The sequence below is a fragment of the Prionailurus bengalensis genome, chromosome F2, assembly GCF_016509475.1.
Source record: "Prionailurus bengalensis isolate Pbe53 chromosome F2, Fcat_Pben_1.1_paternal_pri, whole genome shotgun sequence".
In the NCBI taxonomy this organism is placed as follows: Eukaryota; Metazoa; Chordata; class Mammalia; order Carnivora; family Felidae; genus Prionailurus; species Prionailurus bengalensis.
In genome coordinates this window covers 41,017,153-41,089,241 of record NC_057353.1, presented here as the reverse complement: position 1 = coordinate 41,089,241, position 72,089 = coordinate 41,017,153, and the positions used below count along the sequence as shown (strand labels likewise).

General features: G+C 42.9%; 1 protein-coding gene across 2 annotated transcripts; it reads left to right on the top strand.

The window, feature by feature from the left end:
• The first annotated feature begins 58,566 nt into the window (after positions 1–58,566).
• Positions 58,567–70,716, top strand: GEM (GTP binding protein overexpressed in skeletal muscle). Of its 2 annotated transcripts, none has more exons than XM_043601385.1 (5): positions 58,567–58,704; positions 60,011–60,350; positions 66,820–66,896; positions 67,678–67,882; positions 69,345–70,716. In XM_043601385.1, the coding sequence occupies exons 2-5, from the start codon at positions 60,020–60,022 to the stop codon at positions 69,620–69,622; spliced, it is 891 nt and encodes a 296-aa protein (XP_043457320.1). In that variant the 5' UTR covers positions 58,567–58,704; positions 60,011–60,019; the 3' UTR covers positions 69,623–70,716. The 2 variants fall into 2 exon arrangements, with proteins under 2 accessions (XP_043457320.1, XP_043457319.1); XM_043601384.1 differs by lacking the exon at positions 58,567–58,704 and adding an exon at positions 59,424–59,768.
• Positions 70,717–72,089: the final 1,373 nt, after the last annotated feature.

Below are 72,089 nucleotides of genomic sequence, written 5' to 3'. Positions count from 1 at the left end.
AGAAACAGAGATTTGTGGGATGCTTGGAAAGGCAACAGGGAAGTGAACAATTCCCAAGTGAAACATTAATTATGGTTATTTTGAGGATATTTTTTGCCATACTTAACGGAAGAACAGACAACAAAAGACATTTTAACCTCAAATATTTATCTCAGACAATAACTTTATGTAGTCTGTACTTTTTCCTCAGTAACAATTATGAAATTTAAGAAAACAAAGTTGTTATTTTGAATTTTAATCATGTTAGTTAGATGTGAAATGAGGATAAGAAATGAAATAGTCTTTCAAGTAGACCAGTGTGAAAATGTATAAAACACAGACTTGCTACAATTCTCTTATATGATTCATAGTTTAGAAACAAACATTTCTCCTTCCCAAGTTCAGATAAATCATCCATGAAGTGGCAAAATTTGCATTTCCCCACTGGAAAAAGAAGCTGCTACTCTTAGTTCTTTTAGATTTGATTTCCAGTGTATGTGGTGTGAACTTTTTGATTACCATGTTAATAAAGATAATTCTTGAATGTTATTATTTTACATTGCAACCTTATTATAATTACTATAGAGGAGGCATACCTCTTGCTCAAGAACTGTGGATTGCACCTGGGATTTAAATATTTAACATTTTCATAAGAAAATGAGCTTAATATAATGCATGATTTGTGCAAAATATAAATTTGCTTTCAAGAAGATTACATGAACTTGTTTCAAATACTGCAAACTCTGTTATAATTTTTCTTCTGTATAACTTCTCTAAGCTTTCAGCTATCTTAATCCAAAAGCATTTTAATTTATTCACTCAGCTAACATTTGGTTACTCCTTTATTCAACAGATGTTCACTGACACTAGGTACTGTTGTAGATGTTGAGGATGCAGTGTGGAACAAAGAGAGGCAAGGTCTCTCATCTCATGGGCTGTATGTTCTATTCTAGTGGAATAAACAGACAATGAACACACACATACACAAATGAGATAATTGTAGGTAATAGCAGATACTGTGAAGAAAACTAACTGTGTAATATGAGAGAGAATGACTGAAGTGGGCAGCAGATGAGAGCATGGCTCACTAATACATACTGAGGATCGGTGCCGAGCCCTCTGGATGTGAATCCAAAATGGTGCCTACGACGGGCTTTGAAGAAGAGCAGACCTGGATTAAATCCATAGCTCTGCCTGGATGCAAGCAGATTTATCATGAGCTTCAGCCTCATGAGTTCATTGCTTCAGCCTCAGAGTTCCTCCCTTGCATATCCCTTGTGAATGAAGGGAGTTGCAGAGTATTCTAGGTGGTGAGAGCCAGGTAGCAACCAGGAAGCATTCCAGGTGAATTGTTTAAATCTATGTCAGAAGAAAAGGACTTCCATATCTTTTTTTTTCTTTTTTTTTAAATGTTTATTTTTTTATATTAAATATAATTTATTGTCAAATTGGTTTCCACACAACACCCAGTGCTCATCCCAACAGGTGCCCTCCGCAATGCCCATCACCCACTTTCCCCTCTCCCCCACCCCCATCAACCCTGAGTTTGTTCTCAGTTTTTAAGAGTCTCTTATGTTTTGGCTCCCTCCCTCTCTAACTTATTTTTTTTTCCTTCCCCTCCCCCATGGCCTTCTGTTAAGTTTCTCAGGATCCACATAAGAGTGAAAGCATATGGTATCTGTCTTTCTCTGCCCGACTTTTTTCACTTAACATAGTACCCTCCAGTTCCATCCATGTTGCTGCAATTGGCCAGATTTCATTCTTTCTCATTGCCAAGTAGTATTCCATCGTATATATAAACCACATCTTGTTTATCCATTCATCAGTTGATGGACATTTAGACTGTTTCCATAATTTGGCTATTGTTGAAAGTGCTGCTGTAAACACTGGGGTACAAGTGCCCCTATGCATGAGCACTCCTGTATCCCTTGGGTAGATTCCTAGCAGTGCTATTGCCGAGTCCTAGGGTAGATCTATTTTTAATTTTTTAAGGAACCTCCACATTGTTTTCCAGAGCGGCTGCACCAGTTTGCATTCCCAACAATGCAAGAGGGTTCCCAATTCTCCACATCCTCACCAGCATCTATAGTCTCCTGATTTGTTCATTTTAGCCACTCTGACCAGTGTGAGGTGGTATCTCATTGTAGTTTTGATTTGTACTTCCCTGATGAGGAGTGACTTTGAGCATCTTTTCATGTGTCTGTTAGCCATCTGGATGTCTTCTTTAGAAAAGTGTCTATTTATGTCTTCTGCCCATTTCTTCACTGGATTATTTGTTTTTCGCTGTGGAGTTTGATGAGTTCTTTATAGATTTTGGGTACTAGCCCTTTACCCGATATGTCATTTGCAAATATCTTTTCCCATTCCGTTGGTTGCCTTTTAATTTTGTTGATTGTTTCCTTTGCAGTGCAGAAGCTTTTTATCTTGATGAGGTCCCAATAGTTCATTTTTGCTTCTAATTCCCTTGACTTTGGAGATGTGTCAAGTAAGGAATTGCTGCAGCTGAGGTCAGAGAGGTTTTTTCCTGCTTTCTCCTCTAGGGTTTTGATGGTTTCCTGTCTCACATTCGGGTCCTTCATCCATTTTGAGTTTATTTTTGTGAATGGTGTAAGAAAATGGTCTAGTTTCATTCTTCTGCATTTTGTTGTCCAGTTCTCCCAGCACCATTTGTTAAAGAGACTTTTTTTTCCATTGGGTACTCTTGCCTGCTTTGTCAAAGATTAGTTGGCCATACATTTGTGGGTCCAATTCTGGGGTGTCTATTTTATTCCATTGGTCTATGTGTCTGTTTTTGTGCTAATACCATGCTGTCTTGATGACTACAGCTTTGTAGTAGAGGCTGAAGTCTGGGATTGTGATGCCTCCGCTTTGGTTTTCTTCTTCAATATTACTTTGGCTATTCGGGGTCTTTTGTGGTTCCATACAAATTTTAGGATTGTTTGTTCTAAGGGACTTGCATATCTAAGAGTCAAGTAATTAGTGGTAGTTTCTATTTTCATTCTGAATATTCACTTTCATACCTAGTTTTGTATGTGTACATTTGAATTCTATTTCTTTGAGAGCCTCCCTAATCTAACTTGGATAAGCTTCAAGCCCTGCAAAACTTGGGTTCATTCCTATCTTGGCCATTGCCTATTTGTATGACTCTGGGTAGGGTATTAAAATTCACTGTGCTTTAGTTTCCTCTTTTGTAAAATGGGAATAGTGCCCTGATCATCAGATTGTGTGAGAATTAAATGAAATTAAATAATATTTTAAATGTTATGCACAGCATCTGACACATAGTAAGTGGTTACATAATAAGTGGTTATTAAACTATTAAGTTATAATAATAAGCTATTACTATTATAAATTATGTTATAATTATAAACCCTCAAAGGATTTATAATTCTGGTGGAGAAACAAAATCAGCAGACATAGTTTTATAGGACACTTGTATACAGAACAGTACGCAGGTTGAAAATGTAGGCTCTGGAGTCAGAGAAGCCTATTTAAATCCTAGTTCTGTGACTTATTTGCTGTGTGACCTTAAGGCAGTCACTTAAATTCTGAGTCTCAGGTTCCTCATTGGTAGAATGAAGGCAATATCTTGTCAGTGCCCAGCAAATCTTTAATAATATCAAGGTATTTAAACTAGAGAAATTCTCTCACGTAAGCACAGGAGACCTTCATGAGAATGTCCATTGCTTCTTTGTGTACAATGGAGAAAAATTGGAAACAATTCAATTTTTATTTTATTTTTTAAGAAAAAAATTTTTTTAACATCTATTTATTTTCAAGAGAGAGAGAGAGAGAGAGACAGAGCACGTGTGGGGAAGGGGCAGAGAAAGAGAGAGGGAGACACAGAATCCAACGCAGGCTCCAGGCTCTGAGCTGTCAGCAACAAGCCCGACGCGAGGCCTGAACCCACAAACCGTGAGATCATGACCTGAACCCAAGTCAGGCACTCAACTGACTGAGCCACCCAGGTGCCCCGAAACAATCCAATCTGTTTATTCACACAATGGAAAATATAGGAATTAAAATGAATGAACTAGATCTATGGTTTTAATAGTAATAAACCTAAAAGCATAATGCTGACTAAGAAAAAGCAAATTATAGAATGTATATATACTGATAACACTCATGTTAAATAAAAAAATCACATAAAATATTACCATATATTGTTTATGAGTATATGTGATTTGATTATCCACTGCTTCATAATAAACCACCCTAAAACTTATGGCTTAAATCAACAATTTTTTTTTTTTGGCCTAAAATTCTGCATTCTGGGCTCAACTCAGCTGGGCAGTTCTGCTGGTTTTACTAGTCAGTCACTCACTTGGTGGCTGGAAGGTCATCTGGAGCTGGGGTCAGTGGCACCTGGGACAACTGAAATTTTCTCTTTCTCCGTATAGTTTTGGGACTTCTCATTCCCATGTAATCCCATTTAGTCATCATGTGTGGTCCCATTTACCTGTGGACCCTATGTATAGTCTCTCACATAGGCTGTATTCTTACATGGTGGGTCACGGCCCCCAAGAGTGCAAAAGTAGAAGAAGCCAAGAATTATTAAAGCCTAGTTATGGAATTGGCCCAGTATCATTCCTACCATTCACAGACCAGCTCAGGGTCTAGAAAGGGGGTCTACTGAATGGTGTGAATTCCAGGAGGCGTGGCTCATTGGAGGCAGCTAATGTAACAGAGCACCACAGTGTGTGTGTGTATGTGTGTGTGTGTGTAATGAATCTACACATTGTAGTCAGAATACACACAAATTTATGATACTAGTTGCCAATGGCTAGGAAGGGAGAAGTATGGGACTGGGAAAAAAAGAATTTTCAGTACACCTATAACATTGTGTTTCTCTAAAACTAAATCTGAAGTAAACATTACCCTTCACACTTTTTTTAAAAATTAAAAAGTTGATTAAACAATAGTTATTAGTATGTAGGGAGGTTTAGTGAATTCGGTAAAGTTGCATGATACAAAATAAATGTACAGAAATCGGTTGCATTTCTATACACCAATAATGAAGCAGTCGGAGGAGAAATTAAGAAAACAATCCCTTTTACAATTATACCCCAAATAATAAGATACCTAAGAATAAACTTAACCAAAGAGGTCAAAGACCTGTGCTCTGAGAACTATAAAACACTGATGAAAGAAATTGAAGATGACACAAAGAAATGGAAAGACATTCCATGCTCATGGATTAGAAGAACAAATATTGTTAAAATATCTATACTACCCAAAACAATCTACACTTAAAAAAAATTTTTTTTTAACATTTATTTATTTTTGAGACAGAGAGAGACAGAGCATGAACAGGGGAGGAGCAGAGAGAGAGGGAGACACAGAATCTGAAACAGGCTCCAGGCTCTGAGCTGTCAGCACAGAGCCCGACGCGGGGCTCGAACTCACGGACCGTGAGATCATGACCTGAGCCGAAGTCGGACGCTTAACCGACCAAGCCACCCAGGCGCCCCAACAATCTACACTTTTAATGCAATCTCTATCAAAATACCAACAGCATTTTTCACAGAACTGGAACAAACAGTTCTAAAATTTATATGGAATCACAAAAGACAGTGAATAGCCAAAGCAATTTCGAAAAAGAAAAGCAATGCTAGAAGCATCACAATTCTGGACTTCAAGTTATATTACAAAGCTATAATAATCAAAACAGTATGATACTGGCACAAAAATAGACACATAGATCAATGGAACAGAATAGAACATCCAGAAATAAAACCACAACCATAAGGTCAATTATTCTTTGACAAAGTGGGAAGGAATATCCAATGGGAAAAAGATACTCTTTTCAAAAAATGGTGTTGGGAAAACTGGAGAGCAACATGCAAAAGAATGAAACTGGACCACTTTATTATGCCATACACAAAAATAAATTCAAAATGGGTTAAAGACCTAAATGTGAGACCTGAAACCATAAAAATCCTAGAAGAGAGCACAGGCAGTAATTTCTTTGACATCAGCTGTAGCAACTTGTTTCTAGATAGGTCCCCTGAAGCAAGGGAGACAAAAGCAAAAATAAACTATTGAGACTACATCAAAATAAGAAGCTTCCGCACAACAAAGGAAACATTCAATAAGACTAAAAGGCAATCTATGGAATGGTAGAAGATATTTGCAAGTGACATATCCAATGAAGGGTTAGTATCCAAAATATATAAAGAACTGATACAACTCAACAACCAAAAACAAATAATCCAACTTAAAAATCGGCAGAAGACATGAACAGACTTTTCTCCAAAGAAGATATGCAGATGGCCAACAGACACATGAAAAGATGCTCATCATCACTTATTATCAGGGAAATGCAAATCAAAACTACAATGAGATATCACCTCACACCTGTCAGAATGGCTAGAAACACAACACCAGAAACAACAGGTGTTGGCGAGGATGTGGAGAAAAAGGAACCCTTGTGTACTGTTGGTGGGAATGCAAACTGGTGCAGCCACTGTGGAAAACAATATGGAGATTCCTCAGAAATTTAAAAATAGAACTTCCTTATAATCCAGCAATCACACTACTGGTATTTACCCAAAGAATACAGGTACACTAATTCAAGGGAATACGTGCACCCCTATGTATATAACAGCATTATTTACAATGGCCAAGATATGGAAGCAGCTCCAGTGTCCATCAACTGATGAATGGATAAAGAAGATGTGGTGTGTATATATACAATGGAATATTACTCAGCCGTAAAAAAGAATGAAGTCTTGCCATTTTCAATGACATGGATGGAGCTAGAGAGTATAATGCTAAGCGAAATAAACCAGTCAGAGAAAGACAAATATGATTTCACACATGTGGAATTTAAAAACAAACAACAAAGCAAAGGGATGAAAGAGAGAGAGAGAGGGGGACAAAGCAAGAAACAATGAATTATAGAGACTTAATTATAGAGAGTCTTAATTACAGAGACTCTTAATTATAGAGAACAAATTGATGGCTACTAGTGGGGAGAGGGGTGGGGTGGGGGATTGGGTTAAATAGGTGGTGATTATGGACTGCACTTGTTGTGATGAGCACAGGGTGATGTATGCAAGTGCTGAATCATTATACACCTGAAAGTAATATAACACTTTATGTTAACTGGAATTAAAATAAAAACTTAAAATATACATATAGGGAGGTTTAGGTTAATAACCCAATAATCTGGCATGCTTTGTGTTTAGGAAGATTGTCTTCGTACCACGGCTCTTTGCATGGTAGCACATCTCCTCTGATTCACACAGAAACAGGCAACCTCAAGGTCAGAGTTTTAAATATGATGATTAAATGCAGCTTTATAAACAGTATGGTATTGAATGTTTAGTTTCATAGTGTGATGAAAGCAAATGTGCTCATAATTATTCAATTCATCCCAGATTTCCCAGTGTCGTTGGAGAACAGCCCAGGGTGACATAAATGACAGGCTGTGCATGAGGCTGTTACAAATATGAAGAACAGTGTGGGCTGCAAACATCAGTGAAAGAAAGCTTCAGGAGGATGTGTGATGTGAATTAGACGTCAGTGATTGGGTTGGTTTGGACAAGTGGATTAGATGGCTCAAGATTCAGGGCATCAGAGGAGAGGAGAAATGTTCCAGAAGAGTGAGAATCCCAAGTGCAACAAGTTGGGTAGGGGAAAATTTGGAGGTCCTTAAGAAGAACATTAAAGAAGTGTCAAAGAGTCATAAGAGCATTTTAACAATAACACAAAATGTGAAATTTCATTTAAATGAAAAACCTTATTTGAATTGAAAAATGATTTTAAATTTTGTCTCTGTTAGTAGTTAACTTTATATTACCGCTGGCTAAACCCTTGACTTTAAAGTGACAAAATAGAGAAAACAGTTATTCCATGTTGGCACTGAAACCTTGGGTCACAAGTCTGAGAAGTGACTTAGTCAGTCATGACTTGCCCAAACAATTGAGACTGGGGTGACTCATTAGTGGCCTGTTTTATTAATAACCGTTATTCAACTAACAGGGAATACTTCCCAGATGATGAGTATGTCTAGAAACCAACTTAATAGGCTTTGGGTAGCTCTGAATGTTGGGGCAAGAACTGCCCACGGGAGTGGGGGTGTCTACCATACTCTAAGCAGTTGTAGACAGTAGATACTGCACTGAAATTTGTACCTGTGTGGCTAGACAGAGGAATGAGAAGCTTCAATAATGAAGTGGAGGAAGCTTTAAAAATACTTAATATTGAACAAAAAACATTCCTCTAAGAAGAGAGTTTTGTGTAACTGCTCTGTTCAGGCAATTTGAATTAATGGCCTCCTGCCCAACATAAGCTTGGGGCAACCTTGGGGCAGCCATGATTTAACACCCTTTTAAAGAATGGACAAGCAGAGGGCAGCAAGGCAGATCATTACAAACAACCTCAGAGCCAAGAGCCAAGGACCTTGAGTAGGTTAGAGTCCAGGAGAGGCCAGCAGGCAAAGAGTGTGGCAAATCAGACATCTGGCCAGGATCCATTGAGCTTTGTGTTACTGTGGGAGAAATCTCATCTCTGGTGACTCCATGTGGACCAAGTGTTTGTAAGTTGTTCAACCTTGGTTGGCAAAACTTAGGTTTTGTTTGTGTATTATTCTACAATGGCTAACACTTGGGTGTTAGTTGTAGAAATGTTAGCAGGACACATGAAGTACTTAAGTTATTCTCTTGAAATAAAAAAATTTTAAAGCCCCTGGTCCCTTCCCTTCCCTCCCCTTCACTCCTCTTCTTCTTCCCCTCTCTTTCCTTTCTTTCTTTCCCTTCCCGTCTCTTCTCCTCCCCTCCCTTGCTTTCCCTTCCCTTCCTTTCTCTCCCCCTACCATATGTGTAATAAAGATATTGGACCTATTAATTAATTAATTTAAATTCAAGTTCATTAACATACAGTGTATTGTTGATTTCAGGAGTAGAACCCAGTGATTCATCACTTACGTATAACACCCAGTGCTCATCCCAACAAGTGTCCTCTTTAATGCCCATCACCCATTTAGCCCATCCATACCTCCCCTCCAGCAACCCTCAGTTTGTTCTCTGTATTTAAGAGTCTCTTATAGTTTGCCTCCCTCTCTGTTTTTATCTCATTTTTCCTTCCTTTCCCCTATGTTCATCTGTTGTGTTTCTTCAAATTCCACATGAGTGAAATCATATATTTGTCTTTCTCTGACTTATTTTGTTTTGCATAATACACTCTAGTTGCTTCCGCATTGTTGCAAATGGCAAGATTTAATTCTTTTTGACTGAGAGATATTGGACTTTTAAAGCTATATATGTAGCTTTCATGTGGGTATTTTTAATTACACATCCCAAGTAATGAAGTTAAAATGTCATGATAAGTTTTGGGTATACGATTAATGGCAAACTGTGACATTAAATGCACAATTTAAGTCAGTGATCTCTAAACACTTTTGATTATGTAGGTTGTAACTCTATCCAATTTTTAAAAAATGATTTATTTACTTTTGAGAGAGCACATGTGGGGGAGGGGCGCAGAGCAAGGACAGAGGATCTGAAGCAGGCTCTGGTCTGACAGCAGCGAGCCCAACGTGGGGCTTGAACTCACGAACCTAGAGATCATGACCTGAGCTAAAGTCAGAGACTCAGCCAAATGAGCCACCGAGGTGCCCCATTCCATCACAGCTTTTGAGTATGCACTCCTAATATATGGAGTTTATTTATTTATGCACTGTATACATTTACTACTGTACTAATTAAATTAAACTTCTCATATTTTCCCCACTACCTCAATAGTTCAACTTATGTATTTTGGGGATACACGAATCCCCTCCCCCACTGATCCCAACAACTTCACATAATAGTTGAAACAGTTAACTAGTTTTAAAAAAGAGGTTTTAAAAAAATATTTTCTTTAAAATTTCTTTTAATATTTATTTTTTTAGAGAGAGAGAGAGAAAGAGAGGACAAGTGGGGGAGGGACAGAGAGAGAGAGAGAGGGAGACACAGAATCCAAAGCAGGCTCTAGGCTCTGAGCTGTCAGCGCAGAGCCTGATGCAGGGCTCCAACTCAGGAACCGCAAGATCGTGACCTGAGCTGAAGTTGGATGCTTAACCGATTGAGCCACCCAGGCGCCACTAAAAAAAATATTTTTTTAATCCTAATCATGGGAGAAGAAATGATCTATAATTTTCAGAATTTAATCTTTGTTATCAGTATTGTGCTTTCTGAGCCTACCCTTGATCGCATAAAAGCAGTAAATATAATCTCAAGAAACAGTGACGTGGAGTAAGGGATTCCTTCTGTTGGGAGATGGTGCAGGGCAAAAAGTCAGGAACAGAGGACAAATTTAAATTTAATTTTATTGTGTATCTACTTTGTGCCAGGCATCAGGAACACCAAGCTATAGAAGAAGTGGTCTCTTCAAGTTGCTTATAAAAGCCTTAGAGACTTAGAGAAATTTATCTTTTTGGAGGAAAGAGCCAGATAACCACACCTGTGCAAGCATTAGCTAAATCCGCATGAAAGGGAACAATGGGTAGAAACAGAAAAGTTATTACCACAGGTTGTTGCATATTAGTTGACTATCCATTCTGTGCCAGGCTCTTTTATATATGTTACATCATTGGATATTCTCAGGAATTCTGTGAGATAGGCATTGCTATCACTATTTTACAGAGGAGAAAATGCAAGCTCATATAGATGAAGTAGTTTGTACAAGGTCAACAGCCAATAAATCATATAGCTAGGATTCCAACCTGATGTAAATAGTTACCATTTATTGAATGTTTTGGGCAGTGATGAGTGCTTCATTTATATTCTCTTATTAGGTCGCCAGAACAACCCTATGACCTGCTGTCATTTTGCCCAGTTTACAGATAAGGAATCTGGGATTTGGAGAGCTGCTCGTGGTGTACAAGCACCAAGTGGCTCTCTGATTTTCTTCTCTCAATGATGAAACAGGTGTCAGGGCAAGGGCGAGACAGACCAGGGGGCCAAGGAGTAGCCTGTGGTGTGAAGGGCTGCTTCCAGCGCTCTAAATGGGAATTGGTTGCTTTTAGGCTCATTTGTAGCCATAGCAATATAGGATGCACATAAATGGTTGGGTGTGCTTTAGCTAAATATTCAGTAAATCTGCGTTTAATCTTACCCATTGGTCATGAGTATTACATCTTCCCAAGACACTTCTAGGTATAAAGGCCCAATTTAAGAACAATGGCAGGAGATTGCGTCTGACATAAATTTTACTGACTCTACTGACCGTCTCAGCCCTCGTGCCCTAATCATTGATTCCCTGGCTGACAGAGACCTCCAGACTGGATTTATTCTGCTTCCTCAGAAGGCTGATGTTAATCACATTTATTTCTAGCCTGTTCTTAAAGCTTGCCATCCACATTCATCCTCATTATCCTTCCCGCGCCCTTCTGAGTCATCTTACCTGAAGATCTTAGAGCTGTGCTTCGTTTCAGGCCCTGTGGTGAACCACGTAGGTAAATAATGTTTTTATTCTTTCCTGATCTCATAAAAGTAGAATTGTGACTCAGTTACATTCTCCAGAGAGTGAAACTTTTATTCATGTGTGTCCAGGAAAGGAGTTCATCACACAAACAGTGAGGGTCACACAAACAGTGAGGAGTTGCTAAGCAATGTAATACACACTTCGTTAGTTGCAACAGTGAAATTGTTTGCTCTTAGCAACGTGATAAGTGGGGGGATTCCAAGCTAAGGTCCCAATGACACGGGTACAGTGAGGTCTGGAAGGCTCAGACGTGGGTATCTTTTGGTTTGAACCCCATGTTCTCCTTTCTCCTTCCCAAATCCCTTTGGATTGGTTTCACCCTATGTAATCAGGAGTGAAATAGAATGTGTAAGAATGGGAGAGGGCACTGATGAGCTGTTTGGTGCTTAGTATGTCCTTTAGCTGAAATGTCAATGTATCCGGGCTGGGGTGGGGCGGTGAGGTGGGTATTGAGAAATAATTTAACTCTACCAAAACCCATGGCTAACTTCTGTTGGTTCTTTAGGTTTCGGCTTAAATATCACTTTTCCCTAAAACCCTCCCAAGAGTGGATTAGGTGTCTCCCAGTATGGATATTTGTTGTTGTTTCTGGTTGTTAACATCCAAAACCTCTACTGAATGTGGGGAAGAGTTCCCTTATGTGTAGTATTTGTGGGATCCCTTCCTCTTCTCATGGAAGAAGCTGAATGAGGGCAGATTTCTCTCCCACCCTCTGACAGTCCAAGTCTCATCCAATCCGATTCTATTTTCTGGAATTTTGGATTGTGAGTGACTGACACAGAGACAAGCATTTTTCTTTGCCTGAATCAGCCAGAAGTAGTTTCCAGGGTTGCCCCGGGACACTTGGATGAGCCACTCTCTCATGAGCTCCCAGGGTATCTCTAATAGTTTTGTAAGTCTTTCCTGACAAATTATTATGAATTTTGTAGATTAAAACAACAGACATTTAGTCTCCCACAGTTCTGGAGGCCAGAAGTCCAAAGTCAGTATCACCGGGCCAAAATCAAAGTGTTGGTGGGGCCATGCTGCCTCCAGGAAGGGAGAATCCCTTCCTTCTCTTTCTTCTGCTCCCAGCTTCTCATGGCTGCCATCATCCCTCAGCTTATGGCTTGTGGCTGCATCACTCCAGGCTCTGCTTCTTGGTCACATTGTCTTCTCCTCTTCTCTGTGTGTTAAATCTCCCTCCGCCTCCCTTTTTATAAGAATCCATGTGAATGCATTTAAGACCCACACACATCATCCACAATAAACTCCCCATCTCAAGATCCTTAATTATATCTGCAAAGACATTTTGTTGTTGTTGTTGTTGTTATATAAGTTAACATTCGGAGGTTCCAGGGATTGGGTTCTGGATATATATATATAAATTTTTTTTAATGTTTATTTATTTTTGACAGAGAGAGAGAGAGACAGAGAGACAGAGAGAGACAGAGAGACAGAGCATGAGCGGGATGGGGGGCAGAGAGAGAGGGAGACACAGAATCTGAAACAGGCTCCAGGCTCTGAGCTGTCAGCACAGAGCCCACGCAGGGGTCAAACTCACAGACCGCGAGATCATGCCCTGAGCCGAAGTCGGACGCTCAACCGACTGAGCCAACCAGGTGCTCCATGATTGTGGATACATTTTGGTGGCCATTTTTCAGCCTTTTATGCAGTATCCTCACTGTACCCCTCTTTGTTCAGGAGGTCAGTTTACTTGTCTCTTTCCCTTCCTAGACTGTGAACTCCTGGAGTTCGGAAGCATTCATCTTGCCTATCACTTATTCCTGGTGCCAAAGTTCTGGTGGGCACACAAAGACACTTGTTGAATGAATCAAAAAACAAGTTCAAGCCAAGATGTAATCAATGTTGCATCCTTTTTTTCAACACCAGGCTTGAAGTTTAAGATTTTAGGGGCAAATTTTCTCTTCTAATAGGGATGTCGATGTCAACACTATCTGTTTAATCGAGTTAGTTTTGCTTTCACACCTCTAACTTTTCACAGCACTAAGCCAGCAGACAGGAAGCTCGTGCACCCCATCTGACTCCCAGGGCAGATGCTGCCAGACGATCGTGGCTCTTCCCTCAAAAGCCCAAACGCTGCCTTTGAGTCCTTGACACAGCGTTCCAGGCAGCTGCTCCCTATCAGGTGAAGTTGGCCAGCAAGGTAAAATTTTTCATGTCACCACAACCAGAAGATAAAAAGCCAACCTCCTCAGTCTGGTCCCACCTTGCTTGGCCACTTTCTTTTTCATTATTTTTAGCATTAACTCTCTACTTGAGCTGGCATCTAACATACCACATTCAGTCTCCACTCTGAGTTCATAATGTTCTTCTCTCTTTCCTCCCCAAGGTAGTAGCCCCCCTTCAGCTTTCAGTGCAAGTCCCCACAAACAGAACAGATTTTTCTGTAACTTTGACACATATAGTCATTTCTCTTCATGATACCAAACGCAATTTGTTTTCTCCCCAGGTCTCCAATTATAATCAGCACCTACTTCCCCAATAACGTTCCTTTACTTACTCCATCATACCGACATTTAACTTACGATCTCTCCCCACGTTCCAATATGTTAAACACTTCATTTCTATTCTGGGTTTCTCAGAGGAGACTCTCATGACCTGCAGAAGGCTCTAGCAGTTGCCAAGTGGTGCTAGTGTGGCCCCCAGCTATGTTACACCTGGTTAGAGCCAGGTTCCAGGTGTGTCTGATTCTGGTCAGTTGGAATCTGAACTCTGTTTCTGGGCCAAGTTGGAAGGATCCAACTTCCAATCCAAACAGTGTAGTCACTAATCAATGCACTCTTTCCCTGCCTGCAGCATGGAGAATACCGCAGATGTTTCCGCACAATCTTTTGGGCTGTATTATGTGCCACCAAACCCACTTAATCTTGGAGAATGACAATGTGCAAATAAATTACCAAGCTGGTGTCTTGCTTCAGAGTTAAGGGTTTCAGTTGCCAGATGCATAATATGAAACAGGTACAGATTGTAATGTACCATCTTTCTTACAGGAAGATAAATCTAAAGTGGGACTTATTGCCTAAACCTGGTTTATGATAGTATGTGGTTTTCATGCTATGTGGTTAAACCTTTTTATTTTAATCACCCAAGGCTATCCTGGTTTAGATATAGTCATTCGTTTATTTTTTGTAGTTGCTGCAATCTCTGGGATCAATTCGAATCGGTTCAATACTGTTACTCATAATGATATGTAGGTGGTGGTAGAGTCAAACTCTGCCGGAAATGACTTTTAGGTAGATAAACCTCCTAAGTCAAGGGAAACAAAAGCAAAAATCAATGATTGGGACCACCGCAATATAAAAAGCTTCTGTACAGCAAAGGAAACAAGCAACAAAACAAAAAGGCAGCCTACTGAATGGGAGAGGATGTTTGCAGAGACATATCCAATGTAGGGTTAGTATCCAGAGTATATAAAGAGCTTACACAACTCAACACCAAAAAAATCCCACAAATAATCCAATTAAAAACGACAGGGTGGAAGACATGAACAGATATTTCTCCAGAGAAGACATCCAGATGGCCAACAGACACACGAAAAGATGCTCATCGTCACTAATCATCAGGGAAATGCAAATCAAAACCACTATGAGATATCACCTCACCCCTTCAGAATGGCTAAAATCAAAAATATAAGAAACAACAGGTGTTGGTGAGGATGTAGAGAAAAAGGAAGACTCGTGTACTGTTGGTGGGAATGCAAACTGGTGCAGCCACTGCGGAGGTTTCCTCAACAGAATTAAAAATAGAATTACCATTTGATCCAGCAATTCCACTACTGGAATTATTTTTTTACCCAAAGAATATGAAAACACTAATTTGAAAAGATACATGCACCCCTATGTTTATTGCAACATTATTTACAAAAGTCAAATTATGGAAATAACCCCAAGTGTCCATTGATATGTGAATGGATAAAGAAGATGTGGTATAGATAGATAGGTAGATAGACAGATGTAGAATATTATTCATCCATAAAAATGATGAGATCTTGCCATTTGCAACAACATGGATGGGTCTAGAGGGCATAATACTAAACAAAATAAGTCAGTTAGAGAAAAACAAATATCATATGATTTCACTCATATGTGGAATTTGAAACAAAACAAAGAAAAAAAGAGACAAACCAAAAAACAGACTCTTTAGAGAACAAACTAGTGGTTGCCAGAGGGGAGGTGAGGGTAGGTGATGGGTGAAACAGATGAAGGAGATTAAGAGTGCACTTATCATGATAAACATTGAGTAATATATAGAATTGTTGAATCACTGTATTGTACACCTGAAATGAATATAACACTGTATATTAACTCCATTGGAATAAAAAATAATAAAAATGCTGAAAAAAATTGCTCTTAGAGCTGGGAGTTTGGTCTGCAAGATGTCTCATTCATCCAATGTCACAGTACAAGTGTGTATTTCTTCAAATCTTGGGAAGTAAAATTGGGGCCATGAGAGGCACACCATGTCCTTTTCATGGTGTGCAGAAGACGCCACAAAGGCCTTAAATCATCAAGCTGCTCTTTAGCTGATGTATTTGGAGCAGTCTCATTCTATGTCCACAGATGGTCCCAGCTCCAAACTGTCTCCCCCCTTTCTTCCCCTTTCCAGCTGTGTCTCTGCATCCATGGCCTGAGATCCCCAAAGGCCATCCATTCTTCTTTCTCCCCCCACATCAACCATAAGTAAGTCAATACATGAAAAAAGCTTTCTGTACTTTGGCAGGTTTAGAAAATTCTTTACACTTCTCACTATTGGAAAGAGTGAGTCAATGTACTTTTGTATCAGTTTCTAAAGTGTTTGATTTTTTAAAAAAATGTTTGGCTCAAAATTCTGTCATCTTATATTGAATTCTCTTGTGATTTTGACCTTTTTGACTCAAGGAGGAGCATCACAGGGAAATGGAAATATTGTCAACTATTGTCCCCAGACCTCCAAAAGAACAGAGACCTAACTAACCCAGCTTTGGTAACCTTTCCTTCTTCTCTTCTTTTGGAAGAAGAACGAATGATCAAAATGAAGATACTCGTGGGACCAAAGAAAGGCAGGTGTGGAACTTGGGCTGGATCCCCACCTTGAGTAACAGGACAGGAGTCCTTGAGCAGGACAGGACTCTCTAAATGCCTCACCTAACACGATGGGATGATGCTTAAAGAACACAATGCTTTCTAAACAGTTTTGTTGTTTAGAGATTGTCAAACTCTGTAACATAACTGAGATAATGTCTCTCATCTTTTAAAGTAAAAATTGCATGGAAAAGTCTCTATTATGTAGACATTTGATAACCTTCTGTGCCAGTATCTTTTGGGGGATGGGGCAGCCTTTAGCATCTGCAACTAACTGTGCCCAAAGCAGCTTCCAAAAGCCAATTTCGGCTTGTCCTCTAGGCCGGAGGCAGAGCAATTAGAAACCAGGCCCCTGCTGTATCATTCACTTTGTGGCATCAAAATATGGAGATGTTGCTCATGTTTGGGTTGTTTTCCAGTGTGCAATGCCAACCATCTGATATTTGTGCTAAGTGGGATTACTGAGAGAAATATCAGTGGGGCAGCTTCCCAAGATGACAGATTGTGGGAAGGCCTCTCAGCTACAGCAAATGGGCATTTGGATTCTCCAACGTCCATCCAGAAAGGGAGAGGAGAACCCGCATTCCTCAGATGCCTGGTGTTTCACCCTCAGTTGCAACGTCACATAAACATCTGGTCAAAGTTTTGAGGCAGACAGGCAGGCAGGCGACAGTGATTCGTGTCGTTGATAACCAGTTATGCATTACCTTAATTTGAAAAGAATACTTGTCTCACCCCTCCCCCACTATTACCTGGTTTCTGAAAGGCAAGAATGTTCTCAGAGAAAGGACTTAGCAAATGTTGGATTCATAAAGGAAGAAGTCACGACAAGAGAAAAGACCTTGCAAGGGCACGACTCTCATTGTTTGCAGGGACAGAATTGCTTTTCAAACTTTCATATGCTCACCAATTTCAAACAACAATCATGCTTCTGCAGTGGGGCCTCTGACTCAGAATTTCCAACCAGCTCTGAGGGGATGGCTGGTGGTGTTGGCCCCATGGACCTCTCTCAGAGGAGCAAAGGCTTCTGCCAGTGATTCTTGTGTGGAGGCAGGGAAGGTATATATAAGAACCACCTGGAGGAAGTTCTTTCAGAATACACATTCCCCTTTCTCCCCCACAAGGGCCAGCAAAGTGGATGTAATGAGGGGCATGTGGATTTTTAAAAAGCATTATTGAGATATAAGCCACAAGCCAGAAAGTCCACCCATTTTAAGTATACGGTTCAATGGTTATTAGTGTTAGTTGTGCAGCCATCACCACAAACTTATTTTAAATCATTTCCATCACCCTGCAAAGAAACCTCATTCCCATTCCATCATTCCCCATTTGCACCCCTCAGTTCTAGGCAACTACCAATCTACCCCCTGTCCCTATAGATTTGTCTTTTCTTGACCTTTCATATAAACATATAAAAATACGTGGTCTTTTGTGTCTGGCTTCTTTCACTTAGCATAATGTTTTTGAGATTCATCCATGTTGTAGCATGTGACTTTTTATGGGCACAAGTGCTTGCAAAAAGCTCAGGGTGATTCCGTGGCTTTCTGGTGGAGGACCACCAAATAAACTGATATACTATATCAGTTTAGAAATCATCATCTTTTTTTTTTTTTTTTCAAAATGAAGAAGCAGAGAGACCAAACGATTCCTTTATGTTAATTAGTAATTGAAAACAGTATCTTTCAACTTCAAACCCAAGGTCTTTCCCTGAGGCACGGTCTGTGAACCCAGCAGCAACAGATCTGAGGTCACCTCAGGCATAGAGTGTTCTTCCAGAGCTCGCTCACCAGAATGCAGCCGGGATGCCTTTGAACAGTCTTTGCAAAGGGGAGCATTCAAAGAAACATTTCCAGCTTCCAGAAAATCTTGTAAAGTCTTTTAAGTCTTTATCGAAATCCCTGGAAGAGACGCATTACGCTTGATGATGCATAGCAAGATACTCCTTTTTGAGTGTCACATGTCCATATTGCACAGGCCCCTCCTAGGATATCCCTCTGTCTTTGCTCTCTCTTGGGCATCCCCCTCTAACTCTACTTTGTGTTGGCTGGGTTTTCCTCTGCTTCCTCCTCTAGGAAGGAATTTTTTCTTTGGTACTTCATCCTTGCCCTTTAATGCAAGTCAACTTAGTCATTCTAAGGCCATTCTCTCCCTTCTCTGTTTGTACCTTTATCCATTTCTCAGAGTGGCACTCTAAGGACTGGTGAGGTTGGACACGCCTATGACCACTTTTGAGTATTTTCTGTGCTGTTCTATAGTGTTGGAGGTGGGTTGTGTTCTGTCTTTTGAAGAGGCGAACAAGGGGCCAGGCATCAGTGCTGCCTGGCTGATGTCTGGTCAAAAGAGGGATTAGAAGCCATCCTTCTTGCACTGCTGCCATCCCAGGGCTCTTAGCCCCAGTTCAGGCCAGTGTCAACCTTCTTGGTAAAGACCTAATGAAAAACTGCTACATAAAGACCCTTGTATCACTTAATAGCTCTTCCTTCCCCCCAGTCTAATAGTTGTCCTCTTGTTCTGGATATGGCTGAACTGTGCACAGGGTCTCTTGAAATTCAGGTTGTTACATGCTAGGCATGGAGCAGAGCAACTTGGTAACAACAATTTTAGTGTCTCTTAACTCAACTTTGCCCATGGCCTGGGTCCTCCTCCCTGCCTTGAGCTTCTTCTCTTCATTGAAAAATGGAAGCTCTGCCTACTTGGAACCTCAGGATCTCAGGACAGAACTGGAAGGGTCCTTCGAGTGTATCTTCTTCAACATGCCCATTTTTCAGGTGAGGAAACTGAGACCCTCAAGAGTGAAGTGTCTTATAATTGTTGTTGGCATGTCAGCCCCATGTGTGTGTATCTAGCTGTGTGAGAAACAGAAGGGAAGAAGCGAAAGCGAGTAGATTCTATAGAAAGTAGAGAGCAGAAAAAGATACATTGGAAACTGGGAAAACAATAGCATTTGAGATGGAAGTAAATTTCCAAACTGTCTCAGTTACCCTCGCCATCTGGGTCAAAGGAGTGATGAGAACATCAGTGCGCAATGCTGGTGTTAGATGCAGAATGTGTTAGAGTTTTTTTTGTTTGTTTGTTTGTTTGTTTTTTTTATTTTGGGGACAGAGAGAGACAGAGCATGAACGGGGGAGGGCAGAGAGAGAGGGAGACACAGAATCGGAAACAGGCTCCAGGCTCTGAGCCATCAGCCCAGAGCCCGACGCGGGGCTCGAACTCACGGACCGCGAGATCATGACCTGGCTGAAGTCGGACGCTTAACCGACTGCGCCACCCAGGCGCCCCTGTGTTAGAGTTTTAAGGGAAAAAAAGATTCTAGAGAGCTTCTGGAAAACATGTGTCCAACATAGTTCTGGCACATAGCAGGTGCTGAATAAATATCTGTTGATTGATTCAAGTAGGCTTATAACAAGTAGGCATGCCCCACAACGTAAAGGCAACCTTGCAAAATATGTGCTTAATTAACAGGCTGTGGTTTCTGGTTTGCAGGTCTCTGTGGGCACCAGCTGTGGTCATGAGTGTCACCCTTTCTTCTCCTGTCCCTTGTACTAGTCTTTGAAGCTCCCCATTAGTGAAGAGACTGTGTCTCTTTACCTGCAGCAAATCCAGATGAATTCAATTCCACAATCAAGACATACTGAGTGCTCCCTTCTTATTAATATTTCTTGGAGAATGGAACTCAAAGGGAATATAAAGGAGAGACCAGGAACATTACGTCTTGTAGGTCTGATGTCTGATTTTTGTTTAATCATAGCAACTAGCAGTAACAGTGTGTAAAGCTTGCAGGACAATATCACATACATTTTCTCATTTGGTTACCTCATTTGGTTAATAACCCTGTCAAGCCTGGGGCTCCCGAAAACAAACATCAGGCTGCCCATCCTAGGTCAGTGCCTGGTCTCCTGTCTGCTCTGAGTTCTTTCAGCCCTGGCCCCCCAGTGAGGTTTCCATGGCACCCTGAACAATTTATCCCAGCATCTCTCACAGAGCCTCTCCAGGGTGCTTTTGGGCAGGGCACCCTTGGGCGGAACTTCCCTTAGGGCTTGGGGGCCCTGCATCCCTGCTTCCCGAGGGAGATGTTCTGTGCTCAGAGACCATGACTCATAAGCTACAGGAAGTTCTTGGCATGCTCCCTGCACGCTGAAAGAAAATTAATGGCTCTGAAGTTGTGTTTGGTGAAGAAGAAGGACACAAGCAATGACTGCAAAATTCCTGGCTGGAAAATACCTGCTGGTACGTGAGGAGGCCGGGCCCTGGTTTGGCAGAACTGGTGAGTCCTACATGGCATTGTGGGCCGAGAAGTTTGTGTGAGGGTCTCAGGGACTCCTCCATTTCACTCAACTTGCATCTTTCGATATGAGTCGGGTCCTTTGGATTTTTACATCTACTGGGCTTCCTGCCTCAACCTGCCCTCCTCAAAATACCATTGCGGATTTGCTTTCTCTCCTCCTCCTCAAGCCATCAACTGTCCTCATTCCCCTGCGAGCCTTGTCTCGGCTAGCACTGGGGAGGAAAGTAGCTGTTTATACCAAGCCTCATGTAGCCTTACAAAGGCCATTCTATAAGAAGGGGGTTGTCATTCATGGGTTCATTGAGGCATTCATTTTTTTCAAGTATGTGAATATTTATTAAGATCCCACCATGTGCTACATCCGGGGATACAATGGCAAACAAATATTGCCTGTTCTTCACACTGATGGAGCTCATAAGAGGGTCTGTTTACAGGGCAGGACAGACAGTTAAATAGGCAATAACAGTGCAGTGTGAAAGGGAAGGACAGTGGGCCTTGGAGCACACGGCAGGAACATCTGGTTGCTTATCGGTGGAGTCAGGGATTCTTAATTCAAACTTTTTTTTTTTTTAATTTTTAAAGTTAGTTCTTTATTTTGAGCGAGAAAGTGGGTGAGCATGAGTCAGGGAGGGGCAGAGAGAGGGAGGGAGAATTCCAATCAGGCTCCATGCTGTCAGTGTGGAGCCCAACGTGGGGCTTGATCTCACAAGCCGTGAGATCACAACCTGAGCTGAAATCAAGAGTCGGACGCTCAACCAACTGAGCCTCCCAGGCATGACACTGCTTTTTAATTCAGAAGGGAAATTCTGATGGCGGGATCTCAGGCAATGCAACAGACTGCTGTGGGAGAGGCTGGTGCTATGAGCTCTGGGTCTCAGTCTCAGCCTTGGTCCTAATGAGTCAAGTGACTTTCGAAAGTCAGTTTACTTCTTGACCTTGTTTTCCTTCTCCGTACAATAAGGGCATTGGTCTTGATGGTATCTAAGGTCCCTTTGAATGCTAAAACATTTGGTGAGGACTGGCTCCATCTGTTGTTTCTTTAAGACACTGATTGTCTTAAAATTTAATTTTTTAATTGAGGAGTAACTGACAAATATAGTTGTATGTATTTAAAATGTACAATGTGGGGCGCCTGGGTGGCTCAGTTGGTTAAGCGTCCGACTTCGGCTCAGGTCATGATCTCACGGTTTGTGAGTTCGAGCCCCGCGTTGGGCTGTGTGCTAACAGCTCAGAGCCTGGAACCTGCTTCGGATTCTGTGTCTCCATCTCTCTCTGCCCCTGCCCCACTTGTGCTCTGTCTCTCTCTGTCTATCAAAAATAAATAAAATGTAAAAAAAAAATTTTTTTAATGTGCAATGGGATGATTTGATATACATACACACCGTGGAATGATGACCAGGTCAAGTTAACTAACGCTCAATCACCTCACATAGTTAATCACTCCCCTTTTTTTGTGGTGAGAATGCTTAAGATCTATTCTCAACAATTTTGAACTACATGATACTGTATTATTAATTATAGTCACCATGCATTTATTAGATCCTCAGAACTTACTTTTCTTATAACTGAAAGTTTGTGTCCTTTGACCTGTCTCACACCATTTCCCCCTCTCCTCAGCCCCTGGCAACTACTATTCTATTTTCTGTTTGAGTGAAATTGGTTTGTTTGTTGATTTAAGATTCCATACGTAAGTAATATCATATATGATTTATTTCTCCATCTGGCTTATTTCACTTAGAATAGTGCCCTCCCACTCCCCCCCCCCCAATTCATCCATGTTGCAGCAAACAGCAGAAATGGCAGGAGTTCCTTCTTTTTTATGACTGAATAATATTCCTCTCTCTCTCTCTCTCTCTCTCTCTCTCTCTCTCTCTCTCTCTCTGTGTGTGTGTGTGTGTGTGTGTGTGTGTATCACATTTTCTTTCTTTCTTCATCCACTGAAGGACTTTTAGGTTGTTTCTATGCCTTGGCTATTGTGAATAATGCTGCAGTGACACAGGCATGAGAAGGCTGATTCTTAATCTCTTTGGATAACCAGATCCTTTTGAAAACTGTTGACTTTCTCCCAAGAAAAATGTCCCTAAGCCACACAAGGTTTTGCATGGAATTTCAGGGGACTTCCATGGTGTTTGGCAACACCTGGTGAATTTCCAGTGGCTTGACACAAGGGCAGTAGAAGCCAGTGAATTTCACTGTGTTTGTGGAACACTGATACCTCCCTTAAAGCAGAGAGAGGGCATAGGAGTATTTACTTACTTTTAGAAAGTAACCACCTGGGAAATGTTTAATAGAATTCTCACTACTTTTGTGTTTGGGGAGATGCTTTGCCTTCCAGGGCTCTTGGGATTCTCTGAGAAGTTGAGTGGCAGTGTAGAGGAGGTGTGGAAGCATGGGCTCTGGTGTTACACCACGGGGGTGCAAAGCCTGCCTCTGCCACAAACTGGCTGAGTGATCTTGGGCAAGTTACTTAACATCTCTGTGCTTCAGTTCCCCCCTTTGTAAACTATTGAGGGTAATGGCACCACTGATGGGTCTCATGGGGTTATTCAGAGAATTAAGTAAGATGAAACCTGTGGTCTGGCAACTAGTAAGAGCTCAGCATACAAGAGCTCAGCCAAGAGTGAGCATCAACATTAAAGCAATCCTTGTGTGTTGCTTTTGTATCTCCTAGACTCAGGGGAGATTCCTGAACTTTGAGACATGGAGAATGAATCCAAAACTGCCACCTCCATATTGACTCTATCAGCTCCAAGTATTGAAAGACCCAACAAAAAACTGCTTACATGACGAGGGCGTTTAGTATCTTACACAACAAGATGTCTGGATTTGGTGATTCCAGGGCTGGTTAATTGAGAACTTGATGGTGGTTTCTTCCATCTGTCTTCTCAGGGGTCCTGGGCTATTGACTCATTCATGAGCTTGTCTCTTTTGGGTTGAAACATTGCTGCTGCCGCCTTAGGTATCAGGTGTGAAGGGTCACCTGCATGAAGAACAGGGCATTTCCTCCCATGAATCTCTTTTAATTGGGGGTAGAAACACCCTCCCCTGAAGCCCCTTGACCCCTGCTCCCCCCAGCAGCCTTCCTCTCAGGACCCCTGGCCATGATTGGGTCACAGGCCAGTGCTTTCTCTCCAAGGCAGGCTGTGTTGGTATCTGGAAACTTTAGCTGTAGCTCTGGGATAGGAGCATGGCTGTGTTGTGGGCCATCTGTGCCATCGGCCTTACTAACATTGGGGTTAGTGAGACTTCTCTCATATCAGCATACCAACCCCATCCCTCATGTCTCTTCCATGACAAGCCCATGTTTCTTTTTGGAGTAAAATGTATTACATTAATACCTTCCCGTGAAATTGATGCTTTGGGAAGACACCTGGTATAGTCTATAGCTTCCATGACAGTAGGTCCATGTGGACCCCGGTTTGAGAAATCTAGAGAGAATATATTTTTGCAGCATTCGCTGAAAAACTTTGTGCAAAATGGAGGGATTCCAACAGAGAACTAGGAACCCCCAGATTCTAGGTTCTAAGCTTCTTGGGTAGAGGTAGTGTTGGGAGGTGTGGCATAGTGGCAGGGGCATCCCTTTATTGGGATGGAGAGAGTGATGGCCAGTCTTTGACTGGGATGTGATTTCCAGTGAACCACCATCCCCTGTGTCTGCTCTCTGCTCCAGGTGATGAACAGAGCTAATTCTTCTCACATAATCTCTGGGGAAGGAGGAGACTCTGTGTCTTGAATCTTACTTGGTAGCCATCTGGTAATGGAGTCAGCTGAAGGAGATTTAAAAAGCACTCTCTTCTATTGAGCCCTTACCATGTCCCAAACTCTGTACCAAGCACTCATCATGCACTTGATCTTCAAACAGCCTTGTGAGATAATATTAACATTCTGTCCCCATTTCATGTCAGGAGGAAATTTGAAGCTAACCAAGGTAAGCAACCTGAGCCAGGTCACTCAGCTTGTAAGTGACAGAGATAGAACTGGACTCTAAGTCTAACTTGAGAGCTTTTTGATTCATGATGAGGAGCCTTCAGCAGCTGTGTGAAGTGAGCCCCATGCCCTTCTACTCACACTCTCCGACCTCTTCCTCAGCTGCCCACAGTGGAGCTGTGGCCTCCATGTTGGAATGGCCACCATGTGGTCTCTCCTAATTTGGTCGTATTTTGCTTGTGTACCCCCCCCCCCCAAACACACAAACACACTAGGACAGCCTATGGAGTGACTCTGGTGTCACAAGGGAGTAAAGAGGCCTGGTATATAAGTCCTTTCCCACTTTGGTGCAGAAGAAGAGGTGTCATGCCCCCCCCCCCCCCCCCCCCCCAGACCCAGATGCACTCCCTCTGTCGCAACCACCAGTGCTGCAGGGAGAGGAGGGAGGAGGGTGATTGCTCCAACTCTGCAGCACTTGTGCAAGACCACAGACTGGGGCTGTCCCTAGCAATGTGTTTTGCAGCATCTATTACCATTAATTTTCAGTACTTTGACTTTTAGAAGAAAGGGTGTTTTCTAGATAGGTGACAGGTGAAGATTTGTCAGAATTTTGCAGTGAGGCATCTCTTCTCGGAAGTGCCCCTGGCTGGGTGTGGCAATTGCTTTCAGAGGACCCGATGAGAGCCTGTGATACGAAGCCCCAGATCCTGCTGTGGCCTGACTACAGCAGCTCTGAGGCTGGCCTGGTGGGGGTGGGCATGGCTGGGAAGGCCTGTTTGTTCTTTGCTGACCAGGGAAGACTGCAATGCACATCTGGATTTAATCAGCTGTCCGGTGGTTACTAAATACTAAAATACCCCGAGAAGATGTCTTTGGCTTGCCAGTTTATAGCTGGGTTAGAGGTACGTGTGTATTGCCACCCCAGGGCATGGCCTTTAATCAGAGGGGGTTTGTTTTGCATTCCAGAGATTGGCTGGAAGTTGGCTTTTCAGGGGATAACATTTTTTTGACTTTGAATCAACTGGTTCTTTTCAGATAATTCTTTCTTGTAGCCAGGATTTCTTTCCCTTTGCCAAGGGAACAGCTCCTCCTGGGGTTCCCGACAGGCCTCTCCTGTAAGTGCTGGAGATGAGTCACGGAGAGGGTCTGGCTCCAGGGCTGGGAGTCAGAGGGGGTGTGTGCTGCGAGAGCCGGGCTGGCACTTCTCAGGCAACAGGCCAGGCATCACCTTCTGTGCTGCTGGGAAGGGCCTCTGTCCTGTTTTTTTTTTTTTTTTTTTCAGATATACTTCTTTTGTGTAGTGGAGAGGGGCCTAACTGCCCAAGAATGTGCTATTTGTCAGTTTCCTCAGGCTGGAATAGCTTCCCGTCAATGTTTTCTGGAGTGCGTACTAGCTGTAACGTACAAGCTGTATGTTGTGGGAATACTGAGAAGCAGAAGACAGAATTCCTGCCCTCTGGAATAGAATAATAGAGTTGGGAAGACCAGACATATACCATCTACAGTGAAATGACTGCAAGAGTCATCTCCAGTTGTAACACACTAAACCGAGGAGGCTGATGACATGACAGGGGGGGCCGAGCTTCCTGTGGTTGATGGGAAATAGGAAGTGGGAATAGAGAAGGGAAGGAAGGTATCCACAAAGGGATCCACCCTGCTGGGCTTTAAAGACTTCTGGAATTGGACAGATGGATAATAGTAATAGTAATGATGGTGGCCACTTAGTGAACTCTTAGTAGCACTCTGCTACTCAGTGTTACACAGATATTATTAACTTACTCTACAACAACTTTATGGTGAATACTACAATATCTATTGCACAGATGAGGAAACTAATCAGAGAAATGAAGAAACATGCCCAAAGTCACACAGCTAGTAAGAGGAGAATTAGGATTTGAATGATAGTGAGTCTAGCTCCAGAGTCTATTTTTATCTTCTGGTGGCTGTGGGGAGAGAACTCTCCATGTGTCTGTGTGTTTCTGTACGTATTGGGATTGGGCATTGGCTCTTCTTTGGTATTATCTTTTCAAAGATGTTTTCACAGTACACAGTCTTGGAAGATAGCGATGATGTTTCCTTTCGGAACAAGGTATAGGCATCCTCACTGCTCATTAGAAAAGATTCAGGTTCTCTAAGCATTGGGTTCCTCTCCTGTAGTGCAACCTCCTCTGTGAGCAGGTTTTCACTGGCCCCGTTTATGGTGTCCTGTGGAAACTGGAGCTTGGGAAACCAGCATGGAATATGCTGATGCTCAGGCTGATTGCTGTACTGTGAGTAATAGGGTTGTTTTTTTTTTTGTATCTGACCCAGGAGTCTTTTGTGTTCTGCCAGCATCTGTGAAACTGTGGTTGACTCCGTTGTTAGCTTGAAAGTGGGGCAAAATCTCAGACCCTTTATAGTTCTTGATAGTGGTGTGTGTGTGTTCTTTCCCATGGAGCCTCACATGTAGGAAAAGGGAAGGCACTGGGCAAGAGGTGGAACTTTGTAGATCAAGCTGCAAGGAGGCAGGAAATGGAAGCCTTCATTGAGGATCAGTACATAGGTGGGTTTGCCTGGCATGGGGAGTTTGTGTGAGGGAGAAGGGAGAGATAAAGCTGAAGGAATAAATTATAGGTAGGTGGTGAACTTTCTACAAACTGAAAACATGAACATTAGGAGGAAAACCCGCCAGAAACATGGTTGGTGCCTGGGAATGTTTCTTCAGCATCTCATGGAAATGAAATTTGATGTAGCCTAACACTAGTCACTGACCACATACAATACTAGTCCCTGAAAACATTGTCTGAGCACTTGCTACAAGGATACCAGCAGCCCACAGCCAGTCCAGCCATACTCAGTGGCCTCAAGGTTTGTGGACAAGCTGTGGCTGATTATCCTACTTCCTGTTGGTCCATTTCTCTGTTCCTAGGCCAGTCTGAGCTTCAGTGAAAAGCACTGAAGCAGCCTCAGCTTCCCAGCATGGTGCAGAGCTGCTGTTCTAAACCCTGCCTTTTCTGGACTGCTGGTTTGCCCGAACTGTGGCTGAGGATGGCGGCCTTCCTGGCACCCTTTCCCTTGTCAGCCAGCTTCCACTTTCCCCACCTGACTCCTGTTTTAGCCTTCCTGAACCGTAGTTCACAGGCCCAGTCAAGCCCCAGCTGTTCTCCTCGCCTGCCCAGTTTGAGGTGTAACCTGCCAAACTGCGATCACCAGTACAACTGTGGACAGCGACAAAGAGGAAGAAGCCCAGCAGGTGTGGGCCTCCATCAGGAGTGGAAGGCAGCTAGGTTGGTTTGTACAGCCTTCCCCATGGCATAGCTTACCCCTGGGAATAGGTCTTCTCTTCCCTTTTTTTTCCTGGTTTGTGGATGCATTCCTTCCTGACCCTGAATGTGCTAGGGCTTTGATTCTTTACCTGGGTGTGGAGGTGCACTCAGAATGTACGTGGACTGTGAAGTTGGTTCATGAGCCACAGGAGGCCCTGGAGCTATGGAAGGGCAGTGTGGAAGCGATGCCTGTATCTCCTTGGCTCTCGCCATTTCTGTTTATGCCCATCTTACTTCCAAATGCCAGGACTGCACATCTTCACCTGAGGGCTTGGTTTGGCTGCCAAGGCCCACTTTTCCCGTGTGTTGGGCAGGCTTAAAATGCCAGGGCATTCGTTCAACAAACACAGAGAGAAAAGTCTGAAAAAAAAATGAACTGAGTATCACTGAGTTATGGTATAACTCAAATGGTCTATAATATGTGTGTAATTAGAGTCCCGGAAAGAGAATAGGGCCGAAAAATATCTTGAAGAAATGGCTGCATCCTATTTCATTGTATTAATGAACTGTAACCTAATCATTCCTTATGGTTGGACATGTAGATTATTTCCAATTTTATAGCCTTAGAAATAACATTCTAATGAACACTCATAGATAAATCTTTTTGTATCTCTATTTCCTTGGGATAAATGCTGTAAGTGTATATGTCAGGCTAGAGGTTATAAACATTTTAAGGCTTTTGAGACTTACTTTTGAATGGTTCTGCAGAAACATTTATCCAGCTTATACTCCCACATGCAGCCCACCAAGTGCCTGTTACCCGGTATCCATACACATTGGGCAATATTTGCCTATTTGATGGAGTGCTATTTTTATTATTGTAAACTTGCATTTCTTTGATTATTGCTGAAGTTGAACATCACTTTTTTTATGTTTATTGGAGAGAGAGCAAGAGTGAGAGAGCAGGGGAGGGGCAGAGAGAGAGGGAGAGAGAATCTCAAGTAGGCTTCATGTTCTCGGTGTGGCGCACAGAGCCTGACACAGGGCTTGAACTCATGAACTGTGAGATCACGACGTGAGCTGAAATCAAGAGTCAGCCATTTAACCGACTCAGCCACCCGGGCGCCATGAACATCACTTTTGTTTCTCATTTTCAGAGCTGTCTGTTCATGTCCATTCTCCACTTAAGCACTATGTTATCTATTTTTTTTTTCTTGCTGATGTGTGATCTTTCTTTTCATCTGTCATGTATTTGTAAATATTTCTCCCAGTTTCTCATACTAGTATTTGGCGTTTTGGATCCATTCCCATTGTGGTTCACTGCTAGTCATCATCTGTACAGCTAGCACCAAAACATATAACATTTTGCAGCCTATAGTTCAGGCATCTGTTGTTATATGCTGTTACTAGTGTTAAGAGCAATAAGGACTAAAGACCTTTGTTTGATAATGACTTGGGCATGAAGCATTTGTGCACAGCTGTTGTGTATAGTTGTATGAGTGATGTTTGCCCTAGGGTGCCTTCTTCCTCCCCCAGTGGGGGCCAGTAGCAACTTTTGGATATCATCTTCCTCCTCCTCCTCCTCTTCTTCTTCTTCTTCTTCTTCTTCTTCTTCTTTTCTTTCTTTCTTTCTTTCTTTCTTTCTTTCTTTCTTTCTTTCTTTCTTTCTTTCTTTCTTTCTTTCTCTTTCTTTCTTTCTTTCTTTCTTTCTTTCTTTCTCTCTTCTATTGTTTTTGAAGTTTTATTTATTTATTTTAGGAGACAGAGAGAGTGAGCAGGAGAGGGACAGACAGAGAGAGGGAGACAGAGAATCCCAAGCAGGCTCCACACTGTCAGTGCAGAGCCTGATGCGAGGCTGGAACTCACAAACCGCACGATCATGACCTGAGCTGAAACCAAGAGTCAGATGCTTAACCGACTGAGCCACCCAGGTGTCCCAAAAGTTTATTTATTTATTTTGAGAGAGAGAGTGCAAGTGGGGGAAGGGCAGAAAGAGAGAGGGAGAGAGAGAATCCTAAGCAGGCTCCATGCTGGCAATGCAGAACCTGATGCGGGACTTGATCCCACAAACCGTGAGGTCATGACCTGAGCTGAAATCAAGAGTTGGACACTTAACTGACTGAGTCACCCAGGTGCCCCTGGGATCCCTTCTTTGAATTCTCAGAAGGGTACTATGTTAGTCAGGGTTCTCCAGAGAAACAGATCCAATAGGAGATAGATACAGATGGTCCCCAGCTTATGATGTTTCGACTTATATTTTTTGACCTTGACCTTATGGTGGTGCGAAAGAGATGTGCATTCAGTAGAAACCATACTTCAAACTTTGAATTTTGATTTTTTTCTAGCCTAGTGATATGATGTACAATACTCTCATAATTCTGGGCAGCAGCAGCAACCAGAGCTCCCAGTGAGGCAGGCCATCAAGTGGGTAAACCGCCCATATATGCAATCATTCTGGACCCAGACGACCATTGTGTTTTTCACTTTCAGTACAGTATTCAATAAGTATAGGAGATATTCAACACTTTATTATAAAATAGGTCTTTGTGCTAGATGATTTTGCCCAACTGTAGCTAATGTAAGTGTTCTGAGCATGTTTAAGGTAGGCTAAACTTTGATGTTCAGTAAATTAAGTGTTTTAAATGCATTTTTGACTTAATATTTTCAACTTGCAATAAGTTTATTGGGATGTAACCCCATTGTAAGTTGAGCAAGATACATGTAAAAATTTTTAAAAGGCCATATAAATTGGTTCTATATAAATTGCAACTATAGAGGCTGACTGTCCAGCCTGCAAGGTGGGCCAACAGGCTGCAGACCTGAGAAGAGCCAATGTTCCAGTTTGAAAGTTGTCAGTCAGGAGGAGCCAACGTTGTAGATGAAGTCAGATGAAGTCTGAAGGCAGTCAGCTGGAACGTTATTACTCGGGGGAGGGTTGGGTGTTTGTTCCCTTCATTCCTAATCAACTGATCAGATGTATCCCACTCAGTATGGAGGGCAATCTGCTTTACTCTACTGACTAAAATGGTAATCTATTCTATTTTTAAAGTCTACCAATCTAAATGTTAATCTCATCCAACCACACCTTTGAAGAAACACTCAGAATAATGTTTGACTAAATGTCTGGGTACCCCATGGCCCAGTCAAGTTGACTAATACATAAAATTAACCATCACAGACACCCAGGGGCCAGCAGTCCCCAATGATGCAAGAGGATAAATTTGAGCCTTGACCTCTAAATAAAGAACTTAATCCTAAAAATACTTATCTTTAAGAGACTTGAAATGAAGTAATTTGGATAGAGTTGTGCTAGAATGGGACACAGATTTGTTTGAAATGAAGTCTCAGCTGTTATGAAGAAATATCCTAAGTAAGGGGAAGAATATCATATAAATATTAAAGTAGAGTAGGGAAGCTTTTTGCTCTCATCTTTATTTCAAATGACTGTGGTTGTTAACATACAGGTTTGTATATGAATTTTCCTCCAGTACCTTAGGTGGAATGACTTTGAGTTTCTTCTCAAAGCTTATTAACACTTCTTTTCATATTTAATCCTTATAATGGTTCTGTAAGGAAGATAGACACTAGGTTTCTTTATATCTGTTTGTCTCCCAAACTCCAGTTACCTGCGTTAACACCTTCAAGATTGTTGCCTTACCCTCCATTACACTAGTGCTATTTACTTTATTATGATTATTGCCGCTTTTAATTAATTACTTTTATTTAGAGAGAGTGTGAATGGGGAGGGGCAGAGAGAGAGGAAGAGAGAATTTTAAGCAGGCTCCACACCCAGCTGGGAGCCTGATGTGGGGCTTGATATCGTGACCATGAGATCGTGACCTGAGCCAAAAATCAAGAGTTGGACACTTAATCAACTGAGCCATCCAGGCTCTGTTACTTTTTATTTTAATCCATGTAATATATTTTAAAACAAAACGTTGTATTACTTATTTGTAAATTAAGTGCCACTATTACCTGCCATAAATAATAGGTATCCATGGCAATAAACCCAGTAAAGAATAAAACATTTAAAACTTTTAGCTATTATTACTTGCAGAAAACTGAGCTGGAGGCCTTCTCTTCATTAGTTAAAAAAGGAAATTAGGAAACGGTAGAGGCTAGCACAAAACAATTAGGAAACGGTAGAGGTAGCACAAAAAGGAAACTTTCTCCTTGATATAATCAGAAGGCTTGAAAGGGATCTGAAAGGAGAATTCTTCCCCTTTCCCTCTGATTTAGTGTCATTTAATCATTTGAATTCAAAGCATAATGGATCTTTTTGTACCACTTACTTTTCTCACATTGGAGAATGCTGCCATCTATAGCTCTGATATCGGTATCTATATAATCTAGAAAGAACTCTTTTTATTCATCTCTTTATTTCCAGTACTTAGCATGGTTGGTGAGCAACAGATAATGAGGGAAGAGGAAGGAAGGTAGGAAGGAAGGGAAGGAGGGAGGGAAGAAGGGAGGGAGGAAGATTCCTTGAAGGTGCTCTGGGTGCCTGAATTAGGATCAGAATTTACAACCCCTGGAATTCAAGCCCTATGTGCTATCTTCTGGATCCATCAAACATTTGGGTTTACAGATACCCTCATAAAGGTTGGTCCTTCTGGAAGTCTCCCCAGCTGTAGGCTGATTCCTTCCTGAACTGGCTCCTGATACCAGCCAGGTTCTGGACTGCTTACAAAGCCAAGAAGGATTATCCCTTAAACAATTGCACCTTTAAAAACCTCAGAATAATTAACAATGGAGAGGCTACTGCTGGGTTTCCTTTGGGGGAAGGAAAAAATCCTTGAGGGCTGTGCTTCTACTTGTCTGTCCTGAAGCCCTGTGGAGCAGAGAACGCCAGAAGAATATTGCTAAGACCTGGGACCAAATCAAGGTAATTAAATAAAATCTCAAAATCCTACTAGGGAACAAACAAAACTTTTCATAAAGGACTAATTGTTAGGAAATCTCTAGGTATCTTGCAAATCTTAGTAGCTGGTTCATATTAGTTGTGGCTATTTTCCTTAATTGCTTTCCTGGAAACATATTGACTGTTTTTGCTTAGGTGCCCCCCCTGCCTCCCTCCTTTTTCTTCTCTCCAGAAGCTACAGCTGATTTGGTTCATTAAGATTTTACCAGGAATGACTCCTAGGCCTTTTGCAGGGACATGAAATGTAATTTACACCCTCAATGTAATGAGGATAATAGCAGGTAACTTACAACGTTCCAGGCAATGTGCAAGCATTTTATACGCATTATTTAATTTCCTTCTCACAGTGACCCTGGGAGGTAGTAGCCTTATTGTTTCCACTTTACTGATGGGAAACCTGGGAACAGAGGTTGCCCTCACTTGGCCTAGGTCACACAGTCAGGATTCAAACCTACATTTTTCTGGCCTCAGAGCCTGAGGTTTTAGCTGCTGCATTGTATAGTTGATCCTTGAACAACACAGGTTTGAACTCTGCGGGTCCACTTACATGCAGATTTTTATAGATAAATACAGTACAATACGATAAATGTGTTTTCCTTATGGCTTTCTTTATAACATTTTCTTCTCACTAGCTCACTTTATTGTAAGATTACAGTATATAATAAATATCACATAGAAAATACGTGTTAATAAACTATTTATGTTATTGGTCAGGTTCTTGTCAACAATAGGCTATTAGCAGGTAAGTTTTTGAGGAGTCAAAAGTTATACATACTTGGATTTTCAACTGTGCGGGGTCAGCCCCCCCTCCCCCCCCTCCAATCCCTGTGTTGTTTGAGGTCAACTGTATGATGTTTAGGGATGCACGTTTGGTGATAAAATGATTAGTATCCAAGGAAATGACTGCTTATCATCGCAGGGAGGGAGGGTTGAGATTGGGATGGTAAAAATGGGGGAGTTTCTGGGGAGAATGGTAACATTCTATTCCGTGAGCTGAGTGATTGTTACGTGGATGCTCTCCTCAGTACTTCATTAAGCTCTACTGCTGTTTTGTGGGTTTTCTGTAGCTTTATTTTACAATAAGAAGGAGGCACTAGTAAAAGGTGTTTATCATGTTATGATTCTCGTAAATATTATTTCACATAGAACACTGAGGTGCTATTGGAAGGAAATGTAGTCCTATGTCACAGAAACCGAGCTTCACGAGGTAGGTGGTTCCGAACATCAACATCATACGGATTGTCTTTTCACTTTCAAACTAACTCAAAATCGTGCTGCGTTTTAGTTAGCTTCATGTTTGAGTTGTGACTTTCTTACTTTCCTACTTTGCCCCCCGCCCCTCCCCCGCCCCAGAATTTTTGTTTGTCTTTTTTCCCTCTGGACAGAAGAGGTACATACCTTCATGTTATCACCAAGACCATCCAGCTGCTTAATCAGAATTTTAATGTGAATTCATTCCTTTTTGTTTTTTTTTTACAACATTTTTTTTATTTATTTTTGGGACAGAGAGAGACAGAGCATGAACGGGGGAGGGGCAGAGAGAGAGGGAGACACAGAATCGGAAACAGGCTCCAGGCTCTGAGCCATCAGCCCAGAGCCTGACGCGGGGCTCGAACTCCCAGACCGTGAGATCGTGACCTGGCTGAAGTCGGACGCTTAACCGACCGAGCCACCCAGGCGCCCCTGATTTCTTGTTTTAATTGAGACTGATTACTGCTGCACAACTGTCAAATGTTACCTTGGGCCCTTTGTTTTGTTTTGTTTTTAATGAGCTACTGGGTTGGGTCCTTTATTTACTGGGTCCCATGTTTTCCTTTTTTCTTTTTGTTGTTGTTGACTTGCGGTTACTTTTAAAAGAATTTATTTTCCAAAAAGATAGGGTGGGAGGTCTTTTTTTTTTTTTTTTTTTTGAGTTCTTGTATGGTAAACAATGCCATTATTTTTACCTGACATTTCATTGAGAGTTTGGCTATGTATAGAATATTAGGTTCAAAATAATATTTCCCTTAGCACTTTGAGAACTATTTTCTAATGTCTATTGTTGCTGATGCATGTGACGCCAGTCAAGTTCTCATTCTTCTATAGTTAGCTTTCATTTGTTTTTGTCTCAGGACAAAAGGATCTTCTCTTTGTCTCAGTGTTCTGAGATTTCACAGTGATGTATCCTTGTGTGGGTCGTTTTTATTTCTCTCTTCTGTACTTGCTGAGCCCTTGTAATCTGAAACCATATATCTTTCTTCAGCTCTGAGAAATTTCTTTCTGTTATTTATTTCCTATTTTCTTCTCCTGTATTTGCACTGTTTTCTCCTTCTGAAACTCATGTTGGGGGAGACTTCCCACACTAGTCCTCTATATGACTCTTAACATTCTGGTTATAGTTTCCATTTCTTTGATTTTTGCTCTATATTCCAGGAGATCTATATGGCTTTTTCTTGTAGCCTTTCTAGTAACTTAAAAAAATACCGTTGTTTTTTTTTTAATTTTTTTTTTTTTTTACTGAAGTCTGCCCTAGGTTTTTTTAGGCTTAGTTGTCTTAAATCTCTCTAGGTATGCTGATTACAATTAGTTTTAGGTTGTCTTCTTGTCATTTAATTAGCTGTTTCTTTTGAGGTCAGATATTGGATCATCTAGATAGGTCCTTCTATTTTGTGCTGTTTGCATTTCCCTATTGTGTAGGCCTGTCACTCCTTTGAACGGAAGCTTCCATTGTCAGCCGGGAACTAGCATGTGCGGACCGGCAGCCTTACTTATGAGTGAGGAGGCAAATGCTTACTAGGCTTGACTCTAGGTTTATATATTAGTCATGGTTCTTTGGATGTGAGGGAAACTTAAAAGAAAGATATGGAATAGTGTATAAAGTCTAGCGTAAGTGGAAAGAACCAGGATCAGGGCAGGACAGGAGCTGGGACCCACAGGAACCAGAACATTTCCAGGGATTTACCTCAAGGCAAAACCAAGGTTTTGGAACCAATGGTCTCTTCAGGATGGAAGAAAGAACTTGAGCCATGTTGAGTCTTTGTGCCAGTCTATTAGAGAGGTGATCTGACTGGCCTCACTTGGGTCAGGTGTCCACCCCTTGGCCAAGAGAGGAAGGCAGTTTGGTCCACAGTTTCTTGATTGACCAGACTAGAGGCAATGCAAGATGAGTGGTTCCTCAAAACAAAATCTGGGTTCTAAAAGAAAGAGGAATAAATGCAGGGCAGGCAAAACAGCCAGTGCCCATTGAAGGTCTAGCACATGAACCAGGAAACTTGTTTCTTATCCCTAAAAAAAACCATTCTATCTCTTTGTTAAGTGTGTCTTGTTTTTTTTCCAAGGAGTAATTTCTCAGCTGACAGTTCTCCAAAGGTAAAAGTGGGAATGCGCCTTACTCTCCAGTTGTTCCAGGGACAGGTCTTCAGTTTGCCATGCTGATTTCTGTGCCATACTTCCCACTCCATTCTCTATTCCTGCTGACCTTGACCTCAGAACCCCCCCAGAATGACTCAAACCTTAGCTACAGCTTACTCTGCTTTACATTCTGGGCTGTTGCTGCTCCCTCTCTGTTTTATCTGCTAGGACAATTTTGTCTGTTCTCCTTATTTTGAGAAATCTATCAAATTTCTGACCTTCTGCAGGCTTCCTTCACGTGATATATTCCCTTTTTTCTTCTTCACTGGCATGTCAATAATTTTAGGAAGAGGGGAAGTAAAGTCCTGTTCAGTCTGCCATCTTGTATCAGAAGTTTTAGTGGATAGATTCATCTCTTGATTTCTTTGAATATTTCCAGGGACGATTGATTTTAAGGGCTTCTTTGTTCTTGGCAAATAACCCACATTTGTCGAACATTAGACGGGAAACCCCTAGCCTTTTCCTTGCTCAAGATGGAGGGAAGATTTACTATTTATGTAAAGCTATGTTCAGATTTTATCAGTTGGCCTTCTATTGATCCAGGTATAAGGGGCCATAGTCTCCTACTATCCTCTGCCAACCGGGCTGAGCTAAGTGCTGACAGACCTCTCCACATCCGTCTTCTCCTTTGACTTTTATGCTTGCTTGGATGCTAAATTTTAAGGATAACTTCCTTCTGTCATCTCCCCAAAGAAATAAATGAGGATCTGTTAAATTCTCAAAGGCTTAGATTCCCCCTATTCTATTTTATTTTATTTTTTTTACATTTATTTATTTTTGAGAGACATAGAGAGACAGAACACAAGTGGGGAAGGGCAGAAAGAGAAGCAGACACAGAAGCCTAAGCAGGTTTCAGGCTCTGAGCTGTCAGCACAGAGCCTGACGCAGGGCTCGAACTCACAAACCGTGAGATCGTGACCTGAGCCGAAGTTGGACGCTTAACCGACTGAGCCACCCAGGTGCCCCAGGTTCCCTCTATTCTGATAACCTACCAGCTAAATGACATTTTAGCTTTAGGAAAGAGAGGGAACCTAGAATATATATAATATTATAAATATATAATATATATTATAGAATATATAGAATTCTTGTATATATAATAATATATTCTTATATAAAATTATCTATATATATGATATTTTAAAATGTTTATTTATTTTGAGAGAGAGAGAGAGAGAGAGAGAGACAGCACACATGTGCATGAGTGGGGGAGGGGCAGAGAGAGAGGGAGACAGAATCCCAAGCAGGCTCTGCACTGTCAGCACAGAGCCCGACATGGGGTTTGATCCCATGGACTGTGAGTTCATGATCTGAGCCAAAATCAACAGCTGGACACTTAACTGACCAAACTACCCAGGTGCACATATATATATATATATATATATATATATTTTTTTTTTTTTTTTTTTTGAATATAGAGATCCAGAGACCTGAGATTTTAGCCCTAGCCTTATCACTTACTAGTGTGTGACCTCTGGGAGGTCTTCAAGCCTTAGTTTCCACATCTGAAGAATGAGGCTAGGAACACTGCTTTGCCTTCTTCACCTGGCCGTCATAAAGGTGATATTAAAAAAAACACCTTGCAAACTATCATCTAAATGAGAGCTATAATTCAGAAGGGTCAGTTGAAACAACACTGTTGAAACAGCACTTCAAATTGCCTTAAGCCCACGGCCTCTAGAAAAACTAATTCTGGGGCAGAAACCAGACTTTTTTTTTTTTTTCAACGTTTTATTTATTTTTGGGACAGAGAGAGACAGAGCATGAACGGGGGAGGGGCAGAGAGAGAGGGAGACACAGAGTCGGAAACAGGCTCCAGGCTCCGAGCCATCCGCCCAGAGCCTGACGCGGGGCTCGAACTCACGGACCGGGAGATCGTGACCCGGCTGAAGTCGGACGCTTAACTGACTGCGCCACCCAGGCGCCCCAGAAACCAGACTTTAATGATAAGGTATGCTCTGTGCTTAGGGAGTGTTGGCTCCAAGGTGCATTTATTTGTTCAATGAGTATTCACTAAGCACCTTCTCTGTGTCTGGCACAATGTACGGCACTAGGGATATAATAGTGAGTAAGTCAGTATGGTGCCTGTCCACATGGAGCTTGTAGACTAGAGGCAAAGATGGATATTATCCAAATACCACTTAAATTAATATGGTAGCACGTAAACTGACAGAAGAGACTGTGTCTTGTTACTGCTGCATCCATGGTGCCTAGAATGCCCAATGAACCCTTAATAAATACTTGTCACACTTGGGTCATCCCCAGGAAGGAAAAGTCCAGAAAGGTCCAAGAGTAAATGTCAGGGGACCCAGCAGAGCTTTGAGGGTTGTGGGCTTTCCCTGAGCAAGTGGTGTTTGAGCCAAGATCTGAAGGATCTACTGTTCTCCCAAGAATTAACTTGGGAGAGGTGGGAAACGAGTATCCCAAGTTCAGGGATTGAGGAAGGAAAGAACTTGGCATGTTTCAGCAACTGAAAGGAGGAGAGAATACTTGAATAGCTTAGCAAGAGGGGTGGCAGGAACATGGAGGGAGACAGGAGTAGAGAGGGAGGCAGGGGCTGTGTGACAGAGGCTTAGGGAACTTTAGAAAGATTGGGGTCTTTATCTTAAGAGTGAGCGGGAGCCAGTGAAGGGCTTTGAGCGAGGGAAGGTCAAGATGAGATTTATGTTTTATTTATTTTTTTAATGAAAGTTTATTTACTTTTGAGAGGGAGAGAGCATGCGCACATGAGCAGGGAAGGGGCAGAGAGAGAGAGAGAGAGAGAGAGAGAGAGAGAGAGAGAAAATCCCAAACAGGCTCCGTGTCCTTAGCATGGAGTCCAACTTGGGGGCAAACCCATGAACCATGGGATCACTACCTGAGCCGAAATCAAGAGTTGGATGCTCAACTGACTGAGCCACCCAGATGCCCCCAGATTTATGTTTTTTCCCTTGTATTTCTTTTTTAAAAATTTTATTTATTTATTTATTTATTTATTTATTTATTTATTTATTTATTTACATCCAAGTTAGTTAGCATGTAGTGCAATAATGATTTTAGGAGTAGATTCCGGTGATTCATCCCCTATGTATAACACCCAGTGCTCATCCCAACGAGTGTCCTCCCTAATGCCCCTTACCCATTTAGCCCATCCCCTACCTACAACCCCTCCAGCAATCCTCAGTTTGTTCTCTGTATTTAAGAGTCTCTTATGTTTTGTCCCCCTCCTTGTTTTTATATTATTTTTGCTTCCCTTCCCTTTTGTTCATCTGTTTTGTATCTTAAAGTCCTCATATGAGTGAAGTCATATAGTTGTCTTTCTCTGACTAATTTTGCTTAGCATAATACCCCCTAGTTCCATCCATGAGTTGCAAATGGCAAGATTTCATTCTTTTTGATTGCCGAATAATACTCCAGTGTGTGTGTGTGTGTGTGTGTGTGTGTGTGTGTGTGTGTGTGTGTATGTGTGTACCACATCTTCTTTATCCATTCATCTGTCAGTGGACATTTGGGTTCTTTCCATACTTTGGCTATTGTTGATAGTGCTGCTGTAAACATTGGGGTGCATGTGTGCCTTTGAAACAGCACACCTGTATCCCTTGGATAAATACCTAGTAGTGCAGTTGCTGGGTCATAGGGTAGTTCTATTTTTAATTTTTTGAGGAACCTCCATACTGTTTTCCAGAGTGGCTGCACCAGTTTGCATTCCCACCAAGCAGTGCAAGAGGGTTCCTCTTATTTATTTTTTTTTTTCTGAGATTTATGTGTTTAACCAATAACTCTGAGGTCTGTGAATTCTGAGAGAACCCTGGTAGGTGGCAGTTGCTGATATTCATTTGGACTAGAGGTCATCCTGGGAGAAATGGAGAGAAGTGCAGGATATCAAGACCTGTTTTGAAGTAGTTTCAACCGGACTTTGTGATGGATTGGGTGTGAGGAAGGCAAGAGAAGGAAGAATCAAGACTGACTCCTGAATTTCTGTTTGTAGCCAAATAGATGAGGGTGCGTCCACTGAGAGGGGGCACTCAGTGAGGGGTTAACCTAAGGGTAAAAAGCGCCTTCTGACAGTGTGAGCCCTCAGATGCAGCTCAGGAGTCTGTCTTAGGGTTCTCCCTTTTTCGGGTCTCTCTTCCTGCTGCCCCTTTTATATTGTGATTTTGTTCTGTTGTGCAATGGTTGCGTCCAAAAACAACACTGTGTCATCCCCAGATCCAGAAGAGCTCATGGGAAAAATTAAGATGCTCAAATCACATGGGTTATTGTATCAATTTAAAACACACAGCAAGAAGCGAAGAGAAAGAGATGGGGCTGGTTACACACTTAAGATAGGGTGCCAGGACCACGCTGCCCCAGTCCTGGGTGATCCAGTGTCTGCCTGCCTTGTCTCTCTCTGCCTCATTACCATCCCTGCTGATGGTGTGTTTAGAGGACAAAGTTGAAGTGTGAGTAACAACAGATGAAAGGGACCTGGGCCAACACATATCCTGTTCCACCAACAAGATGTAGCGACAGGTCCTGGCGGTGGCTGTAGTTTGCCAGGTAACTGACATATCCCGATGGATTTGATCTGCGCATATGTGGGGTTGGGATGAGAGCATGGTGACTGTCACAACTGGTTGGTCAATTTAGGGGTACCATGGATGGTAGCTCAAAAAAGGCAGCATAACTGTACCTTAGGACTTGGTCTTTTGATCTTTTTTTTCCATCTATAAGTAACACTCTTGCTTATTTTAGCCTATATTCCATATATTCTATCTGTTTTTAACAGATCTGACAGGCTACTGATTTATATATTCCTTACATTTAATGTATCTTAAGAATTCTGACAAGTCTACTTGTTGACTCATTATCTATATTTAACTTCTCCTATGAGTTTAACTTATATCTCATATAGCTTATTTCCATTTTGTGGGTTTTATCTATCCCACTCGTTTCTATTGTCTTTTCTAGCAGAGCTGAAAATTGCAAAAATAAAATACATGTTGCATACTCTATTAAAAATCTTTTGAGTTTCATAAATCACCTAGAGCAGATGTGTGAAACACCAAGTAACTTATAAGTGTCCAAAAAGAAAGAGTTGCTACATAATATGTTTATATCTTATACGTAGGTATGGTATGTCCTACTTTAGCCAAACAAACTATGTAAAAATCTGGCTTAACAAGGTATTAGGTAATGCTTATTCACTTTACAAAATGTTTCACTTTATAAATGATTCTCCATAGTAAGTTCTCTTAGTGTATTTAAAACATAATTCAGTTTATAACAATCATAAATACACTTTCTGGTAACTCTTACCTAACGCGAGGTACATTTGGATTACACAGGGTGTTGTTTATTATTTCTTCTTCTGAGAAGACTGTTACCTTGTTCTGTTTTATAGACACCACTTGAAAAAGGCAGGAAGTCACTAGTGAAAACCTTGAAACTGGGCAGGAAGATTGTATCAGTTAGGATTCTAGTTCGGTTGCTGTTGCAAAGGCCAAAGTCATAGTGACTTTGGCAAGATGGAAATTTCTGTGATAGAGTAATGGCCTCTTCCAAATATCTATGTCTCAATCTCCAGAACTTGTGAATGTTACCTTACATGGAAAAGGGAATTTTGCAGATATGATTAAGGTTACAAACCTGTGACAGGGAGGTTATCCTATAAGATCTGGGTAAGCTCTTAAAAGTGGAGAACCTTTCCTGGCTGCGGCCAGAGAAGGATTTGATGAGGAAAGGGGGTCAGAGAGATCGTCATGAGAAAGACTCAACCTGCTGCCGTTGCTGGTTTTGAAAACAGAAGGATGGAACCATAAGCCAAGGATTGTGTTAGCCTCTAGAAGGTGGAAAAGGCAAGAAAACAGATTCTCCCCACAAATGTCCAGAAGGGACCTAGCCCTGTCAGCACTTCCATGTTAGCCCCACCTCTGGCCCATAGAACTCCAAATAATAAACACATGTTGTCTTAAGCCACTTAATTTGTGTTAATATATTAGAGCAGCAATAGGACACTAATAAAGATTTTGGTACCTGAGAGAGGGAGCTGCTATAACCAATACTTAAAAATGTTGAAATTGTGGGGCACCTGGGTGGCTCAGTCGGTTAAGCCCGGACTTCCGCTCGGGTCATGATCTCGGGGTTCATGAGTTCAAGCCCTGCGTTGGGCTCTGTGCCGTCAGTTTGGAGCCTGGAGCCTGCTTGGAGTTTTGTGTCTCCCTCTCTCTCTTTCTGCCCCTCCCCTGCTCACACTCTGTCTCTCTCTCAAAAATACATAAATATATATTTTTTTAATTTCAAAAAGGTTAAAATGGCTTTGGAATTGAGCAGTGGGCAGAGGTGGGAAGAATTTTGAGGGGGCTAGATTGCCTTAGACATACTGATGGTAGAAATATGGATATTAAAGTCTCTGCTATGAGGGCTCTGAAGAATCATCTTAGAGAAAACCTACATGGTTGTAAAGAGACTGTTAATAGAAATCCGGACTTTAAGGACACCTCTGGTGACGACTCAGAGGGAAGTGAAGAACATGGTACTGGAAATGGGAGGCAAGTGGATCCTTGTTATATAGTTGCAGGAAGGTTAGCAGGATTGTGACTTGCATCCCTGTGGAAAGCAGAATTTGTGCATGATGAACTTGGGTACTTAGCTGAGGAGATTTCATACGGTGTGTTGAAGGCGCAGCTTAGTTTCTCCTTGCTGCTTATAGGAAAATGCAAGAGGAGAAAGAGGATGGTTAAACAAAAAAGCCCCAAGACATGATGTTTTGGGAACCATTCAGCCTATCCAGATGGCAAAAGGATGCTAAAATGGAGAGATTTATTGTTTGGAAAGCACGCTCTGAAGAACAAGCGGAGGGTGTGGCTATACAACCTTTTGCTAATACCTCAGAAAGATCAAAAGGTCAGAGTATTTCAGTCACACAAAAGGCTGCTTAAGGGCAATGTCTCTCGCCATTTCAGCAAAAGGGAAAACAGAGATGGGATTATCTAGTAAAGATCTGTGGGCAGGCCTCTTGCTAACCCTGCGGACATAATGTTCTTGCTAGTTTTATACAGCTCAGACTGAAAGGGACAGAATGAAATGAGAAAAGGCCGTTGGACGCCCAAAATTCTAGAGGTTGGAAGCATGCCAATAAAACTACTCAGCTGCAAACAGGTGTTGCCTTTCAAGAATGGGGAAAAGGAAGTAGGATATCTGTGGGTTTCCTTCCTATACGGACTTGGTGTGAAATGGGCCCTCAGTTTGTGATGAGCTACAGGTAAGCCTGCGTTCTTTTGGTAATGGATTGTGGTTGCATGTGCTTCCAGATGTTGTGGAACAGAATATCAGTTATATTTACAAAATGTTTATAGAGTCATATCTAGAATAATTCGTGATATTTTGATAATACTAGAAGAGAATATAGAGAACCAGAACATTTTTTCAAGGATGTGTCAAAATTACCCTCATCCAAGCTTAGTTATTTGAAGGAAACAACTTTTCATGCCGATGAAAGTAGAAAAAAGGGAAATATAATGGCATGAGAGTTGATCAAGATGTTAGTATCATAGTTTTAAAAAGTACTGGCAGTTTTTATTTTGAAATTTGTCTTTCACCTAGCTGGCAACTGATGGGATATATTTTCAAAGACGTGTTTTCATTGAACAGCAGAACTTGAAATATCTTCCATGTATGCCAAACTTTATACTAGGTGCTGGGGAGACTAGAGCTCATGAGATATGTCCCTCTAGTGTAGACTGAAATAAATTGCTAAGAATTCCTCCCATCCCTGTGTCCTGTTCCCTTAGCAATGTGACTTTGCCTCTCCTTCCATCAGTAGGCAAAGTCTATTTTCCACCATCTTGAATGTGGCTTGACCTTCTTACTCACTTTCTCTGATAAAATGTGGCAAGAGAGACATTTGTGGGAGTTTTCAGCTATGGGAGTTTCAGGTCTTATAGCCTCTAGTCTTGCTTTCTTGGAATTCTGCTCCTGCTACGGGAAGAAGCCAAGGCCAGCCTCCTTGGTAGTGAGAAACCACATGGAGACAGAGAGAAGCCCAGCTGAGAGCCAACACTAACTTCTAGTCTTATGAGTGAGGCCATTTTGCATCATCCAGTCCTGGCTGAATTGCCAGCTGATTGTTGTGACATGAGTAAGCCTAAATGAGACCAAACAAAGAACCACCCTTCTTAGTCTAGCCCAAACTGAAGACCCAAAGTATTATGAACTAATAAATTATAGTTGTTTTAAGCCACTAACGTTTTGAGGTGATTTGTAACAACACAATAGATAACTGTCATTGAGTGGCTCACTGTATAATGAGTGTATTTCCAATGGCTTTTCCATTCTAAAAGATTTACCTAGGAACTCTATATTTAGGTAATTCAATTCATTGGATTTCTTACATTGACATACTATATTTTGTTTTTTTGTCCTTTAGTCCAGATTGTCTGGATATCATGAGCTACTTTGGGTTTTGTTAATAGGATTTATTCAATGTTGGATCCAGTATCTTAAGAGAAATTACATTAGGAATATATTGGACTCCTTGGCAAAAGATGTTTTATACTAAGTTGGGAGGGAGGGAACTATGACTGGGAGGGAATATTTATCTGGATTTGGGTTCATTGCAAGAGACAGGGCTGTAGTCTTTGGACAGGTCGCTTTTCTTGACTTCTGAGCCTGAGTGTTCTAGAGTCCTTCATCTGGGCCTGAACATGAGAGTAATTCTGACCTCCTTATGGAAAGAGTGTATGAAGTTGGATCTTGCTTTGTCCTCCACTACCATTTAAAATAGTACTTTACATTTCAAGGATGCAAATGAGCCCCCAAAAGAAATCTTAATCTTGCCTGACATGGAGGAGAGACTTCTCTTTTGTGGTTATCAATCAGATAAAACTCACCATACCATAATGGAGCTTTCCCTAGCCAGAAGCCCTGTCTAGGCTGGCATGTGAGTTTGTCTCTAGTCATGGATAATAGAACTTCCTGTTGGCAGGAATTTGCTTCTTTGGTTATAGGGACGCGCTTACCAGTGACTAGATGCTTTAGGTCATAAATGAATTGGAAGCTGGGCTTGTATCTAGGAGATCAAAATATTTAGGATCTTTTGTGTAACATGACGTGTCTGTCTTTTCTTAGATTCTCATTGGTTCTCAGTGATATATTCTTTCCTCTTACTTCATGTTTGTGTGTTACATTTCTTCCTAATTTGTGGCAAGAATTGAGGCACTGTAACATTTAATATTAATTAGCTTATATTTCTAGGAGCGAGAGTATACTGCTTGACTCTACTTGTTTAAATAAGCAGTTTACAGAAGATTTTACAAGAAGACTTGCAATCTTACCACCAAGATCATGCGGCCTTAGTCACCGAGAAGGTATGTAGCAGTCATAAATGATTTTCTGAAGTGAGAGAAGTTTTTTGCTTTAATCTATCAATTACTTAACGTATTTCACTTTGAGATTCTCAGAAGTAGGTTCTGCAGAGAATAAGTCTTATTAAAATACCAGTCGAGGATACAATAGGACACTGAACAGAACAGTAGTAATTTTGTTAAATATATATGAAATCCCAAACTAGTTATTGTTTGAAAATTTAAAATGCTCACAGAGATTCCTAAGGAACTCATTTTATGTCCAGAGAGTATTTGGAGACAGGATAGGTCTTTTGTGATATCAGTGCTAGAAGTTCATGGCACTTTTTGAGGAAAACTACCAGGGGTTGCCTGGGTGGCTCAGTCAGTTAAGCATCTGGCATTGACTCAGGTCATGATTGTGAGTTTAAGTCCTGCGTCAGGCTCTGTGCTGACAGCTCAGAGCCTGGAGCCTGCTTTGGATTCTGTGTTTCCCTCTCTCTCTCTGTCTCTCCCCTGCTCATGCTCTGTCTCTGTCTCTCAAAAATAAACAAATATTAAAAAAAAACAAAAAATAAAAAAAAAACCCTGCCAGGCCCATATCTCTTTTATGGGAAAAGCAGAAGCAGACAGTTCCTTATTTTTGGTTTCTATTCTGTAGCCTGTAACCCCACTACCCCGGCCACACTGATGGGACCCAGGATTGATGGACTGACTCATGGGTTGATGACTGACCCAAAGAGAGCCACATGTGAGTTGAGATCCAATCCAGTATACTTTTGGGGAGAGCAAATTCCATTCACTCAGAGAGATGGTGGCACAGAAGCCAAGAGACATGGAGACAGTCAGTAAGTAGAAAACGTGAAACAGTAGTAGCCATAGGTAAGCAGAAGCATGAGGTAGAAAATAAGAGAGAAGAAAAACTGTGAACGTAGGAACTATCAGTACCTGGGTCACTATAAAACCGTGCCCCGGGACAGGGAACAAGGGAAGCCACTATAGAGAGATGACAGGATAGCCAGGGACTAGTAGACACTTCTTGTGGTGTTGCTCAGTTCACAGCAACCGCTTTCATTTGAGAATGTCCTTCTTTCACGCTCTTAAGGCTCTCCTGTGGCAGTCAGGTTTGTGCTGCCTATCCCTGATTGGACCAAGGGTGGCAGTTTCATCCAAACTGAACCAATCAAATGCTCTATCCTGGGACTTTAGATTGACTCTTGGACATAGTGTACCTCAGCCTGTGGCAGGAGCAAAGGGACACAGTAGAGCTGTGGGATGAGAAGACAAAGCTGGTATGTAGAGAGAAAACAGAGAAACAGATGTATAGTGAAAACAGATATGGAGAGGCCATGTGGAGAGAGGGAGAGAGTATGAGAGTCTTGTTGTATACTGCTGGTTTTCCATTTCCTGATTCTGATCCCACAATGAAGTCCTTTAAGAGGGCCTCAAGATCCTCATAGTTTAAAAAATTTTTTTAACGTTTGTTCATTTTTGAGAGACAGAGAGAGACAGAGCGCAAGTGGGGGTGGTGCAGAGAGAGAGGGAGACACAGAATCCGAGGCAGGCTCCAGGCTCCAAGCTGTCAGCACAGAGCCTGATGTGGGGCTCAAATTCATGAGCCGTGAGATCATGACCTGAGCCGAAGTCAGACACTTAACCAACTGAGCCACCCAGGCACCCTAAGATCCTTGTATTTTTACAATGCATACCACCATTTTTTTTTTTCCATTAAAGTGGCTTGAGGTAGTGGTATCCAGTGTTTGCAATGAAGAATCTCCATGAGAACATAGAACTGGTGTGGTAACTTGTATGAAATTTGGGTTCTCCACGAAGCCCAGCAGGGCAACTGTCAAGATGGTTTCTTGCGTCTCTTACAATAAGCTCCCAGCTGACTATGTGTCACTTTCTTGCAATCTGGAAGGCACTAACAAACAAACATACCTGGAGAACCTGACATAATAATAATGGGATGTGGAACTAATGGCGTTAGAGCCTCAAACACCAAATACCAATTTCTGTTTGAGAATATTTTTGCTATTTTCTCTTCTCATTACCCTTTGTATATGTTTGTTTTTGGAGGGCAGAGGCTGTCTAGGCATAGTAGGAATAGGGGAGACTCATGCCTAATTTCTCAGGTTCAGGGATTCCCCATTTGAAGGTTTCCTGTGATCCTGTCCATCTGTCCTGACCAGACTTGGTATTCTCGATGAACAGAGACTTCAGTACTAAATGCGGGTTCAATGATTGTGACTTTATTGAGACAGGGATTGTATTACATTCATTTTGTGTGCCCTAGAGCCTAGCACTTGGCCCAATACCTAATAAGCCCTTCATCAAAATGTATCGAGTGAAAGACTGAATAAATCATTTTTATCAATGGCAACTGGAAGGTACAGAAAACAGAATGTAAAATCTGAAACCAAGCCACTTACTAAATTATATAACCTGAGCATAAAAATAAATAGATGCCTAATAAAATTCCTTAGGGTATTAATTATGATGATGGTATCTTCACTGTGCAATTTCCTAGCCGTCAAGGTGTGAATTCCCTAGTGCAGGAACATAGATACGAATATTGGGTCTAGGTGTCACTTGCGAGGAGCTTGTTTTTCTCTCCCCCAGACTGTGCTTTAATTTTGAAAGAAAGATAGCAAGCCAGCCCAGTTGCTACCAAGTCATGCATCACTCCTGCTGAGTTCCCCGGGGGCCGGGGGCGGGGGGTGCGGGGGGAAGGCTTCACAGTGTCTTGGAGGCTTCTACTTATTTCACTTGTCAGAGGAACGTTTATAGTTTTCATATAGATTTTAATGGGTGGAAACATCTGTTCCCCATCCAGCCGTGATGTTTGCATTGGGTATAGATGAGAATCTGGCTGAGTGCTTACTATAGTTGCTATTTATTAGCTGTTCAGAAAAACAGTGTAGACCAAGGACAAAGAAGTGGGTAGGGGTGAAGAAGGGAGTAGGGAGGAGAAGGTGGGTGTTTGAGCAGGAAGCCTTTCCCTGCTCCACCTGGTGGTGCCTTGTGTTGACCTGTCCCTCCTGGGTGTTGTATGTGGTCCCAGTAGATCCCAGGCCTTCCTCCTTCCTTTGGAAGCACAGTCAATGAACCTCTGAGCTCCATTTTATGGAGCTGCTCCCTCATAAAGATTGTGGGTGCCTCTCGCCCCTTGTATGGGAAAGGGTGGATGTGCACCTGTGTGTTGTGTCTTTCATACCCATTTGGCCTTCAAAGCTGACAGTGCTGGCTGCTCCTTGTTTTTGAGTTCCTGGGGTCACACTAAACTGAGCATCGGGCTTGTCTCTCTGTAGCTCAGAATTTGCAGAAGCACCCCCTAACTACCTTTCTGGCCCTATCTCTCATTTCTCCCACACTTTCCATGCTCTCCAGCTACCCCAAATTACTTGTGGTCCTCCAAATGCCCATACTTCTGAGCCTTTGCATCTATTTTTTTTTTTTTTAGTTTAGAGTGCTTCCTGTTTCCAGCCCCTGTTCACTTAGTAGTGCGTCCATATGCAGAGAGCACGAATGTGAATACATACATACCCCATCCTGCCAACTTCCCTGCATAGTTTAAATTTTTTTAATGTTTATTTATTTTTGAGAGAGAGACACAGACAGAGCATGAGTGAGGGAGGGGCAGAGAGAGAGAGAGGGAGACACAGAATCCGAAGCAGGCTCCAGACTCTGAGCTGTCAGCACAGTGCCCGATGCGGGAGTCGAACTCACGAGCCATGAGATCATGACCTGAGTCAGATGCTTAACCAACTGAGCCACCCAGATGTCCCTTCGCTGTGTACTTTAAAACTCAGACTCAAATTCTCTCTGTGAGGTGTTCTCTGACCCCCTGAATACTTCATCGCCTCTGTCTTGCTGCCCTAGTATTCTGCACACGTATTCTATGATAGTGTCTGTCATGTCACTTTGCAAAGACAGTTTTGGGTGAGATCTGGCTCCGAAGTCAAGTTGCTTGGTTACAAATCATAGCTGTATCATGGGCCGTGGGATCCTGGGCAAGTTACTGAATCTCTCTATGCCTCAGTCTCCTAATTTATAAAATGGTGATAGAATTAATAATGACCACATAAGAATGGCTGGGAAAATTAAGTGAGATGTTATGTGTAAATCACTAAACAAAATATTCAACTCAATAAAGGGCAGCTATTAATATTATTAACTCCTCAGTTTTTCTCCCCAGACATGCACAGGGACTGTTTCTAGCACACCCTATATTTCTAGAGACTGGCATATAACAGATCTTTCAAATTGTTTTGTTGAGTTGAATTGTCCTGATGGCTCCCAGTAGCTTCTTAGATTAAGTCCATGTTCTCTGGAATCAGAAGCTGGAGTCCAAATCTTAATTTTACCAGTTTCTAGCTGTGGAACCTTGGGCAAGTTAATTCAACATTCTATGTTTTGGTTTCTTCATCTGCAAAATGGTAATTATGATAGTACCTAGCTCATAGGGTAGTTGGGAGGATTAAAAGAGATACCCTACTTTCACAGTGCCTGGAATATGGAAAGATCTCAATCAATGTTAGTTGATATTATTCTTACTAATGTTATGAGTTATTTAATTTAAAGGCTCATCTTAAATGTCACTACTTAAGACTGAGTCTTTCTCAGTCACTCTAGCTGAAAGTGATCTTATTCTTTATTCAGTCATCCAATATAATTATTAAATGCCAACCAGGAGACAGGCACCAGGCTAGACACAAGCTGTGTAGTGGTAAATATATCCTATAGGATTTTCACCGTGGTGTACATTTGGGTTTGAGGGAGTGATATTCCTCAGCCTGTTCTCAGAGTTCCAAACCCATTGAGATATTGATTCAGGAGACAGATAGATGGAGATCAAATATTACCTTTATAGCTGATTTTGCTGGATTGGGGAACATGATGCGGTTGGCCCAAATTAGGTTTCCCGCTACTTTCCTTACGGAATTAAACTCATTTGGCTATCTCTTGATGTTGGCTGTGATGAATAGAAAACTTAGCTAATGGTGGCTTATTACCTGATAAAAAGTCTGGAGGAGGGTGATTTCAGGTTTCTTCTGCAGCTAAGTGGTATTATTAAAGATCCAGACTCTTGCTTTTCATCATCCACGTGTTGCTTTGTTGTCTTAAGATGGTAGCTCCAGTTCCATGTTGGAGCTATCCTCATACCTGTATTCCCAGGGGGAAGGAAGTGCAAGATGACCCCCGGGGCTTTCTTTTTATTAGTGAGGAAATTCTGTCTCAGGAGACATCCTTTTACATGGTATTGGCCAGGACAGGATCACACGGCCATATTTAGACCAATCCTCTGCAAAGGGGGTGAGCTTACCTTGCCCAGCTCAGACCACTTCATTCCCTGATGCAGGGGCCCTCTGTCTACTACCAGAACAGGTCTCTACCAGAGGGCAGAGGGGAGGAAGAGCTGCTGGAAGGCCATCCCAGTGACTGCCACACTGTTGCTGCAGAGAGCGTGCAACTTTCCCTACCACAGCTTGGATGCTGTTGGAAGGACATCAGGAGGAAAAGGGCCACCCAGGCAGCCTGGCCCCCCAGGAACAAGAAGTAAGGAGGCCTGATTTCACACGTTCAGTTTCTTCCCTGATCTTACCAGTTACAAAAGTCATTCCTTCTCCATTGCAAGGAGTCCAGGGCAGAGGTGCTTCCCAGTGTTGTTTTTCCCAAGGGAGAGACAACTAAATTAGGATATTGTGCTGCATGAGCCCAGGCAGGCATGCTGGGAGCAGGAGGGAAGTTTCTTCTGCAACAGAGGCCAGATGGTCTCCGTCTTATTCCTTGTGTGCACGTCTCTCCTAGCTTCACACCATTGGCTGCATCTGATCACGCTCCCTGGCTTCCTCTCCCTCTGGGTCCTGAGCTCCTTGAATGTGAGACCTTGGACCCCTGGCTGTGCACCCTGCAGCCTCACAAATGTCCTTGCACACAGTAAGGGCCAGCACATGGTTGTTGATCACAGACCCGTATTGAGTCCTTACTGTGTGCCACGTCTCTTAGGAGCTGGGATACAGAGGTGGACATGACAGTCTCCTGGCCTTTGAGCAGTTCCCACTCCCATGCCACTTCTGCCCCTGCTAATGTCCGATTTTGCTCATTCTCTTCCTGCTCCCCGGGGGGTGGGGGGAGCGGTGCCAGTGTCCGCCCTTAAGGAGCTGTGAAGAATCTCATCACATAGGCCAGAGTGTTGGATGAGAGTTAGACCCGTTGAATCTGCCAGTTCCGAGCTATAAAACCTTTTTCCTAATCTCAGCCAGGGAATGGTGGTACTGACTTCATAGAGTTGTGAAGATTAAGCCAGATAATGTGTGTCAGCCACTCTTACATTTTTCCATTATTAGCTTCACACCTCCAATAAATGCACCATTCTCCATTACAAATGATAGAACTTGCTTATTTAGAAAACAAAGCATATGTTTGTTAGTCAAAGGTTTTTGCCCAATTTTTAAATTGATTATGAAGGAAGCTTTTAAAAATAACAGTAACTTAGACTTCTACATTTTCATCGATTAAGGGCTTGATTCATTACAAAAATCTGGATGATATTCATTGCAGGGATGAGTTAAATGCCTTCTATCAAAACCAAAAAGTCTTGCTGCCTTTTAGGTGTTGGAGAAACCATCCAATTGCTAAAGATGTAGGCAATCAGGACGATGTGCAATGGAAATGGAAAACAAAGCAGGACAGTGGGAATACTTATACCCAGTATGAAAAGTGTTAACTGTGCGTGTCCTCAACCCAACTATTCATTCTTTTAGCCTTTTTAAGTATATCATTGAAGAATTCTTATGTCACTATAATTGGGTAAATCAAGGCCTTTGTCTTAGGTTGATTTTGACTCCTGTGTTCAATAGTCTCATTGATTTTTCTGTTGCTGGAGAAGGGAACTCCAGGGAAAGGATTGTGTTGGTTAGGAAACCAGATTACTTTGGGCAACTCTTGGATGATCCCTTCATGGGTTTGGTAGTTGCCAGGGACAGGAACACCAGACTTTATGCTGTTTGAGGATAGTAACCTGGTTTTATATAACTGTGTGTCCCTGGAGCTTGGGATATTGTGTTGTAATAATAAGTATGCAATATATATTTGTTTAACTCCCACTACTGAACAATAGTTAAGCCTAGCATAAAATTCCAGGTTGACGGGTTTTTTGTTTTTGTTTTTTTTTGCTGAGCACTTTGATCTTATGAGCAACTGTCTGCTGGCTTCTGGGTTGTTTTGAGAAGTCTGCTGTCCATCTAATTGCCATTCCCCTCTTTCTCAGGGGTAATATTTATTCTAAAGTTGGTGTGTATTTTTCTCATCCATGTTTTTATACTTTTACTAAATGCATGTATGTATGTATTTATTTTTTTAATGTTTATTTATTTTGAGAGACAGAGAGAGAACATGAGCAGGGGAGGGGTAGAGCGGGGGTGTGGGGCGGACAGAGAATCCCTAGCAGGCTCCGTGCTGTCAGCAAAGAGCCTGATATGGGTCTTGAACTCAAGAACTGTGAGATCATGATCTGAGCCAAAAGCAAGAGTCAGTCGCTTAACTACCTGAGCCACCCAGGCACCCCTACTAAATGTATTTCACTATAAAATATTAGTGTGGAGTTTAAAACAATTATATAAATTACTACCCTGTAGATAAACTGCTATTTGCTCTTTCAAGTTACTATTATGATCTCAATATTTATTGATGTCGATACAAGTAGGTCTAGGTCTTTCATTTGTACCGCTGCATAATAATTTCCTTGTGTAAATATACCACCATGTACTTATTCATTGGTGATCATTAGGTGGTGGTTTTCACAAACAGTACTTTGATGAGGATTCTTGTATCCATCTCCTTGTATTGTATAGAAGATGCACAATTACAAGTGGAATTCCTAGGTCATATCTTGGACGTTGATGGTTGATCTCCAAAATGGCCATACCAACTTACACTACCCCAAACAAGGCAAAAGAACCTCACTTACATTTTCACCAGCATTGGCATTGCCAGACTTCTGAATGGGTATGACCCCCTACTTAATACATTCTCTCTGGTATTGTCATTCCCTTAACATTTTTTTTATGTTTATTTATTTTTGAGACAGAGAGAAACAGAGCATGAGTGGGGAAGGGCAACGGGCAAGGGAGACACAGAATCCGAAGCAGGTTCCAGGCTCTGAGCGGTCAGCACAGAGCCCGACATGGGGTTTGAACCCACCAACCATGAAATCATGACCTGAAGTTGGACGCTTAACCGACTGAGCCACCCAGGCGCCCCTGTCTTTCCCTTTTATAGATGAGAAAACTGAGACTAAAAAGTGGAGTGCTCAGAGCATGAGTGAATGAATGATGGATGAATGAATATGGTGATATTTTGTTTATTATTTCTCCCCCCAGAATTTAAGTTCCATGAGTTGTAAGTACCTCTTCCTAGGTCCTGGCATAAGGTAGATGCTCAGTAATTATTTGTGGAAAGAATGAATGAATGAATGAAGGATGCTGGTCAGAGAACAGCTGCTTTCTTCAGGAATCTCCTCTTGGCTTTCTGAGTTGGACTCTGTACTCTTCACTTACCCTGCAGGATTTTAGAAGGAGGGGCTCCAGCAAGCTCTGCCACTGGAGTGGTAAGCCGGCAGCCTGCTGACGCTGAGCTAACACTGGAGGAAGGGTGAAAGCTAAGAATTTTCTCAATGGAAAATTGAATCTGCTCAGCAGGAGTCTGATGAGAAGCTGGGGCCAGCGAGGGAGGAAGCAGCTGGAAGGAGTGTCCATCTGGATCCCACAGGCCTCTGGGTGTTGAGAGGTTATTCTTAGCCATCTTTTCTTCAGTCTTTATTTTCTCTTAATCAGGGCTCTCTTGATTTTGCAATTGGAGCCTTTTTTCCCCCTTCTGTAAAGCAATGATTTTCCATATAGTAATTCTTTCCTTCTTTAGACTTCCCGGAGGGGGTGGGTGGTTCTTTTTGTGCTCAGACACTTTGCACATTGCCTCCCACCCAGCTCCTCCCGGGTGCTTTTGTGGCTGGTGGAGACCTATTCTGTGAGCTGAGTATTTGACCCCATCTCCGTGTTTGTTTCCAGAGAACATAACGATAGCATTCTCATTGCTAATTATTTTTTTCCTAGTAACATCAATGAGTACATTTCCCACCCTTCCTCCCTGTGCCTCATGTGTCCTGAATTCTGCTGGCTTAATTTAACTTGAGCCTTAAGAGGCAGCAAAACCGAGGGCAGGTGGCCTAGCTCCAGTCTTTGGATCCTGCGTCATAATCCTAATCACTCTCATTGACATGGTGCTCCAATGGTTGATAAAGCACTTCCATGCTCAGTAGCTCCTGAGTCTTTCAGAACGACAGAAGCCAAGACCCCTGGGGTCTGGTGACATCCCAGCATCAGGTGTCCAAGAAGGCCTGGGTTTGAACTTGCTTTTCTGACGCTAAATCTCCTCATACTTTTTCTTACGGCTCTTGCAGGAGTTACAAGCTCAGATGCCCTTGGGGCCAGCTATATAGTCAAATGAAAGAAGCTGGCTGGGGTAGTGAGGGTTGTGGGGAATTGGAGAACATGCTTTGCCTAAAGGCGTTGAAACGCAATACGTATAAAAAGTAATTAAAAAAAAACATTTATTTTATCACCTACACAGTGCCCAGTCTACAGTCTATCTTTTGATGCTGGAAAAGGGAGAGCATATAGTCCATGTCACCTTTACCACGGAGTCTCATGGCCTGGTGGCATGAGTAAGCACACCTTGGTTGCAGTAGGTCTCCAGGGTAGATGAGGCAGTATGGTATGTTAGAGGTCGAGTGATTCCCTTGCTCTTAGGGTAGTGTTAACGACTGAAGGATGTATGGATCTTGGGTCTACCCATCATCTCACATCCCTTAAAGTTTTCAAGGAATGAGATTCAAAGTAATATTACATTAATGGTTGTGCAAGTCCCTGATTCCCTAAACTGCAGCCCTTATCAGAGGCTCTACTTCATCCCTACCTCTTTCTACCCTTTCTCATCCCTTTTTGAAATCATGGAACTTGGTCTATATTCTGAGAGAAAGAGTGACAGTGACAGAGACAGAGAGGTAGTCAGGGCCTTAAAGGAACCCCAAGTTCACCTTCTCATCCAGGGCATGGGGGAAAGAGCCCTGAGAAGGAGAGGAAGAGGACAGCCCACTGCATTTAAGTAGAAAAAGCCTGCCCATGAGTGAAATGTGGCTCAGTGAAGGTCATGGCCTTTGGCCAATCAGGTAAAAATTCCTCTTTTGGGAGGGGGGGCGGTTAGGGAGGGCATGGGCTGAGGTGGGGCTAGCATGGGAATGGGGCTGAAGCGTGTCCCCTACTCTGAGTAGAACAGGTTAAGATTGTGACCCTGGAGAGCACAGCTCTCCTACCTAGTAGCTCGGTGACCTTGGACAAGTGATTCCACCTCTTTCCTCATCATCTTCATCCATAAGACATGGAGAAGTGCAGGGGTGACGAGGATTAACTGAGCTAAGGCATGTGTATTGTTCGGTAAATGTTAGTTGTTTTTATTGTGAGCTCTGCCGTCTAGCTATACTCATCTTCGTGTTAGTTAGAACCCGAGGAAGCCTACAAATGCTGCCAGAAGGAATATGGAGAGAATAATTCATAGAACAAGAAACTATAATATTCTGCCAATATTTTTCTTTTCAGAACTTGCCACTTGTCCAAATGCCCTGATTCTACCTTTTTTTCCTCCGGTTCCATACCCTCAGATGGTTCCAGTGAGTTGGAATTCTGGACAAGGTAGCTGGGATTCTGCTGGCTAAGATTTGGCTCTGAAATGTGCTTTTTGAGGGGTGTAACTGTGAGTTTTGTGTAAATACTCCAACTTAACTGTCATTCAGTTGAAACTTTTGCTAAGCGGTTGTTTTCCCATCTGGCTTTTTGTGGGACAGAAAATTAAAGAAGGCAGATTCTTTTATTCAAACACAACATTGCTGCACATACCAAATCAATAGTGAACTGAAAGCACCCCCCGCCAACCCCCACCGATCTTTAGAATTTGTTTTCTTTGGTGTGTCTCATTCATACCAATGAAAAACAGTTCATGGCAGATATCGCCTAGGCATAGAATTAGGTTCTTGTTAATGTGAAGAATTAGGTTCTTCATCAATGGCAAAAATAGAATTGAGAGGCTATATGAAGTGCTTATAGACTCTGATTTATTCTTAGTTTTTAGCCTCATAATGTTTCTGTTGAGACCAGTTGACAGAGTGGGAGGCTCAGCACGGAATGGTAAATTCTGAAATGCAGGTAATTCACAAATTACGTTACATGTGTTTTAGCATGAAGTCAGCTGTATAGTCAGGGATGATCTCTGTCTTCTCCCCCATGCACCCCCCACCCCCACCCCAATCTTTTCCTCTCCTCACATCGGCGGCCATCCCCTCCTGGCTAAGCCCAGAAGGAAAACTGGATGGCAATGGAGGGTACCATCCAGATTATGATATCCAGGTTCTAGGTCCAGCTCCAGCTACTACTGACTGGTTGTCATCCCTCTGGGTCTCAACTTCCTTATATATAAAGTAGGAGATTGGGGCCAAGGCACCTGAGTCTAAATGAACTCCCAATTTTCATTACTCTGTGGATCCCACCTCTGCCAGCTTGGGGCCTGGCGGGTCTCTGCAGCTGGTCACTTGGATAATCCCCAAAGCACATAACTGCATGCAGGAGAGCTGAGAATGGACTATAATCACAGCAGAGGCCAGCCACTCAAATAGACGCTGGGGCCTTTGGCTGCTTCCCGGAGCCACCAGCCAACCAAGAGATGAAGCTGGCTGGAAAAGCAAATGGATGTGTTGGAAAGGCCAGTGTCATCTCCAAACACAGCATCTGGGAAATGCCCATGTCCCCAGAAAGAGGTCACTGAAACCCTTCAGCTGGTGGTGCAGTGCAAAGAGTCAGGCAAACCAGGTTTTGAATCCTGACTTTGCCACTTACAAGAGCTGCATGACCTTGGGCAAGCTCTCTGGCCAAGTGTCGTTTTTCTCCATAGAATGGGGTGGCAATGTATCTACCTTGCAGAATTGTAGTGGGATTGAGGTACTGCAGAGGCCAAACAATACCTACTGAGTGTAGGTACTCAGAGGTACTTAGTAAATGATGGTAGTAGTTGTTACTGTTATTATTAACCCTGTGCCCTTTATTCACAGGAGTCTCTGGGGTGGGGATGGGGGAATGGGGCCCCGGTGTTTGGCTCAGGGCTCCTCTCCATGGCTGGGAGACACGGGCTCCATGCCCAGGCCCAGCAATGCCAGGGAGCCTGGTACAGAGATGCTGCTGATTGGGGCGCTGATTAAATTCCCTGATAGAGGAGCCTCAGCATCCTGGCCGACAGTGCTGCCAGCAGCATTTAGCACAATCTGCTTGGACCCCTAATTAAGTTATTTTTCAGAACTGCCCTTTTCAAGGTCTTGTCCCTTTTCGTCACCTCTCTCTGGCCCCTTCTCTATGGGTCCCTGCCAGAGAAGGGAAATAAAGCGGGTGTGGGGCTTTCCTCCCTCTGTCCTCCAGAGAGAGGGTGACAGGACGCAGGAAGAGGCAGTTCTCGGGGCAGAGTACCGGCTGACACAAGCCCTGGCCACTCAAGGTGGCCGCAGCCCCATCCTAGAGGCTAAAGTCTCCGTGGGCACCTGGCCCATCCCTGTTTTCCTCCAAAGCTGGGTTCCCAACTCAAACCTGCCTCCTTCTCCATCCTGTATCCCGACAGCTCGCCATCGTGGGAAGCGCGATTAAGTGGCACTTAGTGTATCTTTCCATCTTCTTGTGTCCGCCTCGTAAAAATAAAATACAACAAAATAAAAGGAGCCCGGGATGGAACTGTTGTTATTTTTTAAAAGGGGAGAAGGGGGTCACATGACTGCGAGTAACCGGTTCGGCGAAGTGGCTGCAAGTCGGAGTTTGCTGCAGAGCCGCCCCCTCCCGGCGGGGGCGCTGACGTCACGGAAAAGCCCCGGCGCGGACCGGCCGGCGCGCTATAAACGGCGGGGCCGCGGCGGCTGCGGGCGGCGGCACGGACGGCGGGCACTGCGCGAGCACCCCGCGCTCGGCGGCCCGGGATCGCAGCGCGCACCCACGCAGCACACGCGGACCCGCGGGCGCCCACGCGGCCGAGCAGAGTAAGCGGGCGGTTTGGGCTGGGGTCCTCCTGAAGCCGGGCGGGGGGTGGGCGGACACCAGGTGGGCGTTCCCAGCCCGCAGAACTTTCTAACTTGAGAGAAGAGCCCCTGAAACTTGCGGTCTGCGCCGTGGTTTTCCGGTCGGGGGCAGAGTTTAAGGTGCTGAAGATGCTATTTGTCGTTAGCAGGTTCCTTAGTTCGGCTCGGTAGGAGCGTGACCTCCTCCTACAGACTGTGTGGTCAGAGGGCAGCCCTGACCGATACGTCATGCTTTTGTTGTTTGAATGCAAGCCAGCCAACTGAGGCTGGTCCTCCCCGTTAGTGGCCGGCTCTCACGAATGATCTTGCTGATGAAAATGAGACGGCTTCTACTTTATCTCAAGTAGCCTTCGGGAACAGACCTTCGTGCAAGGGGAGGGAGTCTTGCGAAGGGAAAGTTGTGGCAAAGTTGTTGAATGTCATTTTGGGAGAGTCCTTGGCCTTCTGATTTTCTTCAAGAAGGTGGAAATCTGCGTTGAATTTTAAAACTCTTGGAGTGAATGTGGTTTCAGAAGAGGGAAGCATTTTCTTTGCAAATGGGATAGGTCTGAACGTGAGTAGGTCCTTAACCTGCGAGAACAACAGGGCTTGGGGCTGGGTTTTTTAAAACATGATGTCTGTGGGCAAGAGGGCAGAGCTGAGGCATAAACCTCAAACAGAAATTCTTTTTTTTTTTGCCCCCAAATAATAGCTTATTCAAGCAGCTGGAGAGCATCAGGGCGACTTTACTAAACATGGAAGTTCCAATAAGTGCTTGTCCAGTTCAGCCAGAGGAGTGATGTCATTGCCACGTGTTTCCCACCCAGGCACAAAAGCCCGCTGGACGCTGGTGCAATTAAGAGCCATGTTTAGACAAGAGCAGCTAACCTGGCCAGCTGGTCCCCAGCTCCATTAACTTGTTGCTTTTCCAGCCATCTCTGAAGGCTGTTAGTTTCTTCTGGCTGCCTGTGTGTCAGTGCTGAGTGAGGGATCCCAAGGCTTCCTTGAGGATGGAGGAAGCCCGAGGGCAGTGGGTGATGTTGACGGTACTTTTTTCTTTTTGCAAATGACAGTCCTCCTGAGGAGCCTGTTACGAAGTGTATGCGAGCGTGTGTGTCCAGTTGAAAGCCTCTTGGGTTTGGGGACTGTTTCCGTGGGGTTCCTCGTGTCAGGGTTACCGGGTCTCACCCCATCTGATCAAATATCACTGATGACTGACTGTGTGGTTGAGCCCCCGAGCTCTCGCTCCTGCTTATGATGCTTACATCTTGGCTGCTTTGCTCTCCAGGACCCAGCGATGACTCTGAACAATGTCACCATGCGCCAGGGCACCGTGGCCATGCAGCCGCAGCAGCAGCGCTGGAGCATCCCAGCGGACGGCAGGCATCTGATGGTTCAGAAGGAGCCCCACCAGTACGGCCAGCGCAGCCGTCACTCTGCTGCCCCGGAGGACCACTGCCGCCGGAGCTGGTCTTCCGACTCCACAGACTCAGTCATCTCCTCCGAGTCGGGGAACACCTACTACCGGGTGGTGCTCATAGGGGAGCAGGGGGTGGGCAAGTCCACTCTGGCCAACATCTTTGCAGGTGTGCATGACAGCATGGACAGCGACTGCGAGGTGCTGGGAGGTAGGTGGCCCGACCCCAGTGGGCGTCTTTCCGTTAGCGGTGGTCCAGTCGGAAAGAGCGAGTGGGTGCGCCATTTATCTGCAGAGTTGGGAGTGGTGATTATGCATTCCTGGCACTGGCTGGGCAAGCTGAGTCCCTAGAACAGCCCGCTGGCATGGATCCTCAGGACAAGAGAATGAAGATTCATCCTGTTCCAGATGGAACCTGGGCCAGAAAGGGGATTTCTTAGATTCCAGCTCCACACAGGGACTGGGGGTAGAGTGGTTAAAGAGGGCAGAGTCAGAGGGTCAGGATCCCATCTCTGGTTTTTGCCAGCGCTGACCTGGATTTTTCCAAGAGCTCAGTGCAGACATAGCTTTTTCCCACGATTATACCTAATACCAACCCGATCTGAAAAAGTATTAGGATGGATTCATCAGTTTCTACCGTTATTAGAGTCTTTGAAGGTTGTAAAATAGTTTAAAATAGTACAATGTCAAAAAAATTTTTTTTGAGTATAACAATGGTGATACATATGTTTGTGTGTGTGATACATATGTTTTCAAGACGATTTTCCGTGTATAATCTCACTGAAAATATTCAAGACCTGCCTGTTTCCAAAACTGATTTGAGGTGACATAGTCGCAAAAATGCATGTGTTCCTCGAATACACGTAAAGCATAGCACTGCATTCTGGGAAGTAGTATGAGGATCCCAACTGTCAGTGGTATTCATACAGTGTTTCTCAGCCACAGCTTCCCTCGTAGCATACCTGACAAGGGGAGCTGTATGTCCTTATTTGCAGCTATAGAAATGAAGGAAGAACCTTCTAGTGCTTGCCCCAGTGGCACGATGTGTCTGTGCTCTCAGTTGCAACTCACAGCTGAATCACAGACCCCCAGGGTAGGAAGATGCCTTAGTGAGGAGTTAGTTCTGCCCTCCGCTTGATGCACTGGAATGCTGCTCCTTCCTCACTACTACTGTGAGCCCATTTTGGCTAAATGTTTCATCTTGATCGTCTCCAGTGTCCAGGAGTTCACTGCTTACGAGGCAGCTCCTGAACTGGACTATAAATGATGACTCATTGATAGGACACTGATTTCTCTCCTCACTTCTGGAAGTCTCAGGGACTATAGCTAAATGAGAGTCAAGGAGAAATAGTGACCTCAGTCTTACAAGGCTGGTTTTTCTCTTTCTCAGTAAGGGCTGGTGGTTGACTGTCAGTATGGGAGAAAGGGAGAGAGGAACTACTGTCTAGAAAGCACATTTGCAATGGGAGAGGTGCTTTGTTGGGCATCTTATATTTGATCCCTTTTATTTTGGTACTCACAAAATTCCTGTACTCATATGAGTAAACTGAGTCTACAGAATACCACGTGGCTTACCTAGAATCAGTGGGGTAGCTGGAATGAGAACTCAGGATTTTATAATCTTAGTTCGGTGTTACTCCTAAGAGTAACCATTGTTACTCTTGTTACTCTCTTACCAAGAGAGTAACTCTCTTGTACTCTCTTACATTGTTACTCTCAACCAAGAGTGCCATTGACAGGGTACCTGCGATATGCCAGGCACTATGCTAAGTACTTCTCATAAGTTTTTTCTGATAATGCATAAATTGAACCAATTTGGTATTAATATCCCTATTTTACAGGTGAAGAAATGGAGGCTTATGACATCAAGTAACTTTCCCAGAGTGATAAAGCTAGTCCACGGTATGGCCACGAGTCAGACCTAGTTGTGTGCATTCATTGTACCCTGAAGCCCGTGGGCGTAGCATCTAAATACTCCTCGTGTCAGGCACGTGCCTGGCTCTGGGCTAGGCTCTGGGGTACCCAGTGGTAGTATATACCCTCTTAGGAAGGGGTGAAGTGTCAGTGGCTCTAATTCAGAGCAGGGTAAAATTAGTGAATACCTTATGAAGTTAACAATAAAGTGTTTGGGGAGATTGACAGAAGGAAGAGATCAACCAGGAGTTTTGTTTGTTTTTCGAGGGAGGTCTTAAAAGAGCTGGGTGGCAGGCTTTCAAAAATGCTTGTCAGTTAGAGTGGAGAGGTACTTATCCGGAGGGTGGTACCCCTATAGGCATATGGTGCCGAGAAGACCGACTCATATCTGGAATTTGGGAAGACATGCTTCTATATTTGGGAAAACTCATTTTGCTTAATGGGGGAAAGGAGAGGGAGAATCCTTTCCTTACCTCCTTGAATAGAATCTTTGGCAAGAAACTCCTCAGGTGACCCATCCTATTTAATGTTGTCCTATTTGAGTAACTTAATTTATACTGTCTAGGATTACATCTCTTATCCATAGGCAGCTGTTGGAATCACTACAGCTGGAAACTTGGAAGAAGGTTTTCCAAGTCGTGCCCTCACATTGTCCTTTTTTCAGCATTAACCATAAAAAAAACCTCTACACAATACTCTCATCAGTATCTCTCCTAATAAAGATGGATGTTGTTACAGCTCTATTGCAATAATCTTATGACTCTCTGTATACATTTAATGCCATTCGTTCATTTATTCATCCATTCATTCATGCAATATTCATTCCTAAGTAGTTACTGAACATACACCATGGAACTTGGTGAGACACTGCGGGGGCGTGCCAGGAGTCCTAGGGCTCCCCCCTAAAGATGCTTCCAGTATGTGCAATAGAGATCAGATGTGCACCAACTAAATCAAGATAGGATGTGATGAGTGGCTTGAAGAGTACAGAGACCGTGCTGTAGGAATTGAGAGGAGAAAAGATTACTTCTGGCTGTGGAAGTCAGTAAAGGATTCATAGAAGAGGTGGCCTCTGAGCTGGATCTTAAGGGCGACTAGGATTTGGAAGCCCTGAGTCGGTGAGAAGGTACGGCACGTGCACACAGGAAGTATGGGAAGAGCACTGGACTTCAGTCTGGTGATGTGGGTTTGGAGCCCAGCTTTGACACGATGTAGCTGAGTGCTCCTGCACAAGGTGCTGACCCCCCCAAACTCCTCACTCGGGAGATAGAGATGATGCCTACCTCCTAGGGCACTGGAGGATTGACGGAGGTAGCATATAAGCATAGTGCCTGGCACATAAGACGTACGGAATGAGTGTTAGAGCTGATTCTGAACCTACCGTTTCCTGTGCCTGGATTTATCTTCTCAAACTGGCACTTTTGTTGCTTGTGGTCCCCATCCACTCCGGCCCCTCTTGGCTAGGGCCCCGTGAGACGTGCAGAGGAAACGTGCCACAAGAGGAGAGGACGGTGTTCCTAGAGTGGGCTTCCCTTCCTGGGCTATGGAAGCTGAAAGCAGTTGAGAGTTTGGGGGAGAGGGATGTTGGAGCCTCCAAGCCTTTGAGAGGCTGTAGGAGCCCGTTCTAGTGTGGGAGAGAACTCCTGTGCAGCTTCCACACAGCATGCGAGCCAATCTTGGACAGAAGGGTCTCTGAGCACAGTGAGGGTTAAGTTAAAGACACATTAAGGTGTACTAGTCCAGGGAGAATAGCTCCTGTCACCCAACCAGGTGACATCCATCCCACCCGTCAGGATGATCTCTCTCATTCCAGAGTGTGCGTGTTCACCCCCAGCTTTTACTGAGAGCACTGGAGAAGCGAGGGCTTCTCCAGACCCACGATACTGAAAAGCTCTATAAGCCAGTAGGCCTCGACCCTTTCTCCACACACCTTAACCAGGGCAAATTTCAAAGGACTTTTCTAGAATATCATGTTCTTTTATTTCTCCTCTCCTCACCTGATTAGCTCTTGAGAAAGCCAAAAGGTGAGTGACAAAGGGAAGGAAGAGAAACTAGAACTTTGGTTGCAGGCAGGCCCTCTCCTGGTTAGCAGAGGGCCGTGAAGCAGGATACTTTGTGTGTCTGAAGAATCCGTGGGGAGTGGGGGGGAGTAGTCAGAGGCTGTATATAAATCTGGGTGTGGGGGCACCTGAGTGGCTCAGTTGGTTAAGCGTCCTACTCATGATTTTGGCTCAGGTCAGGATCTCAGGGTTGTGAAATTGAGACTTGCATTGGGCTCTTAGCCTACTTAAGATTCTCTCTCTGTCTCTCTGTCTCTCTGTCTCTCTGTCTCTGTCTCTGTCTCTCTCTCTCATTCTCTCTCCCTCCACCCCTCCCCACTCGTGTGTGTGTCCCCCCCCTCCCCTGCCCCAGTGGCAAATAAAAATAAACTAGGTGTGGGGCATATGCAGTGAAGCAGGGCGGAGATATATTGTTTTAGGATTTGTAGCATAATGATTTTCAGGCAGGGCTAAGTCCAGGAATCTTCCAGAATGTCAAAGCAGTTAGGCGTCTACTTTTTAAGGTATAATCCCCGTTTTCTCTAGGCTAATGTTCAGACATCTCTTAAACCAAGGGGAAGCGTGAGTTTGCTTTTCCCCCCTAGCTATTAGAACGTAGTAGGTTTCTACTTGAACTGCTGGGGACTCAGTCCCTTGTACCTGCTTCTGGATGATGAGTGGTGGGCTGAGGGCAGAGAAAGTGCTGTTTTGGATTTTTTGAGAACAGGGAAGGCTTTTAGAGAAAAGAGAAAAACTCCGAGGTAGTAAGGGGCAGTCAGCCAGCCCCCCTTTTGTGCTGCTCAGGCTCTGATCATTTCCATTTGGTTGTAAAATTTGCCTGTTGAGTCAGGAGACCCTACTCTGCAGAAATCCAGATTGTGCGTCCCACTGTGATCCCATTCATGCTGCACATTGTGGATGGCAGACAGGATGGGGATAACAGACTTAATCCCCCAGTGGGACACCATTACCATTGATTAGAATGACACCTTATGGAGGCATGGAAATTGACAGAAAGAGCCTTTTCATTTGTCCACGTTTTCCTTCCTTTGCCTCTGCTGATTCCATTTCCTAGATGAAGAAACATTTAAACTGGGAGCATTGCTTTTTATAAATCCCTTGTTACTATAAAACAAGAGATGCCTTGGTTTCTCCAATGTAGTGTTTTTAAGCTAGGATTTACCTATGGTAGGAAACACCAACTATGGCAAGAACCGGCTTCCTCCATCAGAGCGAGTGATGACAACAGCTAATATTTATTGCATTTCTACCCTGTGCCCATGCCTAGCCTATGTAATTGCCCCAAGGCATGAATACTGTTATCGGTCCCATTTCACAGATGAAGAAACTGAGGCCCAGAACACTTCAGTAAATGGTCCAGAGCCACATAGTTAATAAGAGATGGCATTCAGATTCTAATTCAGGTTTGCTTGTGCTTATATCCCCAGTGCTATAGTTACCATTCATTCATTCATTCGATAAGTGTTGGTTGCCCACCTGCAGTATGCTAAGCACTGCGCTGGGTTCCGGGGGACATAGCAGCAGATCTCTGCCGTAATATTTGGGGGCCAAGAGGGACAGAAAAGAATAAAATGGGTGAATAAAATAGGTTAAGTGGATTGCATGTGGGGTACTTAGAAGTACGACGAAGAAAAATGAAAATGGAAAGGAGTAAGCAATACTGGTAGGGGAGATGTGTTGCAATTTTAAGTAGCTGGTGAGGGAACACTTCCCCTGGAAAGAGGTGAGGGCACACGCCTGTTGGATATCCCAGGGAACAGGTTTCAGGCAAAAGGAGCAGCAAGAAAAATGGTAAAAAAGAAAAAAAATCATTACGAAAATAATAATTCTCAAATGATGAAACTCGAAACAGGAAACCTCATTGTGGAAACAGAGTGGGGATGGGCTCATGTGCATGGAGTTGATGGGAATCCCTCTTGCAAAATCCCAGTTAACTCAGCCAACTCTCCCCCTTGCCTCCCCCACCTCGCCCCCGCCAACTGGTTTCTCTGGGCTGGAGCTGCTCTGGCGCATGGTACTGCTCACCCTTCACCTACACTCAGTCTGGGCTCAAGTGTAGGGAGGAGAGTTTCCATTACCAAGGAGGCCTGGAGGCTGTCCTTCTGCTGACTTGAGATGGAAGAATAAGCCTGTTTATTCCTAGGGAGCTGAATGTTTTTTTAAAGGAAGAAAACTTCAGCCAAAACAGGGTTGCAAGATTTTTTTCTTGCATGTTTCAAAACAGGAAAAATGTCTCTGAGCTTAGAGCTCCTGAAATTGCCAGTAAGCACCCTACTGAAAGGTACAGTGGATTTCCATGTAAGGCTTATGAATGAGGCTTAGAGTTCCACTGGGCAGTTAGTGTTCTCTCATGGCATCATCCAATGAATCAGAGTCAAAAGCTCTCAGTGAGTTTATCCTTATAAATGGTTTTTTCTGTATAAAAGGTCCAGGAATGATGAAAACAAAAGCTTTTCATTTCAAGTGGTTTTTGGTGACACATGCAGAAGACATAGGGGTTCTGCTTAGGAGGTAGTGGAAGAATATACGTAGAATGTTGTTAAAGGTGATTAAAAAGTAGTAATTTGCCTTTGTGAATATCTGTATGTTTGCATAATTGATTGCATATTTAGTAAGCTAATTTTCTAGCGTAATTTTCTACGTGACGCTTACGGAAAAGCGTTGCCTAATTTCCTGACTCCAGTGTCACTGTTCTTGCTTTTCTAGAAGATACATACGAACGAACCCTGATTGTTGATGGGGAAAGTGCAACGATTATACTCCTGGACATGTGGGAAAACAAGGTATGCAGAGCTCACAGCTCTCTGTAAATTCTGTCAAGGCTTGCCTTCCAACAGGCTGTCTGATGCAAGGGTGACCTTGTCCTTTTTAGTGTTCTAGGTGAGGTGGGCTCATTTTCTTGATTAAAAGCTTTCTTTTTCTGAAGTAAGAGGCTGTTCTAAGGAACAGGTCATTCGCAAATGAGCTCTGAATATTAAGCAAGTGACAGTGATTTGCCCTCAGTGCAATTAAAAAAAATACAAAAACATATATCCGCTTTAGGGCAAGTGCCAAATACGGATGATAATTTAAAGCTATATATAAAACCAGATTATGTGGCGTTGACAATCTTAATACTAGTCTTCAACATGTGCTTTTTAAAGATTTTGGGCTCCTGAGCATATTTGCTAGACCTTCTGTTTACTGAGAGGTCTCCTGTTCTCACAGAAGGACTCTAAATTTCATCACTTGGGAAAGGCAGAAGGGAGTTTTTGGAAGTCAGAAAAGGCTCATTTTTGGTAGATTGGATAAAAATTGGAAATGTGGTTTGGCAGAGTCATTGTATAATTTATCAACTCAAGCTGTAGGAGGAATTGGACAGTAAAAACTTTTTGCAGAAATACCCGATGGGCTAGCTTATAGCCACCAGACATGGTACAGGCATGGGAGGCGTGCATGTGGGGAGCTGGAATCCGTTTCCTTTCTTCCTCATATCAGCAAGGGTACATAGGATACATGTACTGTTTCCCCCGATGCTTCATTTACCAGACCAGCCTGAGCTCAGGGAGGTTCTCCTTTTACCAGGGAGAGAATGAATGGCTCCAAGATCACTGCATGCAGGTCGGGGATGCGTACTTGATTGTCTACTCCATCACGGACCGAGCCAGCTTTGAGAAGGCATCTGAGCTGCGAATCCAGCTCCGCCGGGCTCGGCAGACAGAGGACATTCCTATAATTTTGGTCGGCAACAAAAGTGACCTGGTGCGGTGCCGGGAAGTGTCTGTATCAGGTAAGGGGAGCAGTGCCAGTGTCATAGAAACTGTCTCTGGGTCACCTGGTTTTCTTCAGATAGGTGCTCTTTTCTTCCTTCATGAAGCCGGAACCAGGGACTCATTAAAATGCTCCATGGAGTTTTGTGTCTAAGATTCCCGCATTCCCAGCAGATTGTCTCTGTGCTGGTTGTTGCTCCCTGATCCATCTGGTCGACTTGCAGGATTCCACTTTCCCCTTCCTGCAGTTCCTTTAGGGAAAAGATCGTGCTCAGGGATTTACTGGCACTCCCCAGCCTTTATTCCTTGTCCTTTTCTATTCTCCTGGGAGCTCTCAAGAGTTCAGGGAAATAAAAGTAGTCTCTTTATGCAAGAAAGATGAAAACTCCAAGAGTTTCAGTGAGAATAAGGATTCTATTCTGGCTGCCTCTGGTTCCTGGAGACCCTAGAAACTCCTTCCTGTCCCCTGCCTTTTGCTTCCGAAATTTCAGTTAAGGCATCAGCCTGATGCCTGATGGTGTCACATATACTTTTTCATGCCTAGTTCAGAGATACTGCCTGTTTGCTTTTGGGGCCTTTGAGATTTTTTTGGCCTACTATAGATTTGGTTCCTGGTACCATGGTAAAAAATAAAATACTGCATTGCTAGGCCCCATTCAGGAGGAAAGAAACCTGTTGAAGACTTAAGGCATACAACTAGTTTGGGAATGTCTTACTCTTAGGAAAGGACTGTCTATAGTAATCTTTTTTTTTTTTTTTTTCCCTAACCAAAACTTGGATACATGGCCGTTGAACACAGTGGATCATTTGACATTGAGGCTGCTCCAGAAAGCCTGTTTGTATAGTTTGCTGTCACTGTATTGTACATGTGTGAAATCATCAAAAAGTTTTTCAAGGTACCTCATCAGAGCTTTAAAATTGTTTTCTAAGAGAGGAAAGTCAGATAGTAGGATTTTTCTCCAATTCAGGAAACTCAGTTAGGAGAAAGAGTTAAGAATCTGAGCTTGAGGAAGAAGCAGGCTTGGCTTTACCCCTGCCACTTACAGGCTATGCGAACGCCTTCACGTTTTTAAAAGACCACCCCCCCACCTCAGTTCCTTCATCCATCTGAAAGGGATAGTGTATTTTTCAAGATTGTTTTGAACATTAAAAAAATGTTTATAAAAAAGTATTTAACTCAGTTCCTGGCACATAGTAAGTACAATAAATTAAGGCTGTGGTTTTTATTGTTATAATTAATGTTACCGTATTTGACGAAATTGGACCTTTGCATAGTGAATTTATGATGGGCCAGATCTAAAGTCCATCTCTCCTGCTTCCTGTGACTCTGCCTCTTTCTGTGCTCTGGGAGTGGCCTCCTGTATCCATCACATGTGTGACTGACCTAGAGTTACCTGGAGACAGCTTGAGGTCAAGAATCATCAGCTTGGCTGTGTGCTGTGTAGCTCCTCTGACTTTCTTCTTCCCTCCTTTTCTTTCCAGAAGGGAGAGCGTGTGCTGTGGTGTTCGACTGCAAGTTCATTGAGACCTCCGCAGCTGTCCAGCACAATGTGAAGGAGCTGTTTGAGGGCATCGTGCGGCAGGTCCGCCTTCGGCGGGACAGCAAGGAGAAGAATGAGCGGCGGCTGGCCTACCAGAAAAGGAGGGAGAGCATCCCCAGGAAAGCCAGGCGCTTCTGGGGCAAGATCGTGGCCAAAAACAACAAGAATATGGCCTTCAAGCTCAAGTCCAAATCCTGCCATGACCTCTCTGTGCTCTAGGCACCCAGAGTCGCCCAGATGTCCCCCTGATGGACGTCATCGAACACCATTGGGACTGATAATCTATATTAGATTGGATCCTTAAGTATTATTACATATGGCTTCTCCCATTGTAGCTGGGAATTAGTGTGTTAGCCTTAAGGGCAACATAATGCATGGGAAATGAAAGATCTTTGTAAAATCAGTATTTATTTACAGGAAAAAGCCTGACCTGGCTACTTGAACACCCAAGACTCATTAGAGGACATGTTTGGTGTTCACTTGTGTTCCTCTCTCCTTTGGATAGTAGAGAATTGAAGCCTACAAAAGAATGCTCAGAACGAGAACTTTTCATCATTAAAATTTCACCCAGTGTTCTGATACATGAATTTGAGGCCATTAGGTCATACACAAATGTAGGAAAGCCTTTAAGGGATTTATTCAAAGGAGGGAGAACTTCTTTCTCTGTACCTTGTATTCATGGAGCTAGAATTATAGAACCGGGCTCATCAGAATCATGACCATCATGGCTCCATCAAGCTGTGAAATGAAATGGTGCACCTTGCTGGAAGCTAAAGCTTAGTGAACAATTTTTGTTCAGCGCCCACAGTCGGGGATCCAGAAATTTGTAGAATTGGGAACTGATACAGATACTACTTATGGGATCAAAAAGTCATGTCTTTGCTTCTGTGTCTTGTAATTTTTTGTTTAGGGGAAAATTATTTTAATCATTCTACTCAGTCAAACCACCTTTTATGTTTCATTGTTTTTAAAGTCATGGGGCCATCATGAAAATATTTTAAAAATTCGAATTATTGATAACCTGGAGTGCAAAATGCCAAATTTTGAAATATGATCAAAGGTCTGAATTTTTATAAAACACAAAACATAAATACTTCCAGTACTTTGGGTTGACCATTGTATGCCACAGCTCTGCTCTATTTATTGTTATTTTGCAAAATAATAACCATTTTAACATTTGATAAAGCATATTTATGAGCATATTTCTTAATAGGAAAAATGTCCATTTTATTACCATTTTCTACCTTTTTCAGAATATGCAAGTTTTTACCTATGTGTCTTATAATAAAAGAAATAAAATCTTTGGGAAAAAAAGACATTCTTTAAAGTTTTTTTTAATCTTTCTTTATTTTTGAGAGAGAGAGAGCAAGCCGGGGAGGAACAGAGAGAGAGGGAGACACAGAATCTGAAGCAGGCTCCAGGCTCTGAGCTGTCAGCACAGAGCCCAACACGGGGCTCGAACTCGCAAACCGTGAGATCATGACCTGAGCTGAAGTTGGATGCCCAACCAACTGAGCCACCCAGGCATCCCCAAAAAAGGCATTCTTAAATGTTTTTCCTCCCCAAATAAGACAATTATGATTCTTTCCATATAGCATTTAGAGCAAGCACCCTCTAAAGAAACATGCCTGTTATTTTATTTCTTCTTTTCTTTGGTGATAGCCCAGTTGTTATTTGTTTCAGAGTATCCTTGACACCTCTCCTTTGGAGTCATGATTCATAATGATGCAAAGTTAGTTTTGGCTAATACAGTTGAGAAATATTTGGGTTCCTCTAGATGTTGAGTTCTAGTAAAAGCCAGATTGATCTTTTACTTTGGCAAATTCCTGACTGAACAGATGTGCCCTTGCTCCCTGAAGGCTCATGGTCCTAAGCTAGACTAAAGCATTAAAGGAAATTATAAAGGATTATGGGTCCAAAAAAAAAAAAAGGAAACTGGTGATTTTCAGCCTGGATCCAGCTAGGCAAGGCTTTAACCAAATTCTCTCTGTCATTAATATGGTTTGACCTTCCTATGTGGCATCTGTCCAGTGGTGGTGTGTGACCCCTGGCTGGAATGGAACCACCTGGTGTCCCCCTTTCACATCTCTTACTCCCCCTCCCTGTGTTTCTGAGTTTGCAATCAGACACACACTGATTAGCAACAATAGCAACAATCATGGGACCTCAATATTGCTGAAAGCAACAGCCTTATAATTCAGTGCTGCTGGCCCTTTCTCCTTTTTCCAAATTGAGCACAAACGTTCCCGTCTCTGTGTGCTTTGCCTCTTTGAAATCCTCAAGGAAGAGTACAGGGAGGTGATAAGAGAAAAGATTCTGGTTTCCCAGGCCTTTTAATATCAATGCCATTTAACATCAGTGTGTCTTTGGAGTAAAGGCGAAACGTTTGCAACCATCACTTTTCCCATCTGTAAGATGGGGTTGCTAACTAATACCTACCTTATAAGGTTGGAGATGAACATCTTTTAATCTGCCATACCACGAAGAGCTCGAGAGATGCCAGTCTTCATTGTCATACACCTTCCATTCTGCATAAATCAGTTTTATAGGTCTACCTTCCCCCAAACAGAATGGAAACTCCTTAAAATCAGGGACCACTACTTCTTTTCCTTTTTTAGCCCTATACTCCTCAGTACAGTGTTTTGTTTATATTGGGCTTTTTTTTTAAATGTTTATTTTTGAGAGA

Bases quoted from the DNA above. Each gene is read 5' to 3' on its own strand.
- GEM (XM_043601384.1), top strand. From the start codon at position 59,733: ATGGAGGAAGCCCGAGGGCAGTGGGTGATGTTGACG. The intron at 66,897-67,677 runs GTATGCAGAGCT...TCCTTTTACCAG, and splicing joins TGGACATGTGGGAAAACAAG to GGAGAGAATGAATGGCTCCA. The intron at 67,883-69,344 runs GTAAGGGGAGCA...TTTTCTTTCCAG, and splicing joins CCGGGAAGTGTCTGTATCAG to AAGGGAGAGCGTGTGCTGTG.